Here is a 72089-nt window from a genome sequence, read left to right as displayed (position 1 = left end):
CATGCACAAATCGGTGCAATCGGGAAGGAACACTTCTGGCTTAGGCAGGTGGGAAAGAGTGATATAGATGCTAGGATCGTAAGGCACGACCCCAGCTTGGATGAAGTTGACTCTTTTGGGTGGTGGAGTTTGGTTATGTGTGAGGAGAGGGTTTGTAGTAATGTTGGGTTTCTCGGGAGGCAAAATCACCCCGTTATCAATGAGATCTTGAATCTCATGACGTAATCAGAAGCACAGATCGGTATCATGACCGTGCTGTTGGTGAAATGCACAATATTTGGTTGGGTTGTGGGCAGCAGGGAGTCTTTCTGGTAAGGGCTGCGGCTCCAGGGGCTTCAGATGCCCCTTTCTGATTAAGACCCCCAAAGCTTTGGATAGGGGCATATAAAGTGGAGCGAAGGTTCTGGTGTTTTTGGGTGGGTAGTTGACTGTTTGTGGGTTGCTTCCGGACGCACCGGAGAATGGTGCGGCTGCCATAGTTCTTGAGGGAGGGTTGGTGGTGACCATACTTACTTTGGAGGTCCTGGTAGTTGTAGCGCCACTCGGGCCTGCATTAGTGTTACGATTGAAAGTTCTGCGGGGTTGCTCCCGGTCATTATCAATCAATCCTTGCTTTAAGGCATCCTCAATCTGCACTCCCATTTCATGTAGATCAGAAAAGGTAGGGAAGGGGAGTACAATCATCTTCTGCATTAACTTCGGCTGAAGATTGCGCACAACCATCCGAATCTGGTCTTTGTCTGTAGGCCTTAAGGTCATCATCGAAGCCTTAGCCCGCCATCTGGTTACGAATTCTGAGAAGCTCTCTTTGGGTTCTTGCCTCGTTGTCTTGAGATCCCGGGTCGTAATCTCGATTTGTGTATTGTATGAGTACTGCAAGATGAAGGCCTCAGCCATCTCGTCCCAACTTCTCTTGACGTCATCCTCCAATTTGGCATACCATATGGCCGCTACACCCGACCAGGTCCGGCCAAATAGAGACAGCTTCTGCAGTCTAGTGAGGCCCATTGGCCTTAGGATGTCTGAAAACAATCTTAGGTGCACCATGGGGTCTCCAGACCCATCAAATCGATCAATGTGCGGCATTTTGAATCTGTCAGGCAGCGTCACGGCTGCGTCGGTATACCCATCTTCGATGTCAGGGATGGGATCTCTTAAACATCTTTTCCAACTTACTCAATTTTAAGGCTGTGGGGTCCACTTCGAACTCAAAAGAAGAGTCCGGTATATTGACAAGCGTGGGTGCCTTGGATAGTTGTGGCGGAATCGGGGGCGGAGCTGGCCCCGTTGGAAGGTCGGTATCCTCTTGGACATTCCGGGCATTCGGTGTTTCTTCGGGTATCGGAACCCTTGGTGGGGGAGGGACTTGTTGTGAAGCAGATGCTCTGGTTTGCTGCTGTAACCTCACGATTAACTCAGCTTGTTCATTCATAACCGTGGCCTGCTGCTTGGCGAACTCTGCCTGCCGGACAGCATCCTGCTGCATCATTTTCATGCTCTCTTGGAGTTGGCGCACCATCTCCTCTAAACTAGCCATACTGTTTTGTTCTGACTGAATTATCGGTATATGTTCCCTCTCTGTGGGTGAAACAGAACCCTGATCCCTACTGTACACAGGTGGGGTAGATAAAGCCCTCTGTACTGACTGCCGAACTGATGCCTTCTGCCTAGTTGTCCTCCGTCTAGTAACCGGGGGTAGAGAGTGGTATACTGGTTGTCCGTCTACCAGATCCTCAGATCGTTGGAGCCGACGACCTCTAATCCAGAGTGCTTGGGGAATATCTACCGGGTTGGAAGCAATGGTGCTAAACTACCTAGCAAAAAGATAAATAAAGCAGTAAATAAACAAACAATCGGACAGCACAACGGCGTAAAATAAACACATACAATGCACAGTTGGGTATTCATAATACACAGTTGGTAAGCCGAATACACTGTTCCTCGATACTGATCACTGTTCCCCAGAATCACTGTTCCCAAAACTGAACCTGGTACCCGCAGATAACTGATTCTCATAAACTGATACTGATGCCCTCAGGTCTAATACTCAATCTTGCAAACTGATATGTACATTCCTGTAGAGATACACTCTAAAAGCACATAGCAAGTAAAGAGAGCCAAAACACCCCTATGTTGGGGTAGGGTTTCCCTGTCCTATTTTGTCAGGAGCTAGGGTTCCACTATGCACGCAACAGTTTTCAAACAACCTAACATCGGGTAAGCAACCTGTCCTAGCTTGGAATGGTCACTATGGATTTCGATATGCACTAGGTCGAATGGTCAAAAAGGGTGCCCCGGTAAAACCGGGGTTTGTGTTCCCATACTGTCAGAGCCCATAACCGCCTTATGGTCATGCCTTGACAAGACAAGCCTTTGGCAAACCGTTCAGGAATGGCAGATGGCAAACACGGTGTCCTAGGCGCACCAATGCACATGCAATGCAAAGAGACACATAAATGAAATCAAAACAGGATATCACGAGTTTGAGTCAAGCTCTCTAAATCCCCAGCAGAGTCGCCAGAAACTGTAGACGCGCCCGCGTGGGGGGCCCTCGCTACAAGCTATACTTCGGACTCGATTTGTGTCACGGTTCTTAATCTGAACCAAAGAGTCCAAATCCGGCAAATCGTTTTGAGAAACAAATTTTTTGAAAAGAAGTGCCAAACATGGACTGCTTTGCCAGATACAGAGTCGCCACCAAAATATTTTAAAATGGGGAAATTTAGGAAACCCTGACTCGGTGCCAAAGGCCACGTGTCCGTCATCACCAAAGTTGCCTCGGCTCGGGAACTTGGGTACGATTGGGGAAGGTCAACTATGAGCACCCCCTCTCGCCCGATCCGAAGATCGGCCTCTACTAACCATGATATCCGTTTTTGAAAACGTTATGTGTTCTTATTCCATTTATTATCCTAGCATTACTATGTTATGCGCACAACAAACAAGTATAGACCAAATCGCCTAAATTGGAAATAAGCATTGCATATCCGTTTATTTTGAAAAACACTTTGGAATTTGCTACTCGCAAGTAGGCTAAAATACGGATTTCAACGAGGTTTTCCAACTCAGACAATCCAACCTTCACCCACAGGCATCCAAACAGTTTATCACATAAGCATCTAGCCACATGGTAAGCATGCTGTCATGCCAACACTCACACGCATGCAAGGATGCTAAAGCAAAAGAACTTACAGAGTACTCCAAGCCAAGACAGGAACTAGTTAGTAATCACATGCATGATCCTAATTCATATTTGAAATGGCTAATGCAACACATGCAAAGATGCAATCCAAACAGGCTCGGCTATCCTAAACATGGTATGTGAAATGCTGCAACTAACACGTATTCAATTTGGAATTGAAATACAGATGCAGTTAGAATGATGCGCCGAGCCCGGTGCATGCAAGAAAAATGTATGGATGCACGCATGCATAGCATAAGGTATGCTAATTTAAATATGCCCTAGTTTACCATCATAAGCGGGTAAATAAAAGGGAAGAAAGACGTGGGGTTGGAAGACATACACACACCCACGGACACTTATTACACAATTGCCCTCACTTGGAGGGTCCAAATGAAAATTACAGTCCGAATAATAAACACATAAATTATTACAGAATTTCTAATTAATTAACAGAATGAATGCAAAAAGAAAGATGGCCACAGCTCCCGCCTTGGGATGCGCGAATGATGCATGCTCGAACCCGTCTCGCCCAGAAAGTCCGTACCATACCACTGCCGCCTCTGTTTACACTGCCCTGCTTCTCTGAAAATTGCCAAAGTTCTGGGACAGGTCCCCTGAAAACTGTGGAACACCATCGGCTGAAGGAAATGTCCACCGGCCATTGAAAATATCCATCGGCTGTTGATGAAGATATCGGCCCAGGAAGGGTTGCCGGTCGGCACTGAACCCTGCCGGTCGGCAGAAAGTTCCTGCAGAATCTGGTTTTTGACAGCAACAAGGACAGACAGTGTATGGCATGGAATTTCAAGCAAGTGTATGCATGGCTACTCTCCCAATCATGTAACGGACTCAAGGGAGCATGGCCCTTGACCCTCGGGCTATCAATCGTGCATTTGATGCATGATAGCCTAAGGAGCCAAGGTTGCAATTCAATGTAAAAATGCATGCACACAAATGAGGACCAAGATCCTATCATGCCAAAGTCAAGGGCCTTGGTGACCGAGGGTTGAGGTGTGTTTTGTCACTCGAAGTACAAACGCCCCTCATCCCTCACACTTGGTTTGACACCCCAAACCATGCAATGCAATGCATGTTATGCAAACATGGCTCAAAATGTAACATGATACTAAGATGCAAAACATGTCAAAAGTGATGCAATCTATCATGTTAAGTATGCAAAATGCTAGTCATATGAGATGCAAATGTGATGCAAACATGGACCAATATGCCATAAGGCTAGCATGGGACAACATATAATGAACCAAATAAGCAACAAGCATATGATAAGCATGCAATGGTGGACTTAAACCATAAATGGCAGACCTCAACCTTGCCATAAACAGTGGCCAAAATGATGTACAAGAGCACAAATGATGCATGCAAGTATGCACATATCAAGGTCCATTACCTAAGCATGAAAGGGGACAACTCTAAGCATACTTAAAGGCGATATAAAAGGGCATTAAACCAACATGCTAGGCTCTGAAAAATGAATAGAAGATGATGCCAAATCGAACAAATCATGCAAGTAAGGCATACAACAATGACCACTACTTGAAGCCAATAAAGGGGGTCAAACCAAAGCTAAGTCAACCAAACCTTAAAGGACCAAAATGACCTAAAACAGTCCCAAGGGACTCCAAAACAAGACTAAAGCATGCATAGATCATGGTCAAAACATGCCAAGGAATGAGTCCAAAACAAGGGCATTCAAGGCCGCCAAAAGGGAGCATCACTCAATACTTATCCCAAGCAAACATGGCATGAATTTTCAATGCAAAACAGAGTTCTAGCATGCAAAAGGGGCCTCAAAACCCACTGATATGGCAGCCTAAATGCTTAAGCATGGTAGCATACACAATGACCATTTCAAAGGCATAAAAGGACAACCCCTCAAAGCATGAAAGAGATGATGAAGACAAACATACAAGCATGGATTAGGGACTGAAATATGATCTACAATGATGTCAAGTCATGAGATTAAGGTAAGCTAAGCATGCTAGAGACTCACACACTCGAGGCTTACAAGACAAAATGCAAAGTAACTATACCAAGCATGCTAAACAAGTCCAAATCAGTGGCCAACAGACCTCATGCATGACAAAATATGGCCAAGAACCTCACAAAGCAAAGCCAAAACAAGAGGATATGCTAGGCTAAACACATAGCACACTTCTAGGCAAGATGGAGAATTACAAAGCAAGTATAAAATGCATGCTAAGGGCCAACAAACCACCATTGGACAGAGATATAATATGACCCAAAACACCCAAAAAGCTTCTGAAATGGGACCAAAAATGATCAAGCATGCATGTTGCCCTTTAAGCCAAAACAAGGATAAAAGAGAGACAAAAGGGGAGAGGGGTGTCCCTCCCCTATGCAAGACCTCAAACCATCTTCTTCGCCACTGAAAATCCACTGGATTTCAGTGGTGAAGAGAGCAATACACCAAAGGTCAACAAGGCTTAAAGAAAAGGCACCAAAAGAGGCCAAAAGAGGCCTAAGAGGGGGAGTTCAACCCCCAATGCCAAAACGACCTCAATGAGATGTCTTAAGGATGAAAATACAAATCTTTTTCATGTTATACAAAAAGCCTAAAACAGAATGTAAGATAGATCAAAAGCCAATGCAAGATTGGTAAAACTAAAGTAAAGTGATTACCCTTGAAGAACCTTTGAAGAACAATTGGTCCAGCCACCCTCTATTGACCAAAACCAGTCCAAAACCTCAACAAACAACCCTCAAAATCCCCCAAAGTCGAAGTAAGGTGAGGTAGTGTGTGTGTTAGTGCAAAACTAAGGTAAAAATGCACTTTTAGGCCACAAAACACACACAAGGGAGGAGAGAGAGGGAAATATAGAGAGAGAGTGTGTATGTATATGTATAAGCTCTGGTTTTTCTTTCAAAATTTCCAACCTAGAAGAAGGAAGAGAGCTCTCCTCTTATAGAAGTCCCTCTTGCAAAGCTTACTAAACAAGCTTGCTTAGAGGGAAATCCCTCTATACACGTGTATGGAGGGGAATAGAGTGGGTGCCAGCTATCACAGCTGGCACAAAATATCTACCAAAAGTAGATGAACAGTAATCGTCCACTCAAAATTTCCATTTTGACAAAATGGACTGCCGACCGGCAACAAAGAATGCCGATCGGCAATATACATTGCCGACGGCAACAAAACACCAGCCGGTGGCCTTTGGCCATGGCCGGTGATGTGTGGGCATGCCTCACAGGGCATTCCCTGCCCCTCCAAGGCAAAACACAAGTGTTTGGTGCAAAACCAGACACTAAACAGTCGAGTTCGGAGATCTTGGGGTAAGGCGCGTAGCCGAGACCTCGGGGAACTCCAAACGAACACAAACATGGATGATCACCGGGTGTTCAAACGGTGACGTCCAAGTCTTGAGGACGGTCAAAAATGGGGTGTCTACAGTTTCGTACTCCAAGTGACGAAACGTGCCTCGATTCCCGATCGCCGACGCTCCGGATTATCCATGATGGAGTTTAGGCCTTGTTGCATTCATATGTGCATTCATTTCACATCGAGTCGCGCAATTCGTTCCTCGGTCATCATGCATCGAGATGCGTGATTGGTGGCACGAGAATCGAGGACCACACTCCCTAGAGCTTGTGTAATGACGAGAAGAGTGGTCGTGCACACATGTGTTGCAAATACCTTGCTTTCTCTTTCTCTTGCCTTTGTTACAGAAAAACCAGAAACTGGAGGCAGGAACTGGTCGGCCAACCACCTTTTCTGGCAGGCCGACCACCCATTTTGGTTTTTCCCACATAAACTGGTCGGTGGGTGGTCTCCAAGCCCAATAGCTGGTCGGTGGCCCTCCCACAGCTTCCCAGAGTGGAGTTTCAGCCTCTCGGAGCTTTGTGCAAGTTTCTGGATTCAATTGCAAACAAAGGTGAGTCAAGGCATCGCGATGGGATTTACCGACAAGGCAAATTGAGCATACATACACCCTCCATCATTCCGAGCAGAGCTGAGGCAATCCATTGCACGTAGCATGGCATGCTAGTTTACTTTGCTTTCCTAGTTAATTTGTTAATTAAATAGGGTTTTGTAATATTTAATCATTCATTCGAACTGTAATTATTTATTCGAACCCTTCGAGCGAGGGCATAACTGTAATAAGTGTGCGTGTGTGTGATGCATGTCTTCCAATCCCACGTCTTTCTCCCTTTTATTTATTAGCTTATGATGGTTAGATTAGGGCATGTTTCAATTAGCATACTTATGATAGCATGTTTGCATTCATTCATCTGTCTTGCATGTACCGGGCTCGGCGCATCATACTAACTGCATTGTATCTCAATTCTGAGTTGAATACGTATATCAGTTGCTGCATTTCATATGCCATTTTAGAATAGCCGAGCCTATTTTAGTTGCATTTTTGCATGTGTTGCATTAGGCACTTCAGCACAGTTAGGACTCATGCATGATTTCTAATTAGCTTCTTTCTTTGGCTTGGAGTACTTGGTAAGCGTTTATGCTTTAGCATCCTTGCATGTGTATGAGTGACTGCCATGATAGCATGCTTACCATGAGGCTATTTGCTTATGTGATATACCTGCCTGAATGCCTGTGGGTGAAGGTTGGATTATCTGAATTGGAATAATGCCTTGACTGTGAGTTTTAAGCCCACTAGATAGTGGCAAAACCATCTTTTCTAAGCCCACCCGAGGATGGCAAATCCACGTCTTAGCCTACTTGCGGGTAGCACCATCAAACCATTTTCAAAATAAACAAACATGAGATGTGTTGTTCCAATTCAGGCGATCCAGTCTATACTTGTATGCTGTGCGCATCACATAGTAAATCTAGGCTAATAACCGGAATAAGAACGCATAATGTTTTCAAAACTAGATATCATGGTTAGTAGAGGCCGATCTTTGATCGGGCGAGCGGGGGTGCTCACGAAGTGACCTTCCCCAATCGTACCCAAGTTCTCGAGCCGAGGCAACTTTGGTGATGACGGACACGTGGCCTTAGGCAAATGATTCAGGGTTTCCTAAATTCCCCAAAATAAAATATTTAGGTGGCGACTCTGTATCTGGAAAAGCAGTCCATGTATGGCACTTCTTTCTAAAAATTTGTTTTCCAAAACGATTTTTCAGATTTGGACTCTTTGATGATTCATCGGTCTTGCATTGCACTCCGCGAGATTAGATACAGGACCATGACATTTGAGTCCTGGACTGTAGTGAGCCCAAATGAACAAAACGGGATTTTCCCTCCCGGGGCATTCGGGGACGTCTACAGGATGCATAAATGAAGAAATAACCAAAGCCAAACATAATGAACTAAAAGGCCACAGTGTAATTGATAGAAGGTACTTCATTCCTTACCACTACGCAAAAGGGGAGTATATCCTTAGCCCTATTTTTACTAAGGCTCTCGCTGCATTTCCCCCTATTGTGTCCACGTTTAGAGGATTACTACCTTCTTTATGAAGGAATGTTCAACTGGGGAGGTTGAAGGGCCATTTGACCCCATCGTTGCTAGCTCACATTGAAGATAGAATGAGAGGAATGGTATGACAGAGTCATTGAGGTTAGAGAACAAGATCTAGAGGACTCTCTGTATTCTTGATGCCCTTCAATTTTCCAGGTTTATAATTCCTGAGAATCCCTTCCTTGTCCCAGCTGCTCTTTGTTTTTGGAATTCTGTTTTTAATTTCTTTCAATTTCGATGTGGTATGATGGCCCTTATTGTTCTTGATATGTGCCATCTTCTAGGGCTCTCACCTATTAGTGACCCCTTTGGTCCTAATTACCCATACCTTGCAGTTTCTTTCTCTACTCCTACTTCAAATCCTTCTTATAGTGCGTTTATAAAAGCTAAGAATAATAAGGAAGGTCTTGTGACCGATTGAGAAATCTTTTTTTTATTCTTTACTGGCTTTGCAAGTTTCTTTTTGTAATTCATTCCAAAAACTAATGCTTGATTTATTCCTCTTGCCAAGTCTCTAGCTTCGAAAAAGAGGATAGCCTTAGCCCCATATGTTCTAGGCCTTGTCTATAGGGTTTACTTTCAGTTTTGTGAAAGGCCTCTTAAACCCAATCTAGGAGGCCCTACTCTGGCTTTTTGCTTACTTTACTAACTTCCATTCTCGTTGCTTGAAATTTTTGGTGCAAAAGCCCACCACCTACGGAGAGAAGTATGCCAGAATCTCTTTGTACCCTTTCAGTTTTGCTTATTGTTTTTCTTACTTCCAGAACTTACCAGTGTCCATTCGTCTTTCCTTCTTTTGCCCCTTCGATGCTAATGTGAGGCCAACATGGTTGAGGGCCTTCTTGGATAATGTCACCTGTTCCAGCCTATTCACAAGGAAATGTGGGCCTCGATTTTAATTCCAAGGGAGCTCTTCATTGGCACCCTAAACCCTAGGGCCAACAAGTGCATTGCCGAGGCTTACTGCCTTGCCCGATTTGCAAAGCAATTTGGGCTTACTCAAGGGATCCTAGTCCCTCTCAGCAGCCTTTCCAATTTTGACCCTGATGCTAGAAATTTGAAGGTGCCAAAATCCAGGCTAGACGAAGCAATGATCAAGGTTGTAAAGGACTTCTCTAGCTTCAAATTTGTGCCCTTCACTGGCCATAATGGGTCATGAGAAGATTTCAAGATTGGTAGACAACCAACATGGAGGTGCAGCTTGCCACTTCCACACTGGATTTGCTAAAAGAGCTGGATGTGCCATCCCAAGGTGGGCAAGCCAAAACTAAGGAGGCTGGCATGGCCATTGCTTCCACCCCTGCTGTTACCATTGATGCAGTTGCAGTTCCCAACCGAGTTGAATTGTTGAAGCCACAATCACAATCACAATCACAATCACAATCACAATCACAATCACGTGATTCATGGGACATCATGAGCGATTGGGAACATGTGGAATGGGAAATTTGAGGCCTCTTGGTTCTTCTTGATTATTATTTTTTTTGTTTTGTTTTCTGATCGTAATGATGTGTGTATGTCTTTAAATAACAGAGTAATTAAATGTCATAATCATCCTATTATTATCCCGCGCTGTGTCATTTATTTGATTAAGAAGCATATATATGAATATTGTACATCTTTGTTAGATGTGTATCTGATAATCGAACCTGTCCGACTTTTCTTCATTGATCTTGGAAATTCAGATGCATCTATTAGTAATATGTTTTGGTAATAAATATAGTAAAATTATAAAGTTATGATTATTATATTAATTTAATTTTTTTAAAATAATTTACTTATAAAACTTGATAAAATAAACGATTGAAATCATTAAAACAAGTCTCATGAATCCTACAAGACCCAACAACGACAGTAATTAGAGACAAACATGTCCCTTCGTATATTATGTTGAGGAATAATTTCTTTTGGTAGTAATTTATGCATTTTTCTATGGCAAAACATGTGAACGAAAATAAACAATTGAAATTATTAAAACAATCCTACAAGACCCAACAACGTCATTAATTAGAGACAAACATGTCCCTTAGTATATTATGTTGAGGAATAATTCCTTTTGATAGTAATTTATGCTTTTTTCTATGGCAAAACATGTGAACAATGGGTCCGGCTTAGGCAATAATGAAGTTATTGCATGATTTAAATGTTATGGTGTTACTCTTAATTAATGATATAATAAATAAAATATTAATATATTATCCTATCTTAGCTATGTAAGAGGCACAAAAGTACTCTATTTTAAAAATTTTTTTTGAGAAATTATAAATAAAACTTCAAAGTTTTAATCTTGTAACAAAATAAATTTTTAATTTTATAAATTTAACGGTTAATATTTTAATTTATTTTCAATCTAAATATTTACCTTTTAATTGTTAAACTTAATGTAGGTATACCAAAAGTGCCTAAAATACTTGATCCTATTAAGTTTAATAACTATTTTTTTTTTTTTTTGACAATTTTACTTAACAAAAATAGGTGAATATTTAGATTGAAAAAAATTAAAAGACTAAAATTTAAATTAACAAAATTAGAAACGCATGATTTATTTTGTAACAAAATTTAAACTTTAAGAATTTTTTTTATATTTTTTTATTAATAAATTAATACCAACTACCCTAGCGGCTCAATAAAGTTTCCAAAATTTATTAGACTTCACTACCCCACCCTAAGGGGCAGAGGTCGGTCCTAGATCTTGACTTAGGTGACCCACCACATCTCCAATGATTCACTATTTTTTTCATCAAATTTGAGTAAAAAAAGGATGAGTTTCTCAATCTGATATCAATCGCTCTAACAGTGCACTGTAGCTTTCATCAAAAGACAATGGATGTCCGGGGGACGACCGACTAGTCGACCGGACAAGGAAAATGAATTTTTTGGTCGTCCTTCACCCTTTCTCGTCTCGTGTGTGTGTGTGTGTGTGTGTCTCTCTCTCTCTCTCTCTATCAGTGGTAATCCATCAACACTTCTTTTCTCTCTCTCTGGATTTGCATTTGGTGATTGATATACATACACACAACATTGAAATATGTAATTCATGTGAACATTGAAATAGAGTGCTTGAGATTCCAACGAGGTAATCGTCAATGGATATTCTGTCACTTCACATTATCACTCTAATTTCCTAAAATAGGGCTTTACTTCGCCTAGATCTGATCTTCAACGGTTGGTGTTCTCTTTGGCGGTTCCAACTAATTTTCTTTCTTTCTTTCTTTCTTTTCCCACTGACACTTCACTTCAATCTTTTTTAGTTGTGTTTTTCTTGCTTTCTTAGCCTAATTCAGAGTAATCTTCAATGGTGATTCGTGTTAGATTAACCCCAAAATTCTATATTTATATAATATAGATCTTTGTGTGGTTTTGAGTTCAAGAGAACGCTACAACATATAACAGTTTTAGAGACCAAATTTTTTGGTCTTTAAAAGTGAAAATTTTGTTGCAAAAGACATTTAGGGACCAATTTCTATCGTCGTGAGGATAGTCGCTAAAATGTCGTTCTGAAAGTAAAAAATAAGGCTTTTAGTGACAAAATTTTGAAAATGTCACTAATAAATACACTTTTAGGGACAAAATAATTTGGTCTCAAAATGGTTTATTTTTTGAGACAAAAAATTTGGTCACAAAAAGATAATAATTCATCACTAATGTCTAATTTTCGTTTCTAAAAATATAATAACGACACTTTTCACAACAAAAACATTTGGTCTCTAAAAAATAATTTTGTCCCTAAATTTTGATCTCTAAAACCTTAATTTTTGGTAGTGAAAGTAGTTAGATTGATTGATTTTATTTTATTTTTTTATTCCTCCTTCAGGTTGTTGTGCTTGATAGATAAGTTGGTTGAGATGGAGTTTGAAATCGACGCAGATTCACCACTTAATTATGTTGAATTTCAATTATTTCCAAGCCGAGACAGGTTGGTTCAATCTTAGTGCCACAAAAGCAACCAACTTTTCAAGCAGTTTGTAGACCAAACACTGCAGCTTTGCATTTTCTGTGTAAACCGGACGATCAGTGGGACAACCGGCCGGACGTCCGGCCGGTCAGGCCGATTGTTCGGTGGGACCCATTTCCAACGTAAACACACAGTAAAATGGTGAAATCTAATCCAGCTCCTTAGTTTGGTGAAAGTTTTGGCCTGTTCTCAATTTGATATCATTTTGATGAAATCGTTGGAGATAAAAAAAAGGTGCCTTTTTTCACCAAATTCAAATTTGGTGATGAATCTGATGAACCATTGGAGATGATCTAAAATAATAAAAAATTATTTTCTTTATGTAAACATAAAAAATTTATTGAAAAATAATAATATTTTCCTACGCAAAAAGGCAGAGCTAGTTTTGTCCTAACAAAGATTAGGAAATTGATATCTAAATTCAAAAGAAGAAGCCCAAAAGGCAGAGATGAAAACTGAAATGAAGATCACACTACACCACCTTCATTTCTCTTTTATCCTAGTTTTGATGGTTTTCTTCCATTTCTCTTTCGCTAAAAAAAGTAACTCAATGATATTTGGGGGCTGCAATTCCACCATTGCCGAATGCTTAGCAGATGAAGGAGAAGAAGTAGAGTTGTTGATGGAATCAGAGACAACTAGAAGGTTTCTTGCTTCTAACCAATAGAAAATTAAGTATAACACTCTACAGAGGCATGCCGTATGTAACACAATGTTGTACGGTGATTGCATTGGGCAAGACAATAACAATATTCGGCCTTGTATCACCTGTAATCGATGCAGTCGCAATCCCCGTTGAATTGATGAAGCCACGAATCACGATCATGTGATTCATAGGACGTTGTGAGCGATTTGGAACTTATGGAATTGGGAATTTAAGGCCTCTTGGTTCTCTTTCAATGTTGTTGTTGTGTGTGTGTGTTTGTTTTGTGATCATATGTAATGTGTATGCCTTCAAATAACAGTGTGATTAAATGCCACAAGCATTCTTATTATTATCCCATGCTCTGCATCATTTATTCGATTAAGAAGCATATATATAAATGTTCTACTTCTTTCTTTGTTGTATATCATATAATCAAATCAATCCAACTTTTCATCATTGATCTTGGAAATTTACATGCATCTATTAGTAATGTGTTTTCGTTGTATTCTCCGAGCTTAACTGAGAGATTTGGGGAATTTTTAATTGAACAGAGATGATCTTTGTTGATTTCCAAGCAATATTGACCAAACGTAGTATCGACACTTACGGTTACTTTACTTTGTTACCATGAACAAACCTATCTGGTTGCTGCACTCAAAAGCTTGAGATAGTGGGAGTCTAACAGGGATCCCAAGAGTATATTCCAAAGGATAATCAACATGTTAATTTCTCTAACAAACTGATCAAATGATTAATATCCACCTGATCGTTAAATTTGGCAAAAATTTGTAAAGCATCTATAATGAGCATTCCTTCAAGTTTCATCCAGACCAGAGCACGAAACAGTTTGGCATACTATCATTGTTGATTGCTCTCATGTAGATTAATCAGACATTAGTTTCACAATAATTCAAAAAGCACATGATTTATACACACAATATGCAATAGTATATTTGATTCTCAAAGCTACCGGTTCCAAGAAATTTCGGATATGAAGACTGTCACGACCCAAACCCGCCCCTATGGGTTTAGCACCGTAACCGGCCAGTAATCCATAGATTACCAAAGGCCTCTGAACAGATTAACAAATAATAAGGGGCTGCGGAAGCAATAATACAAAATAGACAAGGTCCAATGAGTTGTGATAACGTACATGGGACAGAACATTTCAAAACTTACTTATATATATATAAACATGCCAGTCCAGATACACAGTATTTACAAAATATTTATAGAAGTGAACTTCCCAAGATCTGACTATACAGTGCTTACACAAAGACTAGCATGAAAAGAAAAAAATAGCCTTGGCATTAAACTTCGATCGGAACCTCCTCGGGAGGCACAAGGGTTGGCTGACAAAACGGTACAAAGGGCCGTCAACTCTGGCCCTGATCATGTGCCGGCTTATCTACATACATAATATAAACTGTGAGCGAAAGCCCAGTGAATAATAACAGAGTAAAGGGGTTATATGAATGATGTCCATCACAAGTTAGAGTCCAGTATTTAATTCAGAGCATAATCAGACTTCAAAACAAAAACAGATTCATATACATTTGCATATTCAGATTTTGCATAAGATCATACGTGGTACACCCATTAGCTATCATAACAGATTGGTCCAGAGACCCACATACATAGTTGGTACCAACAACCACAAAGGTCCATAACTTGCGCGCAAGTAGCCATGGTATTGTTACCCCTAGGCAAGGGCCACGTGCAGATTGGCCGTGGTATTGTTACCCCCGGGCGAGGGCCACATGCAGATTGGCCACAGTATTGTTACCCCCGGACGAGGGCCACGTGAACTAAGGGTGCCACAATTACTTTTCAGAAAATTAGACATTCATTCATAATTCGTAAGGTAGCATTTCAGAAAATAGATTATACCATACCAGTCAGAAAATACTTAGGTTAAACATAACTTTACAGAGTTATTACTCACAGTGAGCTTGGAGACAGACAGACAGAGCAGATCGATCAGACAGGGCGTGGCATGTGACCTACACGACACATAACAGATGCACACTTGAAACACACGTTCTAATTGTACAAAACTTATTTCGTTGGCTCTTAATGTGTTTCTAATCTCTTATCCTCATTATAGAGTCTAAAACATGGCCTAGGAATGCCTAGGATGGAATGAGGATGCAAAGATGCACTTTAAAACACTTTTCAAAATTTTGCTGAAACAGGGGTCCCGCTCGAGCGTGGCCTTCTACGCTCGAGCGGACATGCAGACAAAAGGAATCCGCTTGAGCGTGGATTACTCCGCTCGAGCGGATTTCAAGCTACAGTAAAAGTGCTGGATGCATAAAATTCATGCTCGATGGGCGCTCGATACCCGCTCGAGCGTGAGACACAAGTCCTTGCTCGAGCGTGCATTACTCCGCTCAAGCGGATTGTAAACATAGGCAAAGTACTGGATACACAAAATTCCCGCTCGAGCGTTATTTTACCCGCTCGAGCCTACTTCATGAACCCAATATGTACGCTCGAGCGTAGAGTTCCCCGCTCGAGCGTGAGTCCAAAATCTGGAATTTCCAGATTCGAACCTCAAGCTCAAAACTCAACTACAATGCATCAAATTCGATCTTTTTGGGCTAATTTTCTGGAAAACACTTGTAAACTCATAATATGACATGTTTCAAAGATCAATTTGAGAAATCAAAGCCCAAAGGTAGTTCAATTAAACACAATTTTCAAATAAACTTCAAGAACATGATGGATATGTAACATGAATGAATTTAATCAACCTCAAGGCTTCTAATTCATGCTCCTAAGAGCCAATTCTTTCAAAAACAAGATGAAATCATGGACTTCAACCAAAATGTTAACATGCATGCAAGAATTTCCATGAAAACAACTTTAAACTTCAGGATATGCATATGCATGCATGATTTAGCTGTAAATTCAACGTTTTCAACCAATTCTTGTCTTAAACTCTAAACTTCCATGAACCATGCAAGAATTAAACTTAAATACAAGCTCCAGAAGTTGGTTCTCCTACCTTAGACCTTGAATGACAAGATATACAAGCTCAATTTGCACAATTAACCTTCAATCCTTCTAGTTCCCAAGCTAATACTTTGTTGAACTCAATTTTCCTTCTCTCACTCTCCTACGTTTCTTTTTGGTCCCAAAATGGCTGAGGAAATGAATCAAGAGCTCCTAATCAAGATTGGACAAAGTGGCCCACTAAGGGGCAAAAATGTAATTACGAGCATTCACTAAATCTATGTTTCATCAAGCATTATTTAATCTAATTTAATCGCTCCGAACCGAATTTTAATTAAACCTACCATAAAATTCCATAAATCCTAACTAGCACATAAATCAAGTCAGTTCCTGATTCGGACGTCGATAAGGCTTTCAATTCGCAATTTAAAGTCAAAGACATGAACAGATCATTTTATCGCAAACAGATAGAAACACATAAATAATGCAATACACATGCAAATAAATCCCAAATCCTTCCTAAATTACTAGTAAGCATAAGTAATCATGAATTAGCATTAATCGGATGTCGGGGTCATTACAGTCTTCCCCCCTTAAAAGAGTTTGGTCCTCCAAAATCGAGTTACCTTCATTCTGAATCAACATTGGGTCCAATGGAAGCAATTCCGGATATCTCTTCATCATGTCTTCCTCGGTTTCCCAAGTTGCATAGGTTCCTCCGTGGTTTTTCCAGTTAACTTTTACTAGTGGTATTCCTTTATTTCTTAGTCTTTTGATCCGGCGATTCACAATCTGGATAGGTCTTTCCTCATGAGTGTAGTCATCTTTCAAAAGTACATGTGTCGGTTCAATGACGTGAAGTGGATCTCTCAAATATTCTCGTAGCATCGATACATGAAAGACATTATGCATATGTTCCATTAATGGAGGTAAGGCTACCTGATACGATACCGGATTGATCTTTTCAAGGACTTCATAAGGTCCAACATATCTTGGCGCCAATTTTCCCTTAACACCAAACCGAGTTTGACCCTTCATCGGGGTCACCTTTATGAACACGTGGTCCCCAACTTCATATTCCCTATCTCTTCTTCGGACATTGGCATAGCTTTTCTGCCGACTCTGTGCAGTTTTCAGGCTTTGCTGGATCAGTTTTACTTTCTCGGTTGTTTCTTGCACAAGTTCTGGTCCCAACAAAGGTCTATTACCTACTTCAGCCCAGCATATCGGAGAACGACACTTTCTTCCATACAAAGCTTCGTAAGGAGCCATTTCAATGCTTGAATGGTAACTGTTGTTGTACACAAATTCAGCTAATGGCAAGTAGGTCTCCCAATTCCCTTGGAAGTCTAACACACACATTCTGAGCATATCCTCCAGAGTTTGGTTCGTTCGTTCAGTTTGGCCATCTGTTTGTGGGTGATAGGCACTGCTCAGTCTCAATTCAGTCCCCAAAGCCTGTTGCAAACTCTGCCAAAATTTCGATACAAACTTTGAGTCCCTGTCAGACACAATAGACACTAGCACTCCATGCAATCTCACAATTTCAGTCATATAGATATTGGCCAATTTGTCAGCGTTATAAATAGTTTTAACAAGCAGAAAATGGACAGACTTAGTTAAACAGTCAACTATAACCCAGATAGAGTCCATACCTCAAGAAGAATGAGGCAATCCCACAATGAAGTCCATAGTAATGTGCTCCCATTTCCATTCTGGTATTAGGAGCGGTTGTAGCAAACTAGCGAGTCGTTGATGCTCAGCTTTAACCTGTTGGCAATGTAGACATCTAGCCACAAAGTCTACAATACACTTTTTCATTCCAGGCCACCAAAAATTCTGTTTCAAATTATGATACATCTTCGTGTTCCCCGGATGCATAGCAAACTTACTACTGTGAGCTTCGGTCATAACACGTCTCCTCAAATCATCGTAGTCCAGTACACAAAGACTGTTCTGAAATCTCAGCACATCATTCTCAAACACAAATCCTGGCCTTGGCTTCGAATTAAATTCCTCTATGATCTTTTTCAAGTATTCATCTTCACATTATTTTTGTTTGATCTCATCAAGAATAGCAGGTTAAGCAGAAATAGCAGATAACAGCCCATCTTGTTCTAGGTCATTTGGCAATTCTTTTCGGTTGGATGACAAACATGACAAACTTGCACCGGATTTTCGACTCAAGACATCTGCTACGGTATTAGCCTTTCTTGGATGATACAAGATTTGTAGATCATAATCCTTGATTAACTCTAACCATCGCCTCTGTCTTATATTCAATTCTTTTTGGGTGAAGAAGTATTTCAAGCTCTTATGGTTTGTGTACACCTCGCAAGTTACCCCATACAAATAGTGGCGCCATATTTTCAGAGCAAACACCACGGCTGCCAGCTCAAGATCATGTGTTGGGTAATTCTTTTCATGAGGTCGAAGTTGTCTAGAAGCATAGGCAATCACCCTTCCGTTTTGCATTAGTACACGCCCCAAGCCTTTATAAGAAGCATCACTGTACACTTGAAACCCATCAGTACCATTAGGCAAAGTTAAGATTGGTGCAGTCACTAACCTGGTTTTCAACTCTTGGAAAGCTACCTCCCTTTGTCCATTCCAATCAAATGGCACATTTTTCTGAGTTAATTGAGTCAATGGCAGGGCAAGCTTGGAAAAGTCTTTCACAAACCTCCGGTAGTAACCTGCAAGTTCCAGAAAACTTCGGACTTCTGTCACATTTGTTGGTCTAGGCCAATCCACAACGGCTTCAATTTTCTTAGGGTCAACAGAAACTCCATCCTTGTTGATTACATGTCCCAAAAATGCCACATTGTCAAGCCAGAATTCACTCTTGGACAATTTAGCATACAATTTCTTTTCTCTCAAAATCTGCAAGGTGGTTCTCAGATGGTTTTCACATTCTTCCCTGTCTTTAGAATAAATCAAAATGTCATCAATAAATACAACAATGAAATCATCCAGATATGATTTAAACACCCTATTCATAAGGTCCATGAAGGCTGCAGGTGCATTGGTCATCCCAAACGGCATCACTAAAAATTTATAATGTCCATATCTAGTTCGGAATGTAGTTTTTTCTATGTCCTTAGCTCTAACCTTTAATTGATGATACCCGGACCTGAGGTCAATTTTGGAAAACACTTGGGCACCCTGAAGTTGATCAAACAAGTCATCTATTCGAGGCAAAGGGTATTTGTTCTTGATAGTCACTTTATTCAGTTCCCGATAGTCTATACACAATCTCAAAGATCCATCCTTCTTTTTGGCAAACAAGACTGGAGCACCCCAAGGTGAAGTACTCGGACGGATAAATTTCTTGTCTAACAGTTCTTGAAGTTGGGTTTTCAATTCTTTCAATTCAGAGATAGACATTCTATAGGGAGTCTTGGAAATAGGTTGTGTCCCTGGAAACACTTCAACAGTGAATTCAATCTCCCTATCAACTAAGTCCCCAGGTAAGTTAGTTGGAAACACATCAAGAAAGTCACAAACAATAGGGATTGTTTCTATAGTAGTATTGTCAGATGGTGCAGTCAGTATACAACACAGGTAACCCCTATATTCCTTTCTAAGGGGTTTTATGGCTTTCATAGCCAAAATCAAATACGGGGAAGGAACTATCCCATTCCCAATAAAAGTAAATTCAGGCATACCCAGTGGTCTAAACACAACAGTTTTATTTACACAGTCAATGGTAGCACAGTATTTAGTCAACTAGTCCATTCCCAAAATACAATCAAAATGACTAATATCCAAGGGTAATAAATCCACATATAACACCATATCACCAATCATAATATCACATGTCGGACAAACATGAGTACACATCATAGAATCCCCAAACGGTGTGGATACAGATAACACATATGTCATTTGTTCTAATGGTCTAGTCAATTTTCGAGAGAAAGCATGCGATACAAAGGAATGTGTAGAACCAGAATCTATCAGTACACATGCATTTTGAGAACATACAAAAAGTGTACCTGACACCACAGTATAGGTGTTGGGAACGTCACCAGGCACTAAGGCGAACACTCTTCCTTGCCTCAATGTTTCATTATTTGCATTCCCTCTAACATCGGTCCTTGCATTTGGTCTTGCTGTGGAAACAGACCCGGTGGAACTTGTCATAGGACGGTTAACCTCATTGGATCTCATCGGGCAATCCCGCACCATGTGGCCAGTCTTGCCACAGCGAAAACACGCACCTGATGCTCGAAAACATGCACCCCTGTGCTTTTTTTCGCAGTCAGGGCAGTTTGGAGTAGATCCGCTACTTTGGCTAGAGCTGCCGGAGGATCCTGTATATTGTCTTTTTGAAAACGATCGGCCTTTCTTGAAACTGGGTCCAGTCCTCTTCCTCTCCATTCTGTTGTTGGTGTTGTAGTTTGTTTCTTAGCTGCTATTGTGGCTTCTGCCATCAATGCCCTATCAAGTACCTTCACATAAGTAGGTAACTTTAGGACACCCACTCGGTCAAATATTTCTAGGTCCAGCCCTCCCTCAAACTTTCGTGCTTTCTTGTAATCAGTATCCACCATAGGTGGAGCAAAACGTGCCAACTCAGTGAATTTGGCTTCATATTCTGCTACAACCATTCTTCCCTGTTTAAGTTCTTGGAATTCCGACACTTTCCGATCCCTGAAACATTGGGGAAAGTACTTGTCGTAGAAGATAGCATTAAACTGTGCCCATGTCATATTCCTATTGCCATTTCGAATCAGTAACCACCACCTGCGAGCTTTATCCTTCAAAGTGTAGGTGGCTAGGAGGACTTTCTGAGTTTCGGTACAAGGGAACACTTCATACAACTTTTCCATTTCAAGTAGCCACGTCTCTGCTTTCAAAGGTTCAATTCCACCATAGAACGTTGGTGGTTTCATTTTCATAAATTTCTGTGTCAGATTGATGAAGTCAGCATTATCTACCTCAGCTTGTGCTGGTGGAGGCGAAGGGGGCAGAGGTTGCTGTCTCTGTTGTTGTGTCCAGGCTTCAGTCAGCGCTGCTAACATCTGTTCCATTCGGCCTATGCGAGCCTCTGAAGATTCACTTTCACCACTTCCCCTTGCATTGTCCATCTTAGTATCTTACTATACAGACATCAAATGATAATAAACACAGGCATAATCTTATTCGTTTCCTTCAATCATTTGATTCGAATGTACATTCAGTTTTCATATTCAGTTGAATTACCACACACTCACACATGCAGATGTAATGCCCCTAACTCTTACCAGGACATCCTAAGCTCATACGGACCTCTGTGTGTGGTAGAACATGTGCTTTGATACCACTTTGCCACGACTCAAACCCGCCCCTATGGGTTTAGCACCGTAATCGGCCAGTAATCCGTGGATTACCAAAGGCCTCTGAACAGATTAACAAATAATAAGGGGCTGCGGAAGCAATAATACCAAACAGACAAGGTCCAATGAGCTGTGATAATGTACATGGGACGGAACATTTCAAAACTTACTTATATATATATAAACATGCCAGTCCATATACATAGTATTTACAAAATATTTACAGAAGTGAACTTCCCAAGATCTGACTATACAGTGCTTACACAAAGACTAGCATGAAAAGAAAAAAAAAAAAAAAACCTTGGCATTCAATTTCGATTGGAACCTCCTCGGGAGGCACAAGGGTTGGTTGACAAAACGGTACAGAGGGCCGTCAACTCTGGCCCTGATCATGTGCCGGCTCACCTACATACATAATATAAACTGTGAGCGAAAACCCAGTGAATAATAACAGAGTAAAGGGGTTATATGAATGATGTCCATCACAAGTTAGAATCTAGTATTTAATTCAGAGCATAATCAGACTTCAAAATAGAAACAGATTCATATACATTTGCATATTCAGATTTTGCATAAGATCATACGTGGTACAACCATTAGCTATCAGAACAAATTGGTCCAGAGACCTACATACATAGTTGGTACCAGCAACCACAAAGGTCCATAACTTGCGCACAAGTAGCCATGGTATTGTTACCCCTAGGCAAGGGCCACGTGCAGATTGGCTGAGGTATTGTTCTCCCCGGGCGAGGGCCACATGCAGATTGGGCACGGTATTGTTACCCCCGGGCGAGGGCCACGTGAACTAAGAGTGCCACAATTACTTTTCAAAAATTTGGACATTCATTCATAATTCGTAAGGTAGCATTTCAGAAAACAGATTATACCATACCAGTCAGAAAATACTTAGGTTAAACATAACTTTACAGAGTTACTACTCACAGTGAGCTTGGAGACAGACAGACAGAGCAGATCGATCAGGCAGGGCGTGGTACGTGATCTACACGACACATAACAGATGCACACTTGAAACACACGTTCTAATTGTACAAAACTTATTTCGTTGGCTTTTAGTGTATTTCTAATCTCTTATCCTCATTATAGAGTCTAAAACATGGCCTAGGAATGCCTAGGATGGAATGAGGATGCAAAGATGCGCTTTAAAACACTTTTCAAAAATTTGCTGAAACAGGAGTCCCGCTCGAGCGTGGCCTTCTACGCTCGAGCGGACATGCAGACAAAAGGAATCCGCTCGAGCGTGGATTACTCCGCTCGAGCGGATTTCAAGCTACAGTAAAAGTGCTGGATGCATGAAATTCACGCTCGATGGGCGCCCGATACCCGCTCAAGCGTGAGACACAAGTCCTCGCTCGAGCGTGCATTGCCCCGCTCAAGCGGACTGTAAACACAGGCAAAGTACTGGATACACAAAATTCCCGCTCGAGCGTCATTTTACCCGCTCGAGCCTACTTCATGAACCCAATATGTACGCTCGAGCGTGGAGTTCCCCGCTCGAGCGTGAGTCCAAAATCTGGAATTTCCAGATTCGAACCTCAAGCTCAAAACTCAACTACAATGCATCAAATTCGATCCTTTTGGGCTAATTTTCTGGAAAACACTTGTAAACTCATAATATGACATGTTTCAAAGATCAATTTGAGAAATCAAAGCCCAAAGGTAGTTCAATTAAACACAATTTTCAAATAAACTTCAAGAACATGATGGATATGTAACATGCATGAATTTAATCAACCTCAAGGCTTCCAATTCATACTCCTAAGAGCCAATTCTTTCAAAAACAAGATGAAATCATGGACTTCAACCAAAATGTAAACATGCATGCAGGAATTTCCATGAAAACAACTTTAAACTTCAAGATATGCACATGCATGCATGGTTTAGCTGTAAATTCAACGTTTTCAACCAATTCTTGTCTTAAACTCTAAACTTCCATGAACCATGCAAGAATTAAACTTAAATGCAAGCTCGAGAAGTTGGTTCTCCTACCTTAGACCTTGAATGACAAGATATACAAGCTCAATTTGCACAATTAACCTTCAATCCTTCTAGTTCCCAAGCCAATACTTTGTTGAACTCAATTTTCCTTCTCCCACTCTCCTACGTTTCTTCTTGGTCCCAAAATGGCTGAGGAAATGAATCCAGAGCTCCTAATCAAGATTGGACAGAGTGGCCCACTAAGGGGCAAAAATGTAATTACGAGCATTCACTAAATCTATGTTTCATCAAGCATTATTTAATCTAATTTAATCGCTCCGAATCGAATTTTAATTAAACCTACCATAAAATTCCATAAATCCTAACTAGCACATAAATCAAGTCAGTTCCTGATTCGGATGCCGATAAGGCTTTCAATTCGCAATTTAAAGTCAAAGACATGAACAGATCATTTTATCGCAAACAGATAGAAACACATAAATAATGCAATACACATGCAAATAAATCCCAAATCCTTCCTAAATTACTAGTAAGCATAATTAATCATGAATTAGCATTAATCGGAGGTCGGGGTCATTACAAAGACCAAAAAGAAATTGGATTGGCTTGAAAATATTTATTACATGACCCAAAAGGCGATCGTATCCTTCTTGTTGGCTTTCAACAATCTGTCTATATCGATAACAACACTACTCTTGAAATTATGTACCGGTTGTTGACGCATGTTATTCAAGTTCAATAAAATAAATCAATTTAATGAGGTGTCAAATTTACCTCTATTTCAACCAAGAGAAGTTTTATCCTCCCTTACACCCGATGCATCCTCCCCATCACTATTACTTGGAACTAACCCCGGAATGCTTGCTAGATCTATCCCTTTGTTTCACTTTCACAAGCATTGTAGAATATGAATAGCCACATAGAAATTGTTGGGTATGTATGCAGACAACCTTCGTTGTGGAAGGATTCAAATATATGGTGGACACTGCAGCTGATTTAAAAAATAAGATGAGAAGTCCAAGAAAATAAACATGATAGTTTTAAGCCAAGAACCTACAAGGAAATTTGTGTACATAAAGCATAATAGCGAAGTGTAGCATAAATACAGCAACGGCAAACGACGGAAACCATGAGAGAGGGAGGACTTCTAATCGTGAGAGAACGAGTGAAAATCATGGAAAGAGATGAGGGGTTTTTACCTACCAACAAAAAAAGAGAGGGGAATTTGGCAGGGATTGTAAAAAAGTGAGGTTCTTGTTTGGTTTGAGTTTTGTTTTCTAATTTTTTTTCTTATTTCATTTTTAAATGTTTAAAAATTACTCATATCCTTTGTAAAATTAGGTAAAATTGATAACCAATTTTGATTTTTATTTTATTTTATTTCTTTTAAAAAAAATCTGAAACAAGTTTTAAAAAATCAAACCAAACATGGTCACCTCAAACAAATGTGATTCAAACATATAGCTATCATTGTCTGATCATCTTAATTTTTTACATGAAATTATACTCAATAAGTCTTAAAATGTAAATGGTTTGAATCACCGAGGTCAACTCCAAAATGCACCCAGCAAGCCTATTTCAAGTTGGATGGCCAGCTTGAGAGAATCCAAACCCTTTTGGAAAATTGTAATAAAAATGCAAATCCCCAAACCATGATTCACTAACAAAACTTTGGCCAACGAATAGTTTTGTCACCGCTAAATATTTAATTATTTGCCAACACCAACTTGTCGTCACCAAAAGTAAATTGACTAAAAGCAACACTTATCGTGTTGCCTAAAAATAACTATCGTCGCTAAAATTTTCAAAATTTTGGTGCCAACTAATAATTTTGGCGCCTAGTGAATGTTATGCTTTTTTAGCGACGGTAGTAATTTGCGTCGTTAAAGGTGTATTTTTACCGACGAAATTGATCACTGTGTTGCCAAAAATATACCTTTGCCAATGAAAAATTGACGTCATCACCAAAAGTGGTCGCCAAAAGTGCAATTTCTTATAGTGATATTTCATTGTTTATGGTGGTACGAGATATTTTGAAGAGTTCGTAGCAAAGTTTTTCTTTGATTTCCCTAAGAGTCTCAAAGCCAGTAGTTCTATTCATCACATATCGCCATAAAATTAGTTTGTACTCTAATCAAAATGAAAGTAATTACTAGTATCTATCTAGTACCAAAGAAGTGGAAAAATTATAAATAAGCTGAATGGAATAAGTTCATTTTATAAACTTCTAGTATCATATATGCTTAACATCAAGTAGTCTTTAGGAGCTTAAGATAGGGCCCTTTCATTACCAACAAGTTTTATATCAAACCAATGAAAAACTATAAGCTGTGTGTTTCATATCAATTCCAAGTAAGACAGATGCCACTTATAAAAAATAGTACTCTAAGGAAACCATATACATATATTTGGATGTGAAGAGTTTAAGCAGAAATTGAAGTTAAGAAATATGCACCTTTGTCAATCATAGAATCATTCAATATCCATTACCATCAAGCATATAAACATTGCATTTGAAAGTCATGGCATCAAAATTTTTCAAACCCAAACATAAACTTCATAGTTATTATTAGGATTGGATAGAGTGGGCAGGCTAGGATAAGGATCTTTGTATATATATTTATAAATAAATAGTTGAACAAGAAGAGTTTCCAATCATGATCTCCTGTTGACAACAACAAACATTTTACAAATCCAATCAATAATCACATTACAAATTTCAAAAGTTATTCGCAGAAGGGTTAGTAAAAAACCAAAAACATATCTGAAGATGGCACAATGCAAAATAATTCAACAAAGAGAGATGAAAAGAAAACCTGGTTCAGTTGCTTTAGACATTTTTTTGATGTTTGATTATCTGCAATTACCCTAACTTCTTTTATTGTGCACAGTTGCCCGTTCTCACTGTTAAAATCGCCAAGTACAAGGATATACAAGCAGATGATGATCTGTCATGTAGAGCATTTTGGCCGCAAGTGTAGCCAATCCTTGAAATGTGTGCGTGGAAATGAGAAAAAAAGCTTAAAGCAATTCAAGTATAAAAGGAAAAAGAAAATAAAGTAAAAGGGGATTTCGATTTGATGAATTTCGTAAATTGAAATTGAAAAACTCAATGATCTCTTGGTGGTGCAATACCACCATTGCCGAATGCTTAGCAAATGGGAGAGCAGAAGAAGAGTTGTTGATGGAATCAGAGACGACTAGAAGGTTTCTTGCTTCTAACCAACCGAAAATTTCATACAGTGCTCAACGGAGACCTCTAGTATGTAACACAACTCTATACACCAATTGCATCGTGCCCATCAATGATTACATTTGGCCTTGTACCACCTTTAATCGATGCAGTCGTAGTTTCCAACCCAGTTGAATTGTTGAAGCCACAACCACAATCACAATCACGTGATTCGTGAGACATCGTGAGTGATTTGAAACATATGGAATGGGAAATTTGAGGCCTCTTGGTTTTTTTTTTTTTCCTGATCGTAATGGTGTGTGTATGTCTTTAAATAACAGTATAATTATATCTCATAATCATCCTTATTATTATCCCCAACTATATCATTTATTTGATTAAAAAGCATATATGTGAATATTCTACACAAATTTGTTAGTTGTGTATCCGATAATTGAACCAATCAAACTTTTCTTCGTTGATCCTTGGAAATTTGGGCGCATCTATTAGTAATGTGTTTTGGTAATAAATATAATGAAATTATAAAGTTATGATTATTATATTAATTTAAATTTTTAAAAAATAATTTACATGTAAAACTTGATAAAATGAACTATTGAAACCCTTAAAACAAGTCTCTTGAATCCACAAGACCCAGCATCGTCATTAATTAGAGATAAACATGTCCCTTAGTATATTATGTTGAGGAATAATTCTTTTTGGTAGTAATTTATGCATTTTTCTATGGCAAAACATGTGAACGATGGGTCCGGCTTAGGCAATAATGAAATTATTGGTTGATTTCTGAATGTTATGTGACAATATTCACATGTTACTCTTAATTAATAACATAATAAATAAAATATTAATATATTATCCTATCTTAGCTATGTAAAAGAGACAAAAAAAACTCTAATTTTTTTAGGACAAATTACACAAATAGTCCTTATAATTTGGGACTTGTGTCACTTTGATCCATGACTTTTCAATTGTGACACATTTGATCCTGAGTTTTGAATCTTGTTCCAAATAAGGATAATTGAAGATACTATTGTTTAATTTCAAGGGAAAAATTGTCAATTTAATAAAATATAAACTAATTTAACAAAAATAAATGTCAAAAAAATATTTTTAATTTTTTAAAAATTATTTTTATCCACCAATGATAAAATTATGTAAAATTGATAAACATTAATAAAAATTACATGATTGTTTTTTAAAATTAATTTTACATGATCATCATCCATACACAAAATAAAAATTAATTTGGTAAAAAAATAAATAAATGTCTAAAAGATTTATCAATTTTACATAATTTTATTTTTAGAGGGTAGAAATAATTTTTAAAAATTCAAAAATATTTGTTTGACATTTATTTTTGTTAAATTAGTTTATATTTTATCAAATTGATGATTTTACCCTTGAAAAATCTAATGATATATCAAAATTCAAGGTCAAATATGTCACAATTGAAAAGTTAGGGACCAAAGTGACACAAACCCCAAACTACAGGGACTATTAGTGTAATTCACCCATTTTTTATTTTTTTTATTTTTTTTATTTTTTGTGGGGAAATTATAAATAAAATTTCAAAATTTTAATCTTGTAACAAAATAAATCTTAAATTTTTAATTTTATAAATTTAACCGTTGATATTTTAATTTATTTTCAATCTAAACATTTATTTTTTAATTATTAAACTCAATGTAAGTGTATGAAAAGTGCCTAAAATACTCGATCTCATTGAGCTTAATGATTAAAATATATTTTTTTTTGATAATTTTACTAAACAAAAATAAGTGAATATATAGATTGAAAAAATCAAAAAACTAAAATTTAAATTAACGAAATTAGAAGCGCATGATTTATTTTGTAACAAAATTCAAACTTTAAGAATTTGTTTATAGTTTTTATAATTTTTTATTAATAAATAATATCAACTACCCCAGCGACGCAATAAATTTTCCAAAATTTATTAGACTACACTACCCCATCCTAGGGGGCAGAGGCCGGGCCCAGATCTGGACTTGGACAGGCGACTCACGTCAACTAAAGCAATCAGAATGAACTTCTTTATGTAAACATAAAAAATTTATTGAAAAATAATAATAATTCAGTGAGTTTAATTTGAGTTTTTTAAATTAAATTTTTAAAAATTAAATTTTTTATTTTTCATATTTTTTTATTTTTAATAAATATTTTTAAAATTTTAAGTATTTTTTTTTATTTTTTTAAATGTATCTAATTTAGATGTATCGAAAAAGTAAAATATTTATAAAAAATATTTTAAAAAATTAATAAATACACAAAAATATTAAAAATATATTGAATTTTTTTTTTTTTATATCTTTGGTATTTAGTGATTTTTTAAAGATTGTTTTATAAAAATTAAAAAAATTACTTAAATTTTTTTTAAAAATTCAGTAAAAATAAAAAATATATATATGAAAAAAAAAATTTCTAAAAAGTATTTTAAAAAAATCCAAACCAAGCAAAGTGACGCAAAATGGCAGAGCTAGTTTTGTCCTAACAAAGATCAGGAAATTGATATCTAAGTTCAAGAGAAGAACCATATTAGATGTGTCTAAAAATTAAAAAAATTATTTAAAATATTAAAAAAATTTAATAAAAATAAAATAATATGAAAAAATAAGAAAATAAAATTTTTTAAAAAGTATTTTTAAAAAATCCAAACTAAGCAAAGTGACGCAAAATGGCAGAGCTAGTTTTGTCCTAATAAAGATCAAGAAATTGATATCTAAATTCAAGAGAAGAAGTCCAAAGGCATAGATGAAAATTGAAATGAAGATCACACACCACACCACGTCCATTAAATGTCACAAGGGCCCTGTTTGTTTTGGAAAATAGAAGTAGAATTGGGATTGAGATGGAGGTAAGACTTACAATATGTTATGTTTGTTTTGGGAGATGGAGAGGGGATTCATAATCTCATGGGATTAGGATGGGCCTTGTCGTTGGATTGAGATGGAGGCGGTGGATGTGGTATTAGGAAATTAATCCCATGGGATTAGGTGTGTGTGTGTGTTTTTTTTTTTTTTTAACATGTTGGGCATTTTTTTTTGGACATTAATGTTTAATGTTTTTGTATTTTTTGTTAAGTAAAAATCATAGTTTTGTTTGTTTTAATATTTTATATTTTTTTATTGGGTAATAATTTAACAATCCTCACACTAACAACTACCATCAAAACAAATACAATTTTACTTAATTCCTTCACTATTAATCTCATCACTAACAATTCCATCACTATTAATTCCTTTATTATCAACCCCCTCTATTCTACCTCTGAAAACAAACGAAACCCATCGTTATTATTATCTCATGATCTGTATCATTTATTTGATTAAGAAGCATATATATGAATGTTCTACATCTTTCTTTGTTGTATATCATATAATCAAATCAATCCAACTTTTCTTCATTGATCTTGGAAATTCAGATGCATCTATTAGTAATGTTTTTTGGTTGTATTCTCCGAGCTTTACTGAGAGATTTGGGTAATTTTGAATTTAACAGAGATGATCTTTGTTGATTTTTAAGCAATACTAACCATGAACAAACCTATATGGTTGCTACACTTATTATTTGCATATATTATAACGTCATACGTGCGTTACCTCAAGTACCGATAAATAAAAAGGGACTTAGCCCTACATACAAAATAAACAGAAGAAAATAAAACAAACTTAGGATTTGTTCACATGGTTCACAAAAGACTTCCGAGAACCTCTTCGGGAGGCACATTTGTTAGCTGACATAAACAGATCCAGACTGGAAGTCTCAAGCCTGGACACGTGCCTGATTACCTACATATATAATATAAACAATGAGCTGGAGCCCAGTGAATAACAACAGAGTAAAGGTTTTATGAATGATGTCCCTAATTGATTCAAAAATCAGAATTCAGATCAGATATAGATTCATATACATGTTTAGATTTGCAAGTAGTCATATGTGGTACATCCATTAGTGCTAACAGATTAGATTAGTCATAAAGACCCATATACAGAGCACATAGTCATTAAGACCCATATTCATATTAAACAGATGATTGTGCATAATCGTAATAAATAATCGTATAGGTTTCACTAATAGTTTCATGAATGGAACTCACAGAGATCCCTGGTACCAGGTAATAGATAACAGATAATAGATTCACATGATGCTAAGGATGCCACGATATATTTCAGAAATTGGACAATCATTCATCTATACAGAAAATATCATTTCAGAAAATAGAGCTTATCATATCCGTCAAAAAATGCTTATAATTGAACATATCTTTACAAGGTTGTTATTCACAGATAGCTCCAGAAGCAAAGCAGACAAAGCAGACTGATCAGGAGGACGATAACACATGACCTACACAAACACGTGATAGATACACACTAAAACAAACGTTCTGTTGACGTTTAAACTTATTATTTTTATTTCTTGGTGTGTTTCTAATTCATTTCCTTGTTATTGTAGCCTAAATGATGACGTAAGAATGCCTCAGATGCAACGATGATGCAAAAATGCACTTGGAAAACACTTTGTAAAATTTCAAAAATAAAGCAGTTCGCTTGAGCAGTCTTTTGGTCATTTAAGCGGACCTCTTGGTCTGCAAAAGTACTGGATGCCCTCATTTTATGCTTGAGCTAACTTTTGGTCGCTCAATCCAAGACTGAAAATAAATGAGGGTTGCTCGAGCCAACCATCAAACTCTACAAAAATACTGAGAGCTCGCAAAGTACGCTCGAGCGAATAGTGCGAATTCTGAAATTTCCAAATTTGCTCTCAAAGTCCAAAACTCAATTCAACACATAAAACTCATTCTTTTGGGCAAAAAATGATAGAAAACATGTAGAAACTCATAACACAACATGAATTAAAAATCATTTCGCAAGGTCAAGGCCCAAAAACATGTCAATTGTTTAAAATCACACTTGAAACTCTATATGTATTACATACAAGAATTGACATGAATTCTTTTCTTTCAAAACATAAATAATTGAGATGTAATGGTATGAATTCATAAACCAAAGCTAAGATAAAAACATGCATGTGAGAATTCTTTGAAAATAACTTCAAAATGTGATGAAATGAGCATACATGCATGGAGTGATCTTATTTCTACATTCTAAGCTCAATTTTCATGCTTAATCATCTAATTCACTTGAATTCTTACACTATATGGCACCAATTTGTGAGTTAAACATTGTATTCATACCTAGAAGTTTTCAAGTCTTCTACTCTTAACAATTCCTTCAACAATTCTTTCAATCCTCTCTAATTCTCCTCTTCTTTCTCTTAGAATGTTGAATCCTTTCTCTCTAGTTCTCCCTCCCTCTTTCTCTCTCTCTCACGTTGGTCTCAAAGATGAGGAAATAAATGTGTAGAACATTCTCAAGCGCTTAGCCTTATATAGGCTTTATTAGCATTAGGCTGTGTGATTAGAGTTAAGCTAATTCAACTTAATTATTAATTTATTCTAATTATTTGAGTCTGAATTGAATTCTAATTAAACGTATCATAAAATTCTAAAATTTCCAAATAGTACGTGAACCTAGGTAGTTTCGTGGTTAGATGCCGATAAGGCTTTCAATTTGCATGTCGAAACGAAAATTCAAATAGATATTCCTACGTCAGACAGATATAATGACAAATAACACATGAAATGCACAATTAACACATGATTTCATCTTAATTACTTATTAGGCATTCTTAATCATGGATTATTAGCTAATTACAGATCGGGGTCGTCACATAAAGCCACCAAAAACCTTTTCATTTCTCATACAAAAATGTGACGTTTTTATAATACAAAACCAATTTTGTCTGAACAACGATCAAGAAATTGATATCTAAATTCAAGAGAAGAAGTAACCAAGAGAGAGAGAGAGAGAGAGAGAGAGAGAGAGATGAAAATTGAAATAAAGATCAAACCTTACCACCTCTATTTCTCTTTTGTCTTGATTTTGATGGTTTTCCTTGATTTCTCTTTGGCTAAAAAGAGCAACTCATTGTTCTCTTAGGAGTGTAATGCCATCATTGTCGAATGCTTAGCAGATGAGAGAGCAGAAGAAGAGTTGTTAAGGGAATCAGAGACGATTAAAAGATTTCTTTCTTCTAACGAACCAAAAATTTCATATAGTGCTCAATAGAGACCTCTAGTATGTAACACAACTCTATACGCCAATTGAATCGTGCCCATCAATAACTACACTTGGCCTTGTACCACCTTTAATTGATGCAGTTACAGTTCCCAACCTAGTTGAATTGTTGAAACCACAATCACAATCACAATCACAATCACAATCACAATCACGTGATTCATGGGACATTGTGCGCGATTTGGAACATATGGAATGGGAAATTTGAGGCCTCTTGGTTTTTCTTTGTGACACCCCAAATGTTGAATTAATATAATAATAAGAACAAAAGTAAAATAATTTGTTTAATTTCATAAATGTATATGAGAAAATGTATTTTAATTTAAAAGTATGGGTTATTGTGCAATTATTATATTAACTAGGGTCAATATAAAATTAAGCAAACAATTTTGTTGTAGATAAGTTAAAAAAAAAAAAATTTTAAAAAAATAAAGAGAAAGGAGAAAGCTGATTAGCTTGCGAATGAAGAGACTGCCACGTGGTGTCACCACGTGGTCATTTTTTCCAAGGGAGATGCACCAGCCCACTTATAAATAGGGCGTGTGTGGACAAGGAAGAGGGATCAAAAGAAAGGGTAGTTAGTCAGTAAATGAGGGTGTTTTGGTGAACCGAGAAGTAAAAGTAAGGGATTAATATAAATGTGAGTAATATTATATATTGAGTTACGATAAATTATTTTATATATTTCATGTTTAAAAATTATATTATGTTTCAATTACAATAATTTTTTATGAATCCTATGTGCGTAAAAATGAAAATCCATTGATATAACCATTTATTACGTATGTTTTGAAAAATTATTTTATAAGTACCATCACGAAGGTTTCATGTCTTGGGGAACTTTAACGACCATTAGCCTCTGAATTGTCACTTTAGTGACTCTCTGACAGTCCCATGCCTTAGGAGACTCAAATAACCATGGGCCTTTGATTAGTCACTTTGTGACTCTCTGTGTATCATGGATCCATTGACTCTCTATTCTGTTCTGCTCTGTTCTGTATCGTGGTTATGATTATTTGCTATAATTCTACATTTTGTTTCTGTTATTTAAATATTTTACTCGTAGCCAAACTACTCTCTGTTTGGCCAAAATAATTTTCTATGTTGATTTTATATCCTTATGCTTTCAGTATAATATTTCTCACTTTGTCATGTACTTATAGCTGTTATCCCATTTCAGGTGATGAAATGTAAGGAACGGTGGTAATCTCGTGTAATGGGACTAGCACAGGACTTAATGCGGACTTTTTGTATTTCTTTTAATAATTGTCTGGTCATCATTAAATAAATAAAAGTCTCGAGGAATGTTTTTTTGTAACATTGTTTAGTATTTTAATTATTTATTTACCTATTTAATTCTTTATTTCGTCTCTTCCTGCGTCATTTAATTTGTTAAAATTAGAATTATTTAACTAGTTACGATACAACCCTAAGCACTCGGGGTTGGGTCGTGACAATCTTGATTGATTTTTTTTTTTTTATCGTAATAGTGTCTGCATGTCTTTAAATAACAATGTAATTAAATGTCATAATCATCCTTATTATTATCCCCCCACTGTATCATTTATTTGATTAAGAAGCATATATATGAATATTCTACATTTTTGTTAGTTGTGTATCCGATAATCAAACCAATTCAACTTTTCTTCATTGATCTCAGAAATTCTGATGCATCTATTAGTAATGTGTTTTGGTAATAAACATAGTAAAATTATAAAGTTATGATTATTATATTAATTTAATTTTTTAAAAATAATTTACATATAAAACTTGATAAAATGAAAGATTAAAATCATTAGACAAGTCTTATGAATCCGAACCCAGCAACGTCATTAGGTAGAGACAAACATGTCCCTAGTATATTATGTTGAGGAATAATTCCTTTTGGCAGTAATTTATGCATTTTTCTATGGCAAAACATGTGAACGATGGGTCCAGCTTAGGCAATAATGAAATTATTGTATGATTTCTGAATGTTATGGGACAATATTGGCATGGTACTCTTAATTAATGATATAATAAATAAAATATAAATATATTATCCTATATAAAATATTAATATATTATCCTATCTTAACTTTGTAAGAGACATAAAAGTACTCTAATTTTTAATTTTTGGAGAAATTATAAATAAAATTTCAAAATTTTAATCTTGTAACAAAATAATTTTTTAATTTTTAATTTTATAAATTTAATCGTTAATATTTTAATTTATTTTCAATTTAAACATTTGCCTTTTAATTATTAGACTTAATGTAGGTGTACAAAAAGAGCCTAAAATACCCGATCTTATTGAGCTTAATGACTAATTTTATTTTTTTTGGGACAATTTTACTTAACAAAAATAGGTGAATATTGAAAAAAAATCAAAACACTAAAATTTAAATTAACAAAGTTAGAAGTTCATGATTTATTTTGGCTTTGTTTAAGATGTGGATTGACTTTTTGACTTTTTGGTTATTTTAGCCTAGGGTTAAAAAGCCTCGTTTGAGATGGATTTTTTAATTTTTTGACTTTTATGAGAGAGAATGAAATAATTATGATTTGAAATGACATTTTTTTAGCCTAAAATAAAAAAATCTATCTTATCTTTTCATAACTATTTTAGCCCCAACTCACTCTAACTCAACTTTCCAAACCAGTGCTTCGTAACAAAATTCAAATTTTAAGAATTTTTTTTATTTAATTTTTCTAATTTTTTATTAATAAATAATACAAAATACCCCAGCGGCTCAATAAATTTTTCAAAATTTGTTAGACTACACCACTGCCCAGGCGACCCACGTCAACTAAAGCAATCAAAATTAACTTCTTTATTTAAACATAGAAAAGGCAAAGCTAGTTTCGTCCTAACAAAAATCAGAAAATGATATCTAATTCAAGAGAAGAAGCCCAAAGGCAGATATGAAAACTGAAATGAAGATCAGACCAATATCACCTCTATTTCTCTTTTGTCTTGCTTTTGATGGTTTTCCTCCATCTCTCTTAAGCTAAAAAGAGCAACTCAATGATCTTTGGGGGCTGCAACTTCACCATTACCGAATGCTTAGTAGATGATGAAGGAGAAGAAGAAGAAGAGTTCGTGATGGAATTAGGGATGACTAGAAGGTTTCTTGTTTATAACCAACAGCAAATTTCTTACAAGGGTTTACAGAAGCCTAAGGTATGTAATACAATGATATACGGCGATTGTATCAGGCGCGCCAATAAGGATAGTCGGCCTTGTGCCACCTACAATCGAAGAAAACACAGTCCCAGATGAATTCATGAAGTCAAAAGCATGTGATTCATGGAACGTCGCGAGTGATTTGGACAATGTGAAATGGGGAATTTTATGTCTCTTGTTATTCTTGATTGATTTTTCTTGTTTTGTGATCATATGTAGTGTGTATGATTAAATGTCACAATCATTTTTGTTATTATTCTCTACTGTAGCATTGATTCGATTAAGAAGCATATATATAAATGTTCTTCATCTCTCTTTGATAACTTTTCTTTCTTGATCTTGGAAATTCAGATGCATCTACTAGTAGTTTGTTTAGTTGTACTCTCCAAGTTTAACGGAGAGATTTGAAGAATTTTCAATTAAACAGAGATGATCTTTGTTGATTTCCAAGCAATACTGACAAAAAGTAGTACCAATACTTGCGTTTACTTTGGGCTCGTTTAGAGACTTGCTATTTTAGTTAATATTTTAACTTAATTAAAAAATTTATGTTTAGAATGATAGTTGATTTTTTTGTACTTGATTTGATTGTTGTGAGAGACAAAATAAAATAATTATGATTTAAATATAATATTTTGTTTTATTAACTATTTTAACTTATTTTGTTTTTTATTTACTATTTTAGCCTCCAACCATCTTCCCAAACTTGGTTGGTGCACACAAAAACCTGAGATTCTGTAAATCTAGCAAGAACCCATGAGTATATTTCACAATATAATCAACATGTTAATTTCTCTAACAAACTGATCAACTGATTGATATACGTGATCATTAAATTTGGCAGAAATTTAGGATGTTATTGAAACAGAGTCTTTACAATGATTAGCATCGGCAACTTAAAAAAAAAAAAATCACATTACAATAGTGGGAAGTAGGGGTGTGCGCGGTGTTATTCGGGCGGTTAAAGAGTAAAATTACAAACCAAATGACGGGTTAGCGGATTGACTGTAACTCGACTTTTCGTGTTCCTTTCAGATACGACTAGCCCTATAGTTCGGACTCCGGTGGTTTTGAATTTAATCTCACAAGTGTAATGTGAAATAGATAAACACAAAAGAATCCAAATCCAGCAAATCTTTTGAAAAATCTATTTTGAATCAAAATGCCAAAAATGGACTATTTTGGATACTGAGTTGCCACCTAAACATTTTTAGAAAATTTAGGACACCCATGACTCGTGCCAAAGGCCACGTGTCCGTTATCACCAAGATTGTCTCGGCTCGGAAACTTAGGTACGAGAGAGGAAGGCCATGAATTGAGCACCTCACTTGCCCGATCAAAGATCGGCTTGTACTAATCATGACGTGGTTCTTATTTACACTATATGCTCTTGTTCCGATTATTAGGCTAACATTACTATGTGTTGCACACAAGTATAGACTAATTTACTAAAATTGGAATATTTTGGTAGCGTTTACATTTTTGGTTTATGTTTACAAAAAATTTATAAATTGGTTTTTGTCTATTTTTAGAATAACATAAATTACAAACGCGTTTGTTTTGAATAAAATGCTTAAAAAAATTTCAAACCATAAACTAAAAAATATGTTTATTCAGGTCTAAAATATTTATATTTATTTTTATTATTTATGATAATGGGATCACAAACATTATAATTGAAAAAAAATTAATTAAAAAAATAATTGAAAAAAAATTTAATTGGGAAAAACATTAATTGAAGAAAATGAAAAAAAAATTAATTGGGAAAAATAATTAATTAAAAAAAAAGATTAATTGAAAAAAAACATTATTGAAAAAAACATTATTTGAAAAAAAAAATATTTGAAAAATAATTAATTGAAAAAAAAGTAATTGAAAAAAAAATTATTTGAAAAAATAATTAATTGAAAAAAAATTATATGAAAAAAAATTAATTGAAAAAAAAATTATTTGAAAAAAAAAAATTGAAAAAACAAATTATTTAAAAAAAAATTTGAAAACTGAAAACGTAAACTCATTTTTTGAGTTTACGTTTTTCCCTCAAATTTATAAACTGAGACAACCATTTATAAACCAAAAAAATTATCAAACAAGTTTTTATGACAGTTTTTTTAAATTTTTGTAAATATAAATTGAAAACTAAAAACGGAATGATTACCAAACAGACCCTTTGAATTCATGTTTGTTTGAAACTTGTTTGAATATGTATCACTTGAAAAAGTGATCTCATATGTACATTACTCAAATTATTCCAATTCAAGCAATTAGCCTTCATTCACAGGCATTTAAGCAAGTATATCAATTAAGTATTTAGTCTCATGGCAAGCATGCTAGACATGACAACAATCACACGCATGCGATATGCTAAAACAAAAATGCTCACCTAGTACTTCGAGGCGAGCCAAAAGAAACAAAAAGAGTTAGAAAACATACATGCTCTTAACTAATGCAACACATGCAATGATGCAATTTATAGGCTCAATTACTAATCATGTTAGGATGATGAACCGAGTCTTGATGCATGCAAGACAAGTGGATGCAAATCATGGAGTATACAAAGAGAAAAATGATGTTCTAAACTACCTATCATAAGCAAGTAAATAAAAGAGAGAAAGACGTGGGGTTGGAAAACATACACATTATTACATTTTTTCCCTTGTACAAAAGGGTTCGAATAAATGCCCTAGCTAATTGTTACAAATTAACTAACTATTACAAACCAAATGAATAAACTAACTACACTAGCTAATTATTACAACAACAAATTTAACTAACTATTCTAGCTAATTAAATAATTACAACACAAACTAATTAGCTATTCTAACTAATTAGTTACAAATCCGTTATTTACAACATGCTAATATTACAACTCCATTTCACGGATCCTGAGAATCGAAGGATGATTCATGCATGGATGCAAGTTTCCACCCGATAATGCTCTCTGTTTTGCTATCAGAATGCCTTTGTTGCTCAGTTTGAAGATTGCATTTTTTTTTTTTTTACCTCAGCCTCTGCTCTGCTCTGTTGGAAAAAGGACACTGCCTGCTTGGAAAAAGTGGCCAGCAACCTAGAAGTAATGGCTGGCCGGCCGGCCACTAATAGGGGGCTGTTGTCCAGTAAAAGTGGCCTGCTAGCCACTAATGTTGGTTCTTTTTTGCAACAACAGAGAACAAACAGAGCACAAATCAGAGTATTCTCAGGGGATGTTTGTCCACCCTGCCTTTTCTTATCATCAAACAGGTCGAAGGAGGGGTAGGCTCAATTCGCAAGCCATCAATCGATGCAATTTCATTGCATGATGACTTATGAATTAAGAGACACAATTTCAATAAATGCACAATAAAGACTCTCAAAACCTCCTCCATATCATGGATTGATCAAGGGAAGTTGTTGACCTTGGAAACTTGAACTATTTCATCACTTAAAAAATATGAAATGACTCAAGTCTCCATGTGTTCAATTAACATCCATTGAACACCAACTTGCTTTATTATCTTGCATCTCTTTTAATCCAAATTTTATTACTCCATTTTAATTACCATCCATTCCTTAGCCAATTAAGTCCAATAATGAGCTTTATGTCCACCAGTGGAAAGAAGCATCAAACAAAGAGTTGTTTTGGATATGGGAGAGACATCATGTCGTTGGTAATGAACCCCCAAAGGGATTAAACCATTAAGTACAATATCTCTATCTCAAGCTTAAACAAGCAATTGGTTTGAAACAACTTTCAAGGAAAAAAAAAAGAGCCGAGAAATAAGAGGGGTGCAGAGGTGATTAGAGATAATCACAAGTATGGAAAATGAGAAATAAATGCTATCAACTCGAATAGGTTGGTGGCTAAGACCTAAAAGAAGCCTACAATACAAAGTATGAATGGAACAAACACATAAAAACAGTCCTAAATAGGCTAAAATAGTGCTGGAATTGAAGTCAAAAGAGCTAAAAGAGTAAGCTATAACACGGAGCAATTTAAGCTAGTAAACAAGCACAAGGAGGAGAGGCTACCTCCTCCATTTTTGGGACTTCAAAACATGATTTTAGCCTCTGAAAAGCCGCTGAGATTCAGTAGTAAAAAGCTCAAAAAAGATAATAGAAAGGTGGGAAACACAATGGCAAAGGCTCAAGAAGTTAGGTGCAAAGAAGGGTGATCCACCCCTTCACCCTTAATGGCTTGAAACCACAAGTTTTAACCCAAAAATTCAATGTAAAAACAATAGAAAATATAGCAAATAAAGAAGGGAAACAAGCTAAGAATTATACCTCTTGAAGAGGGATACCCTTTTTGAGTTACAAACTAATAATTACACACCCTCAAGAGTTAAATGCAAGCTCAAAAACACCTCAACTCAAATACCACAAGGTTTGGTTTAGAGTGCATAGGCAAAGAGTGAAGAACTTGCTAGAGAGAGAGAATTGTAAAGAGAGAAATATTTTTGCTTCCAAAATTTTCTAACCTTTTAAAATGTGAGAGAGGGTCTTCTATATATAGATAAACATGAGACCACCTCAGAAATATCCATACAGACACGTATGGACTGGTGCATGCATCTGTGGAAACAACTGGCACAGCTGACAAAAATGTCTGAAAAAACACACAAGTGGCCGGCAGGCCACACTAATGGTCGACAGTCCACACTAGTGGGCCTGCAGGTCCCAAGATGTTTAGTCTTGAAAAACTGCTTTTTTGGTCCAAAAACAAGTCACAAAGTTTGTAGGGTTTTGAGGCTTAAAGCTGAGGCATTCTGTTGAGAACTTCGAGCATTTGACAAGCATATACAAATTCATCATTGGGTGCGCAATTGGTGGCACTCAAGTCGTAAGTGCGGTAAAAAATGGGGTGTCTACATTGATAAATTGCGATTTCGATAGTTTTTGATGGATTAACAGATTGAAGAATATTCGAACTAATTATTATACATTTGCATAATATATAATACTAATTTGTATAATATTTTTTAGATATATAACACAAAGTAATTTTACATAATATGCTTCATATATATAACCATTAATTTGCAATGAATTTTATATCTTAAATCTTTTTCACACTCTTTTTTACATTGATATTTCATTGCAAGTTAAAATATATATGTATTAACTATAGCGAAACGAAATGGTTCGGTTGACAGATTATAAATTTTAAAGTTTAAACCGTAGTTAACGGTTAGAACAGTGCGAATTGATGTGGCTTAGTGCCGTTTTACCAGATTTGATAGTATTTTACACAACTCTAGTGAGAAGCACGTGGTTAGATTAATTAGAATTAAATGGTGTTCATTTGATATTTGTTTGTGACTTTCTATTCCTTATGTTGCCTTTGATATTTATTCCCAGTAAGTGAGTTATTTGTTAGCAGAAGTGAACTAGCTTTGCATTATAGTTTGTTTGTGGGATTTGGCACCTAATAGAATGCATAGGCATATCCTTTCAAGTTTTATGCAAACCAGAGCACGAAACTATCATGGTTGATTGTTCTGATGCAGATTACTCAGACATTGGTTTTTCAATAATTTCAAAAACAGATGATTAAAACATAGAATTGGTCAGAGAAATGAAAACCCCTCGATTATCAAAGCTAACAATTCCAAGAAATTTCGGACATGAAGGCCAAAAGAAATTGGACTAACTTGAAAATATCTATTACATGACCTGAAAGGTCCCCCCCGTGAGCGCCAATTTTGACCACCGTTAAGCAATCCAAGCTCTCTCACTGTCTCACAGTCAAATACAAGTCTTCTCTTACCCACCACCCAACTTAAATTGAAAAAACTCATCACCTTAGCTTCCAGTTTGGACTTGACAATGCATCAAACACTTTAATCTTCAACACCCCCAACATGCTCACCATCGCTCTCTACCTATATTCCTTACTCCACCTCCTCTCCTCCACCGCGGCCACAACACCGCCTTACACACCCACCGATTACTTCCTCCTCAACTGCGGCTCATCCTCCAACGCCACGTCACAAGACGGCCGGAGCTGGGACGGTGATGCCACCTCAAAATTCTCACCGTCCAACATCGGCACCACCTCATCACCATCTACGGCCACTGAACAAGACCCTTCTGTCACCGACATCCCTTTCCTCACCGCCCGCATCTTCACCTCCAAATTCACCTACACTTTCCCCGTCTCCTCCGGCCCCAAATTCATCCGCCTCTACTTCTACCCAGCCACCTACTCAAATCGCGACAGATCAAAATCTTACTTCTCTGTCACCGCCGAAAGCTACACCCTCCTAACCAACTTCAGTGCTTTCCTCACCGTCTCTGCTTTGGTTCCCAAAAAACCCTCTCTCATCAAAGAGTTCATTCTCAATGTCAGAGACACCCAAAAGCTCGACATAACATTCAACCCATCTCCCAACTCATACGCCTTTATCAACGGCATCGAAGTCGTTTCGATTCCCAACAATTTCTACATGAAAGGCGATCTCAATCCTATCCCTCTTGTTGGCTCTCAACAATCTTTCTATATCAATAACAACACTGCTCTTGAAACTCTGTACCGGTTAAACGTCGGTGGCAACGACGTGTCTGTGAATGACGATACCGGCATGTACCGGACCTGGCATCAAGATGACCCGTATATATCCGGAGCGGACTTTGGTTTGGCGCCTCACCTTGACGTCCCAATTCGGTACACTAACAAGACACCGAATTACACTGCTCCGGCGACTGTGTACACTACGGCTCGGACCATGGGAAAGTTCCCACGTATAAACTTGGAGCACAATTTGACTTGGATCTTCACCGTTGATTCTGGGTTCTCGTACCTGGCTAGGCTTCATTTTTGCGAGTTTCAACGGGAGGTAACCCAAGAAAATGAGAGGATATTTTCGGTGTATATGAACAATCAGACGGCTGATAACGAGGTTGATGTTATACACTTGAGTGGGGGTAACGGAATTCCTGTTTTCAACGATTATGTTCTTTCAGTACCAGCCGTCGATGGTCTCCGGAGTAAGGTGGATTTGTGGCTCGCGATGCGCCCGAATATGGACACCACGCCCAGGTACGCTGATGCAATCTTGAACGGTTTAGAGATCTTCAAATTGAATCAATCGGACAGAAGTTTCGCCGGGCCCAATCCTGTATACGTTCCTGCACAGCCGGCACCGTCTCCAAATCAACCGGGAAAACAGCATAGTAAAACGTCATCGTCGTTGGTCTTTGCCGTCGCCGGAGGTGTAATTGGCGGAGTATTCTTGATTTCAGTGATTGGTTTCTTGATTTTCCGGCGACGGAGGAGGGTGAGAGACTCCGGTGCAAGCGTGGTCAAGTCATCGTGGGTCCAATTTTCGATTTCGCACACGTCAAAGTCCACGAAGACTAACGATTCAACGTTACCGTCTAATCTCTGCCGACATTTCTCACTAGCAGAACTCAAATCTGCTACGCTCGACTTCAAAAAGGATTTTGTGATTGGCACCGGAGGATTTGGTTACGTGTACAAAGGGTACATCGATAACGGCACATCCACTGTTGCAATCAAGCGGTTGCATCCATCATCAAGCCAAGGGGCCCGCGAGTTTCGAACGGAGATCGAAATGCTATCCAAGTTGCGCCATCGCCATCTAGTGGCTCTTATCGGTTACTGCGATGATGGTGGTGAGATGATCTTGGTGTATGATTACATGGCCAATGGCACCCTCCGTGATCATCTCTACAAATCAGACAATCCGCCTCTCTCGTGGAAGCAACGCCTCGACATCTGCATCGGTGCTGCACGTGGGCTCCACTACCTCCATACAGGAGCGAAGCACATGATCATTCACCGCGACGTCAAGTCTACCAACATACTATTGGATGAAAAATGGGTGGCCAAATTTTCAGACTTCGGGTTGTCGAAATTTGGCCCCACTAATGTGGCCAAGAGTCACGTCAGCACTGTTGTCAAGGGTAGTTTCGGGTATGTGGATCCAGAATATTATCGACGACAAAAATTAACCGAAAAGTCTGATGTGTACTCTTTCGGAGTGGTGTTATTGGAAGTGTTGTGTGGGAGGCCCGCAATTGTGACAGGGTTAGAAAAGGAGCAAGTGAGCTTGGCTGAGTGGGGTCGGAAATGTTGGCGAGAAGGGACCGTTGATCATATTGTGGATCCACATCTGAGGGGTCAGATTGTGCCGGACTGTTTAAATAAGTTTGGGGAGATATTCGAAAGCTGCCTACGTGATACTGGGATCGAACGGCCAGCAATGGGTGATGTGATTTGGAGCCTGGAATTTGCATTGCAGCTTCAAGAGATTGCCGAGAGGAACATCAACGGTGCAGATGGGTTGATGAGTCCCTCGGATCCTCTGCTTCAAGCGAGAAAGACGACGAACGATGATGACGATGATATGTTGTTTTCGGGGTCTCAGAGCAACGGGACCGGGACATCAACAGCTGAGAGTGGTGCAAGGAGTGGCAACAGTTTTGGTTCTCATCAGACTGTTGTTTTCTCTGAGATTATGAATCCAAATGGACGGTGAGATCAACTTCAATACATGTGGGGGTTAAGATTTTTGGACATAACAAAAATTAAGATCGATTAGCGCAAGATAGATTTGTGAAAGTTCCTGGTTTGATTTAGTTTTTTTTTTTTAATCTGTAAAAAGTTTGATGTATTTTGGTTTTAATTCTACTAAATATTGTATGGTAATGAATAAATGCCTATCAACTGAAATTGATCTCTTGCTAGCTAGTGAATGAGTATTACTATTGTAAATGTAAATTTCTTTTATTTATTTCTTTCCTACCAATTCTTTAAAAAAAAAAATTTGAAATTACTCCAACAAAGGAATTAAACTAGACCAATTTTAAACATTAATTTAAAATTGGAAGATCAAAGATGCTTTTACTTCAAGTTTTGCTCGTCTCCTAGGCAAAAAGTAAGTTATAAACAATGAAAAAAATGCATCTAGGGATGATCAAACATGAAATCAATGAGAGAGAGTCTGAACTCATTTCCTAGTTCCTAGGTCAACAGCTGAATTAGTTGATCAAAAATCCAAATGAGAATGATCTTTGAGGAAGAAGAAGCAAAAGGCACTGAAAAACCTGTCTTAGGAATGCAGAAACAAAGCAACTCCAAGCCCTCAAAATGCCTTCCAGGAGTTGTGTCCTCTCCTCTTTATCACCCTCCTGACAATCATAATCTTCACTTCCAGTCTTTCTTACACTCATTTCATACTCAACTCTGCCACCAGCAACTCAGATTTCCAACCGGTTTTTACCTCATCCCCTTCACAACCAGATCTCTCATTTGCAGACCCAATTGGGAGTTCTGTTAGAACAGCTACATTCTGAAACCTCAGAACCAAAAGCAATATTGAAATTTTCAGATCAAGTTCTCGCCATCGCTATATTGATAGACAAACTAGCAGACTCTATCAGGTTTGTACATCAATGCTCCTAATAGCAGGAATGAAACGAGCAATGTAGAGGATGACCTCAGTGAGCCAGAAGAAAGCGAAGTTGAAGAAGGATCAGTACCTGGAAAGGTTTTCAACTCTGCTGAGCTTCACAGTTACATGTCACCCAAACCAAACAGGATTAATGGGAAGAATTTTCTTGGGCTGGAAGCGATTAACCCATCTATCGGACTAAGTTGTGTCGGTATGGCCTCAAACACAGACCAGTTCATGACTTACAAGATGTATAGTACATGCCCAGATGATTAGGACCCGGCACAGAAGCTTGTAGTCAGTGGTTGTGAGCCAACACCCAGAAGAAGGTGCTTCTCAAGATCACCTCAACACTACAACAAGCCGCTTCCTGTGAAAACCTCTCTCTGGACTCAACCTAGTGATGTCAACATTTTATGGAACCACTACAAATGCAAAGACTATACCTCTCTTGTTTCAAATGAAACGATTGACAGAAGAGGCTTCTACAAATGCTATGATTGCTTCGATCTTTCAAGGCGAGGACGGGAAGTGCCAACCAATGAGTCTCTCTCCGCAGAGTTCACAATCGATGAGGTTTTTTGAGTCTAAAGCCAGGGGAGATCCGCGTTGGGCTGGATTTCAGCTGAACAACTGGCACATTTGCTGCAATTATGAGAGAGAAAAATGTTACTGTTGCTTCGGCCACACTGAATTTAGGGGAACCTTTTAATGAGGTGATAGCACGGAGAGGACTTCTTCCTCTGTACGTCTCAGTTGGCTCGAGACTGCCTTTCTTTGACAACACACTTGACATTGTTCATTCGACTCTGTTCTTGGATGGATGGATTGGAATTGAACTCCTTCAGTTTGTCCTGTTTGATTGGGACCGTGTGCTCCGGCCTAAAGGAATGCTCTGGGTGGACCGGTTCTTTTGTAAGAAGGAAGATATGAATCTGTACTTTAATGAGTTCACGACACTTGGCTATCAAAAGCTGCTGTGGAGGGTGGTGCCGAAGACTGATAAAGATGGTGATGAGATGTTCTCACTAGTGTCTCTCCAGCCATACTCTGTAACTGAAGCTATACGAAAACATTTTCACATCCTAAAAAAGTGATTGGGGACTTTTATTTTCCTTCCAATTGGGAAGTTTTCATTTCAAGTGCTAACTAACTAATCTGCTTAAGTCTCTTGGTACCAAAACTTGTGAATGAACTGAGCGTCTATATTACAAGTAGGGAGATTTTGAACAAGCATATCATCATTTGTTCTATGGTCTCTCCCTCATTTGATACGTTAACCTTGTATCAACCAATAATCATTATTCAGGGCAATGTAATCTATGAAACAGAAAACAACCAAAAGGGGGACACAACAGAGGAATATAAAATGAAATTCTATGATTTAAGAATACACAAATTACAGATACAAATTGGTTCAATTATAGCCCAAGAATGCAATAAGAAATGAGCTAAAAAGAATTATAGATTGATCTTACAAGGCCTTCCAGGAAATCAGGAAGTAATCCAGTTTTAATAGGTATGAAGGTCACTACCCAGTCAATTTAACAACGGTTACAATTTGTTGACACTGTTTATCTTTGTGGACGCCCATGTAAGCATTCCTGTAAATACCGAGCAAAACTATATTTTTAATGTATGAAATCCCAGTTAACTGCAAACCAATTCTCTGTTGTTCAAGGGTAAATCTATTGATCTTTCACACACAAGCGTTCTGTACAAAAAGGAAGAATAAACACAATTAATCAAATTGATTGAGCATGATTATAAGCAGAGAACAAAGGGTAACTCATAGGTTTAAACTTTCCAATCCAATAATTCACAATGATCAAATCCACAAATGTTTTAGCAATCTCATCATTCTGCATAATAATAACAACAAAAAATATGATGCTACATAATAACAGTGTGAAAGAACAGTCCCTAATCAAATATTCATACGAAAGTATCATCGGGGTTCCCCATGCTGACATAGTGAAAAACCTTGGACCGAGTCCTCTGTATAAACCTTTCCAGCCATCATCCACAACCAATCCTTTTGTTGGGATCTGGGATCCCGCCCAAGACCTTATAGAAATTATTCCATGCAGAAAAATACACCCACACTCAAGGAGACACAATATTTAACGTGGTTCGGCCTCAATGCCTACGTCCACGGGAGAGTAGCCGGTTATCACTATAACAATGGAGATATTACAGAAAGATTACAATGGAGAAGGAGCTCACACTCTCCTCACTCACACACTCACCCGTCTCACTCGCTCACACTGAGGAAGACGGTCACTCCGCCTCAGATATCTCACTCTCTGTGGCTTGCTCTGCTCTATCTCTCAAACCCTCCCCTCAGCCTCCATTTATACACTAACAGAATGGAGATGGAGAGGCTGGCCTTGCATATGGCCAGCTATCTTGTGTGTTGGCTTCACATGGCCAACTCTTGCAGCACATGAAGAATCACCCCTCACATGGTGATGATATCCCACAAATCACCCCCTCAGCCCATGTGAGGTGATCCACAACAAAACCTGCTGCCAAGGTATTAAGCACCCCCTGATTGGATGCCCTGTACCCCCTGCTCGGGATACCCTTGCATTACCGTGCAACTCCTTGCATGATGAACACGGGAGCAACTAGAAAACTTCAGAGTTTGACACATCAACATCCTCAATTTTCCTTGCTCGGAGCTTATTTCTGAACTTTCAGCCTTTGCCCTCTGCACTTCTGAACAACCTCCTGGCGTTTCCACATACGCTTGTTATCTGTGCTGCAATCCCTGATGTTCGGTTCTGTCTCACTTGTACGTCCATACTGATGTTTGACAGTTAGCCCTTCTGCCAAGACAACTTCCACCGGTCTGTACAAGTTACCACTATGCAACTCCGTGCATAGTGCTTGCACCCCCTTATTGGAGTGCATTGCAAAGTTCACTTTGCGACTCGAGATTGCATCCCTCCCTTCCATGCATCTTTTGAGAGGTTGCAAAATGTCTCCAACACGGAAGCAAAAGAAACTCTCTTTTTCACTGGCATAGTCTCTACAGATTTGGTTTCTTTGCTCTAAACTTTCTTCAAGATTGGCTTCACTGGCTCAGATCTGTGCATCTTTGAACTGCCTCCTTGCGTTCCTGTGCACCGTTTTCGCCATTCCTGATGAAAGCCTTGCTTAATCATACGCATTGGTTGCGTATGTTCTCTCTTTGTACCCTTCGACTGGCATTTGACAACACTCATCTTTGTCAAAACTTCTCCTTCCAATCTATACAGTTTGTTGCACAATTTGCCTTGCAACATTTCTCTATCACCTCTGTGTACATGAAGAACCCCGCCACTAGATGAGAAACAATTTCCTTTTAGATCTAGCATACTCAGGGAGATTAGATTCCTCCGTACTCCTGGCACATGTCGGACCTCAGATAAAATTACTTTTCTTCCAGCCTTAGTAAGGAACCGCACTGTCCCTATGCCGACAACTCTGTTCACTGTGTTGTTGGCCATCCGGATAATGCTACCGCTGACTCTTCGGTAAGTGGAGAAAAGCTTCTTATCCGCACATATGTGGAACGTACACCCTGAATCCAAAATCCAGCCGGGTGTCTCCAACTCTGACGAGATTGTAAGCATCACCTCTTCATCATTAGAGGAATGCACTGCAACTGCTGTAGTTGAGGGACCTCCGTGTCCCTTAGCCTTCTCTTTGGCTTGTCTGTCCGCCTTTTTCTCTGGGCAATCTCTTATTACGTGATCCTCTTGATCACAGTAAAAACACCTCCTCGTGTTGTCCTGTCTGGACTGTGAACGCCCTCTGCTTTTACTTCTTCCTCTACCTCTGCTCCTTTCTCTATCTCTGCCTCTACTTTCTGTGACAAGGGCATGGGACTGCTCTCCTTCCATCTCTTTCTTCCTTGCCTCCTCGTTGAATAAGACGTCGGTGACCATCCCCATGGTCAGCTTCCCTTCGGGTGCAGAATTACTGAGAGAAACCACCAACGTCTCCCAGCTGTCTGGTAAGGAACTGAGTAATAATAATGCTTGCATCTCATCCTCCAACTCCATTTTGATTGATGCAAGCTGGTTCACAAGGCTGTGGAATTCACTAGTGTGTTCAGCAACAGACACACCACTCTTCAGCTTCAGGTTTATAAGCCTTCTCATTATCAAGGCTTTGTTCCGTGCGGTCTTGGACTGGTACATGCCCTCAAATTTCATCCATAGGGCATAGGCGTCTGTCTCTTGGGCAACATGGTGGAACACACTGTGGTCAATCCACTGTCTGATTTGACCGACAGTCTTCCAGTTGGTTTTTATCCAGTCCCCATCCTTGTCTCCATCTGGTTTGACCCCCTTTAGCGCTATAGGGTCAAATAAATCTCTACAATACAGGATGTCCTCCATCCGTGGCTTCCATATCGCATAATTAGAAGCGTTTAACCGAATCATCGGCCCTGAAACTGTTGTGGATTCCTCCATCATCCAGAAAATAATCTCTGTTTGAAAAACAGGCTTTGCTGTGAAGTCCGGACTGCTCAAATTAGCCGGAAAAGCACTTCGGATTGCCAAAATAAACACTGCAAATTTTTTGAAAGCTTATTTGCAAAATCTGACCGTACGGATGTGTCCGAAATATTCCAAATAGTTTGAAAACACCATTGGCTCACCCAAATCGGACCTCAAATGGCTTAGATCAAGCCAAAACAATTTTAACGGTTCAGATCGGCAGAATCTGGTGCGCCTGAGAAGCACCAGATTTTTCTCCGGTTCGGCTGGCGTTTGGCTGACGTCAGCGGCTCGGTCAGCGGCTCAGGCTTGGTCAACGCGGCTCCGGCTCAACGGCTCGGCTTCGATCGGCTGATGACGTCGGCTGGCGTGGGCGCGTGCGGCGCGTGTCTGCGCGTGAACGCACGCGTCGTCTACCTCTGAAAGCGCGTGCGGCGCGTGCGTGAGACTGGGCCGACGCGCCGACAGTCTTCACGGCGCGTGGGGGCGCGTGCAGCGATTGGGCCTCACGCGCCTTCTTCAGGCGGCGCGTGAGGGCGCGTTTGGACTCCTCTGGGTGTCTGCTTTATATGGTTGGACTCCTCTTCTCGAGCCCTTGCTCCTGGTATGCTCAAAACCTGATTTCGAGCAACTTGATTTCTGGGCAGTTTCAAACAACACGCTGTTTTTGTTCCGAAACGCCACCAACAAGGCTCTGATACCACTTGTTGGGATTTGGGATCCCGCCCAAGACCTTATAGAAATTATTCCATGCAGAAAAATACACACACACTCAAGGAGACACAATATTTAACGTGGTTCGGCCTCAATGCCTACGTCCACGGGAGAGTAGCCGGTTATCACTATAACAATGGAGATATTACAGAAAGATTACAATGGAGAAGGAGCTCACACTCTCCTCACTCACACACTCACCCGTCTCACTCGCTCACACCGAGGAAGACGGTCTCTCCGCCTCAGATATCTCACTCTCTGTGGCTTGCTCTGCTCTATCTTTCAAACCCTCCCCCTCAGCCTCCATTTATACACTAACAGAATGGAGATGGAGAGGCTGGCCTTGCATATGGCCAGCTATCTTGTGTGTTGGCTTCACATGGCCAGCTCATGTGTGTTGGCTTCACATGGCCAACTCTTGCAGCACATGAAGAATCACCCCTCACATGGTGATGATATCCCACACCTTTAACAACTTCTCTTACAGTATGTTTGTTTTCGTGTCCCATGACCTATATTGCAAAAACAACTAGTTTAATGGATAAATCAACAAAAGAAACTATTTGCTCGAACATAGTAGTGCAAGCAGCAAGCTGTAAAATCATGTGAAAACCAGGAGGTTTTTTCTGGAACACCTACCAATTGTATTAACAAGGAATTGAAACATATGCACGAGTTGGGTATTTCAAAAAATTTTGATGTAACAATCTTAGAGTGTTAACTATTAATGTGCATGACAATTGCTCTACTTTCTTTCACTAAAAAATGTGCGACTCACAGAACAACACATCATGAACAAACAAACAAAAAAAAAAAAGTGAAAAATTAACTGTCCTAATAGCACCGAAAAAAAAGAAGAAAATATTCACTACTTCATCACAAACAAAGTATCTTCAGAACTGACAAGAGAAAGGAACAAAATTGAAGCCAACTAGATGTACCTGTAAGCGAGTCTTAATAGTGTCCAATGGCGTTGTGATGCAGGATGCCGTGGCACCAGCAAATATCCCTCCAGCAGCTTGAACAGACACTATCGACCACGGGCTAGGAGCAGATTCCTCATGCTCAGTACTACATTGACCTAAGAACCTGCCAAAAAGAAAATCATGCAGGAAAATTTTAAATTAAAAAAAATATCTATTATATCACGTGAATGGAGAACCAAAATGGATGATGAAAAATATATAATGCATTTAAAAATGACCCATTCCTCATTATGACGTAAATCCAAGAAAAACACAACTTATATACCTAGACCACTCAAGTATTGCCTTCACATAAAGGCAATATCACAGGAAAGTAAGAAATCTTCAGATCATTAGGCGTAGTGAACACTAGTTGCGGACAGACGTGGCTTTCATTGAGGATAACCGACTCGGGGGTTTACAACAGAAAATTTTCTAAATTATTAAACAAAGTCCACAGAGAGGTTAAGAAGATTAACTAAACAAGGAACAATCACTTGTTGGACCAGAGTTCTAAATTTAATGATCTCCCACAACACATCAACCACTAAATCAAATTGAGCAAACATGCATTACCTCTTGTTCAAAAAACATGCATTACCTCCAGATCAAGCGTTGGCTTGAACCATAAGTTGCCCACCATACAGCACTAGATGGGGAATAAGTCAGGACCGATAGACCGAACCCCCTGTATAGTCCCCGAATGGCATCCACCTTCAAAACCTTGTGAGCAACATCCAGTCCCCCATTATAGGTCGCATGGCCTGAGTATCCTTGCACCATCAATTTTTGGCTAGCCTGATCAAAATGGAGATTGTAGCATCCATAAATGTTCTTAAGCAGAAACAATAATACACCAAAAGTAAAATAAGAAGTGCCCAATGACTTAGTATCAAGAAGGAACAAAATGTTAAAACATGCATTCCAATGTAAAGATGCTCTCTCCCGTTGAAAATTGTTCAATTTTGGAGTTAATTCTACTTAAACCACAACTTATAGTGAAATTGGGAAGAAAAGAAGTGTAAATCACTTCCAAGTGAAAGGAATTTCCAAAATACAGAGATCTGCCTTCCAAGTATGATGTGAAATTTCTCAGTAGGAAGCCGATGAGAACTTGAACAACTAAATGTTGTTATGCATAAACAAATTTAAAAATTCTATTGCACCCTTTTGTGTTTCGTTTTCTTTATTTACACACCGCACCCAACAGATGATAACTTTCACATTATACGAAAGATAAAAAATAAATCTCAAATAAGAACATGGTTGACATACCACATCAATTGGAACAAACACGGCCTAAGAACAAACTGCTGCTGCCATGCCGGCAACTCCATTTGCTATGGCTGCCTGTGTTGGTTCGGACAACTTGAATGGCTCAACCAACCTAAAAGTAGCCGCTTTTGTGGTCTCTAACGCAGTAAGGAGTATAATCCTAGTAGGAATGGCACCAGTGATGACTGTGAGGGCCACCAGCAGGAGTTGTTGGGAGTGGAGTGGGGGGCTTCTGCTTCAGCTTCGCTTTTTGTGTTTTGTTTTTGGTTGCACCAAAACGATATCGTCTACAAAATGCACTACACACTACATACCTAGCACCTACATGCCACTTTTTGTATATGTGGAGCAGCTTTGGCTAAAAAGAGCAACTCAATAATCTCTGGTGATCAGTGCAATCCCACAATTGTTGAATGCTTAGAAGATGATGGAGAAGGAGAAGAATAGTTGTTGATGGAATCAGACGACTAGAAGGTTTCTTGCTCCTAAACCAAATTACATTTTGTTAGTTTTTGAGAAGAGAAGAAAAACAGGAAAAATGAAGAATAGAAATTGAATGAAATGAAAGAATAAAAAACAGGAAATGATAAAAGCTGATATGATGCAGCAAAGAGTGATAATCTTCATTCATACTGGTGCATTACATTTATAGTAAGAATATCTGAACTGAAAAGATAATGAATCCCAAAAATTATGGTAACAAACCAAGATTTCTGATAACACTAACAATATCCTAAAGAATAGGACTTATTGACTGGAAAAACAAATTCTAATTATTGACTGAAACTAATCAAAGAAAAATTCAACGTAGCAGTCCTGCAGCAAATTATTAACACTCCTCCTTGCTTTAGGCGCTGCAAATTCCAATCATCTTCCTTAGTAACTCGAACTTGCCAACTGGAAGTGGCTTTGTGAACAAATCTGCCAGCTGATCTTCAGACTTGCAGTAAGCAAGTTTCACTTTTCTAGTTTGTTGCACTTCCCTCAAGAAGTAGAGCTTGATGTTGAAGTGTTTTGTTTTTCCATGAAACACTGGATTTCGTGAAATTGCAATTGCTGCTTGATTATCAACAAAAATCTCAGTACCTTCATTTTGCACCATGTGTAATCAGATAGAACTTTCCTTAGCCATAGAGCTTGGTTTGCTGCTGCAGCTGCTGCAATAAACTCTGTTTCTGCAGTGGATTGCACTACAATCTCTTGTTTCTTTGAACACCATGAAAAAACACCTGAGCCTAGGTTGAAATAGTATCCTAAGGTACTTTTCATGTCATCAACAGAACCACCCCAATCACTATCTGAAAAACCACTCAACTTGAAGTTCAGACTCTTCTCAAACTTGACACCACAATCAAGACTGCCCTTAATAAGCCTTAAGACTCTTTTTGCTGCTCTTAAATGCACTTCACTAGCACAATGCATAAAACGAGATAAGAGACTTACAACAAATAGAATATCAGGTCTTGTTGCTGTAAGATACATCAAGCAACCAATCAAACTTCTGTAATAGCCTTCATCAACTTTACTAGCACCATCTTCTTTGCTCAGCTTCTCTTTTTGACCCATTGGTGTGTTTATTGCTTTGCACTCCTCCATCTGAAATTTCTTCAAAATTTCCTTTGCATACTTCTTCTGACAGATGAAAACTTCATTTTGGCTTTGCTGGACCTCCAAGCCAAGAAAGTAAGTCATAAGACCAAGATCTGTCATCTCAAAGACCTGCATCATTTCTTGTTTAAACTCCTCAATCATCTGTGCATTATCTCCTGTTACCAAAAGGTCATCAACATAAAGAGATACAATAAGAACATAACTACCCTTTTGTTTAACATAAAGAGTAGCTTCAGATAAGCTTTTTGTGAAGCCTAAGCTTAGCAAATGTTCATAAATCCTACTGTACCAAGCTTTTGGAGCTTGCTTTAGGCCGTAAAGAGCCTTTTTGAGCAAATAGACCTTATCCTCTTCACCTTGCACAACAAAACCCTCTGGTTGTTCCACATAAATTTCTTCTTGTAGAACACCATTTAGAAAAGCTGATTTGACATCTAGTTGAAACACTTTCCAGCCTTTTTGTGCTGATAAGGTTAACAACAACCTGATAGTGTCTAGTCTAGCAACAGGAGCAAACGTTTCAGAATAATCAACACCAAAAATTTGAGCATAGCCCTTGACGACGAGCCTTGCTTTGTATTTGTTGATGGAGTTATCAGCATTTAGCTTCGTTCGGTACACCCACTTTACTCCAATGATCCTTCTGCCCTCTGGTTTGTTGACTAATTCCCAGGTTTTGTTTTTGTGAATCATTGACATCTCCTCCTCCATTGCTTTCTTCCACTTTGGGTCTTTAAGAGCTTCTTCATGATCAGCAGGTTCACATAATGCTACATTACATCTTTGATAGATGTCTGAAAGTGATCTTGTTCCTCTAACTGGTGGATCATTTACCAATTTATTTTTCCACTGGTCTGTTGCCTCCTCCTCAAAAGAATTGCTTCTAAATTCTTCTAAAGGTCTGTTAGTTTCTTGTGAATTTTCCCAGTCCCATTGCTCATCCTCATTGAAGTGAACATCTCTAGTTATCACCATTTTTCTTATTTGAGGATGATATACTTTGTAGGCTTTAGAAATTGTGCTATAGCCAACAAAGATACCTGAAATTGCTTTTTTGTCAAGCTTGTCTCTCTTAACCTGTGGAACATGGACAAAACACAAACAACCAAATACTTTAAGAAAACTTAGTGAAGGTACATACCCATACCAAGCTTCAAATGGAGTTTTGTCTTCAACGGCTACACTTGGAAGTCGATTTTGCAGAAATATTACAGTATTGGCTGCCTCTGCCCATAAATTTTTTGGCAACCCCTTCTCATGCAGCATGCATCTAGCCATCTCCATGACATATCTGTTCTTCCTTTCACTCACTCCATTTTGCTGTGGAGTGTAAGGAGCAGTGAGCTGATGTTCTATGCCAGCTTCATCACAAAACAGGTTAAATTCTGCAGAAGTGTACTCTTTTCCATTATCAGACCTTAAGATTTGAATTTTGCAACCGCTTGAATTTTCCACCAATTTTTTAAACTTCCAGAATACTCCAGCAACTTCAGACTTGAACTTTAGGAAATAAATCCAACACATTCTTGTAAAATCATCAATGAAAAGAATGTAATACCGGCTACCTTGAAGAGATGGTGTTCTTTGAGGTCCTCCCACATCTGTATGAACTGGTTGCAGCTTCTGTGTTGCTCTCCAGGATGATTTAGGAAATGGTTTCCTACTTTGTTTACCAAATTGACAAGCATGACAATTTGGCAAGTGATCAACCAGAACTGGTAATCCTCTTGTCACTTCATCTTTCTTCATCTTGAGCATTCGTTGAAGATGACAATGCCCAAGCCTTTTGTGCCAGACTTCAGTGATGTTGACATTGGTGGAATAAGCTGTGTGCTCCTCCTCTGTAGGATCAAATAAGAAGCTTTTCCCTTTCATTTTTACACGTAAAATCTCCTTTCCAACGGCATCGTAGATGTGACAATACAAGTCTTCAAAGGACACCTTAAATCCTTTTTCAATTAACTGGCCAACACTCAGCAGATTTTGATCAATATCGGGTACATAAAGAACATCTGAAATAGTTTTTGTACCTAAACTGGTTGTCATTGCAATGGTTCCTTTTCCTTTTGTAGGGATATAACCACCATTCCCTATCCTGACTTTAGTCATTGCAGTAGCCTTTAACTCCTTAAAAAGAGTTTTGTCGAAGGTCATATGGTTTGTACAACCACTGTCAATGAGCCAACTTTCTGAGGAGACCTTTGTAGAGAAACACGTTGCCACAAACATCTGATCTTCTTCATCTTGATCAGCTACATGGACTTCTTCCTCTGGTTCCTGAGATTTTCTTTTGCAAATCACAGCTTCATGTCCAAGCTGATTGCATTTGCTACACTTTGCATCAGGCCTCTTCCAACACTTGAATGGAGAATGACCCATTTTGCCACAGTGTTCACAAGGTGGGAAATTTCTCCTTGAGCTTCCACCTTTGTTTCGAGTGCGACTGCTTGAACTACTCCCAGAACTTTCATGTTGGTGTTTGACTGACAAGGCTCCTTCTACGGTACACTCTTGTCTCATAAGTCTCCTTTGTTCTTGAGCCTGCAAAGCATTCAATAATTCTGCCAAGGTGATCTTGGACAGATCTTTAGTATTTTCCAAGGTGGTTATTGAGCCTTCGTATTTAGTAACAAGAATTTTTTCAACAATTCTTGAATCATCAAATTTAGTGCCAAGAAGCCTTACCTTGTTGGCAATGCCAAGCAATCTGTCTGAATATTCTTTGATTGTCTCAGCATCTTTCATCTTTTGCAGCTCAAATCCCCTTATTAGATTGAGCGCTTGCATTCCTCGTATTCTTTCATCTCCTACATATTCCGTCTTCAGATGCTCCCAGATTTCTTTTGCTGATTTGAGATTCATGATCTTCGTGAGAATTGTTGTTGAAACACCAGCAAAAAACGCTGCTTTGGCCTTTGATTTTCTGGTCTTCTTCTTTTTGTGGCTTTTCATCTGAGCTATCGTTGGATTGTTTGGTAGTGGAGCAACTTCGTAATCTTCTTCGACGGCTTGCCATAGATCCAAAGCCTCCAAATAAGTTTCCATTCTAACAGCCCAAAGTTGGTAATTTTCTCCATCAAAAATATGTGGAGTAGCTTGAGAAAAATTAGGAAAATCAGTTTTTGCTTCCATGGATACTCACAGGTCCCGTAAGAATGCTGCTCTGATACCAAATGTTAATTTTTGAGAAGAGAAGAAAAACAGGAAAAATGAAGAATAGAAATTGAATGAAATAAAAGAATAAAAAACAGGAAATGATAAAAGCTGATATGATGCAGCAAAGAGTGATAATCTTCATTCATACTGGTGCATTACATTTATAGTAAGAATATCTGAACTGAAAAGATAATGAATCCCAAAAATTATGGTAACAAACCAAGATTTCTGATAACACTAACAATATCCTAAAGAATAGGACTTATTGACTGGAAAAATAAATTCTAGTTATTGACTGAAACTAATCAAAGAAAAATTCAGCGTAGCAGTCCTGAAGCAAATTATTAACACATTTGGCCTGGCGCTCTACGGGAAGCCTGCCATATGTGATGCAGTGAAATACAGCAATTGCATCGGGCAAGCCAATCATTATAAACAGCCTTGTGCCACCTACAATCGATGCAAACACAGTCCCGGATGAATTGATGAAGCCAAAATCACGTCATTCATGGAACAATGTGGAATGGGGAATTTCATGCCTCTTGTACTTCTTGATTGATTTTTCTTGTTTTGTATGTGATCATAAATAGTGTGTATGCCTTTAAATAACAGTGTGATTAAATGTCACAATCATCCTTGTTATCCCCTGCTGTATCATTGATTCCATTAAGAAGCATATATATGAATGTTCTACATCTTTCTTTGTTGTATATCAAATAATCGAACCAATCCAACTTCTCTTCATTGATCTTGGAAATTCATATGCATCTATCAGTAATGTGTTTTGGTTGTACTCTCCAAGTTTAACAGAGTTAAAAATGTACAAATTAAACCCTGCCGCTTAAACTATAAAAATCGAATAAATGAACTCTCTAAATTATTGATGTGTTTTACTTTAACCCCTTCCATTAGGGACCCCTAATCATTAAATTGTAGGGTGGTACATTCCTATTGTAATCTAAAAATTCGATCCACTTTTTAAACAAAATAATGTGACAATCAATAAAAATATTTAAAACAACTCCCTCTATCATATATTTTCTAATCATTAGTCAATCATGTCTCTTATACATCATTAGGTTTAGAAAGTAAGTTGATATATCATTTCTTTTTAAATATATCATTTATTTTTTTTAAAAATAAATATAATAAAATTAAAAAGATATGATTATCAGATCAATTTAATTTTTTTTAATGATCTACACGTAAAACTTGACAAAATAAACTATTCTAATTATTGAAATCAACTCTGTAATGCGCTCCCCGAGAGCCAACGATACCACCAACTAGAGACAAAACTTGTCTCTTAGTATATGAGTAGCTCTACCGACCTACAAATTGGATCGTTAAATTTATCCACAATAATATGGCAAGAGAGATAGACCCTACAAAATTAAGTATGTGACAAATCAAAAGTAGACATGTATCATGTCACATCATTATAGACCAAATTATAAAAAAGTGTTTTGTGAGTCTTAAATATTTTATTTTTTATTTTTTATCGACAAAGTAAAAATTTTATTAAAAATATAAAATTACAAATAAAAGGAAATGAAATGAACCAAGAGTCTTAAACATTTTCCTTAGTATATTACTAGCATAATACCCGTGCTATGCGCGGGTTAAAATAAATAATTAAAAATTATTTTTGAAATTAAATTATAACAAAAACTTTGTTTATAATATGAAAGAAAATTTATTTAACATTAATTAGTTCCCATAGAATAATTATATTTACGATAAAATATAAATATACTTCGTCTTGATGAATTTCATAATTTTAGTTTTTAAATTTACTAATTATCTCATATCTATTATGTAAATTCAATTACCTGATCTATTTTGTAGAATTCAATCAATCAAAATGAAAGATTAAACAAAAATAGAGTATCAGTGCCCCAATCTTCAACTCACTCCTCAAATAAGACTTTAATGATTTCAATCCTGTTAGGCTGCTAGGTATAACCTCTAAAACAGTCTTATTAAATATTAGTTAATTATATTTACTAATTTTTTAGAGGTTAGACCAATTGAACATTTTGCAAACCCGAAAGTCATTTTCTTAATTTGATCACCACTATAGATCATTTTTAATTTTTGAATTTTTATATTTTTTATTTGTTTTATATTAAAAAAATTTAGAACTAATATACTAAACAAACAAATTAAACTGAATATGTATATAAAACAACTTAACTCTATAGCCCCCATAGGCCTAAGTTTTTTATTGTGTAATGCCCTTAAAATAAACCCATAAATCATACATTCATGATACAAGAAAAAGATATAATATTCCATACATTAGAGTATTCTTACAAAGAGTACTACATGTTGACAATAAAAGTAAATGCCCTATAGGCTTACAACTTTCCAAGTCAACACTTGATTATAACGAAAGAAGAGTTCTAACTCTTTTTACAAAATAAGCCCTTGGCTTGATTTACATGTAACACAATATGATAACAACAAAAAGATCTTTCAGCCTCTAAGCCTCCCAAGCTACGTCCTTGGATGTGGCATATCACCTGTACCTAAAAATGATGTCTCATATAGGGTGAGCCAAAGCCCAGTAGAGATATACTATACCAAATATGAGAAATAACTAAAACATTAACATTTGATAAATGGTTAACACCTATAAATCACCTTACAACATTTTCTAGTTCAATGACAAATACATCTGTGTTTCATTCCACTTTCCTTTATTTATCCAATTCAATTCGTTTCATTAACATAGTTCATCTATTCTAGCATTTCAGATGAGACTACAACTCATAAGAAAACCACACTTCGAATTATCAACAATTCAATCATGAGACTACAACTCATATAATTAATACTTCAATCATTAACATCATTCAGATGCATATAAGGTTTCGGGGCTTTCACCCTGGACACTCCGGCCAACTTAATTATTTATGGAGTCCATCCCCTATCTCCTCCCAAACACTGGAGTACATACCCTATCTTCTCCCACACAATGAAGTACATCCCCTATCTCCTCCCAAATAATATACATATGCAGTGTATTTTAACATTTCATTATACACAATGATCAATCAATACACGTATTCGATGTATTATTCCAACCGTCATATTCAATGACATATTCCAGGTGATTAGTTTCAGTTTTCCCTAATCAACATACAGTGTTTACAACAATCAAGAATATCATCCACCGATAGCCCAAAGCAGTTATTTCTAAACAGATAAATAAATTATCAACAGATAAATTATCAACATTTTCATTGGTGAGTGATTAATTTATCCAACTACACCATTTAATTTCATAATTGCCCAATTTCGATATCCTCAACTTTGTCTCATACTTCCATTATTTTCTAAATTAATCATACAAATTAATTAATCACATTAAAATTAGGTCTTTTCCCCATTTTTCCCAACTTTAGCCCCAAGGCTCACTTTCATCAATTCAACAACAATAATTCCATTTTCCAAGGTCTCATATACACATGGAGTTTAACAATTAAAAACCCCCTTTTTATAACTTTAAAACAAACCCTAACTTTTTCAAAATTCCCAAACAGCACCATCTATACAAAATACCCAACATTTATGTCAAAACTCATAGAGAGGAGTAGGTTATCCCCACCTAAAGTGAAGAGACTCAAAGGAGATGAAATTGAAAACTCAAGATGCTCCAAACCCAATGTTTTTCGGATCAAAACGAAAGCCACGCCAAGCTCAAGCTTTTATACAAAGGAAATAGTGTAAGAAAACCCTAGATCTAGAGTTCTTATAGAGAGAAGTGGTGGTTTAGAGAGAGAAGCAGTCGGGGCTAGGGTTTGAGTAGAGAAGATGATGAAAATGTGAGTAAAAACCTGCTGCTGCAAACTGATATATTCAAAGCTCGCTCGAGCGAAGGAATGGTCGCTCTAATGACCAGACACAAAAGAACCTCGCTCGAGCGCAAGAAACGTCGCTCGAGCGAACCACACGAAGCTTCAGGTCTACAACCCAGAAGTACGCTCGAGCGCAGAAGTCCTCGCTCGAGCGAAGAAACCCAAAACATATAGCTCGCTCGCTCAAGCCAAGAAACACGACCTTCAGGTCCAAAGGAGAAGCAGACGTACGCTCGAGCGCAAGACCCCTCGCTCGAGCGAAGAGACACACCAGACCAAGCTCGCTCGAGCCAAAGCTGCGTCTGAAAAGAAAACCTGAAGACCCACCACAGTCGCTCGAGCGTACAAACCCTCACTCGAGCGAAGAGGCAAAAACACACAGCTCGCTCGAGCGACAAAGTACTCGCTCGAGCGAAGAGACCAAAAACTGAACAGCAACCATTTGTTTTAAAACACACCCAACCTGTTCCAAACCTGCCCAACACATCCTAAAACTCAAATATGAGAAATAAAGGACGGAAAGAGACATATACAACAATACTCATCTAAGGAACCCGAGTCAGGAATACAGTACATAAAGGGGAAAACCTGGGATCGCTATATGTTGTATATTTGATTGAAAATGTGTTAAACCATTTTAATGGCTAGTAACTAAATCTCAATATTTATACAGTGGGTTACTTGAACTAGAATGACTACTTTGCCTATAGTTAGCATGGTTCAAATAAAAGGTAATATATGTACTATATGTGAATCTATAAATTTTTTCCTCATTTATTAATAGATTTATGCATAATCCACATTTCAAATAAGAATTTTATAAATTTTTCAGAGTTAATCACAAACTTTTTTAAAAAAATGGATATGATACATTATAAATATGTATGACATAACCTTATTAATAAACTATTTTTATTAAAAAAATTCTATACTTAATCAAATAGTTATTCTAGCATTTAAAATTTTAATATTTACGAATAAATTTAATATTTTTAAATAGTCCTAGCATTTTTTCACATTTAATATTTATGAATAAATTTATGTAATTTAAATTTTTTATACTTTATTAAAACTTTTAGCATTACAAAATCAATAGTTAAGTTTTATCAAATATGCTCTAAATCTAATCATCAATCTATTTTTTAAGCAAAATTTTCTTATTCAAAATTTTGGCAAATATTTATTTAGAAAAACTATTCACAGTGCACTATGTTCATAGTCATTATTAAATTTATGTAACTTAGACCCTAACCTAAATGCATCTCGTATTTCTTAAATTTTGTTTAATATTTAGCATGACCCATATAATGATTATAAATTGTATGTAAAATTTTAAATTAGTAACTTAAAATAAGTTGCAAATTTATTTGGGTCAATGTAGTTTTTGATAATCTATATAACATTTTTATTGTGTAAATATTTATAATGCGTCGAAAGTTATTACTAAGACGAAAGATATGAGAATCATATTACGTCACTACAAGAAAATACACATTCGGCTACTAAAAAATTAGTCGCCAAAGCCTCATTTTTAGTTGCCAAAAGTCAATGGCGACTAAAAAATTTAGTCACCCAATTAGTCGGGGATACCTTGTCGGCGATAGTATTGGCAACTAAATTTTTTTGGTCACTAATTTACAACTTTTGGCTATTAAAAATATTTCAGTCGCCAAAGGTAATCTTTTGGGGACTAAAATTTTAGTCACAGAAAGTTTCCACATAAAAATGAGTTCAGCTATTGGCGACTAAAAAAAAGTTTTAGTCGCCAATAAGTTTTTGTCACAAATAGTACTACATTTAATGACTAAATATTTTAATTGCCAAATGATTTTTCCTCATCTTGATTCGTTTTGGCTACTAACTATTTGGTCTGTAAAAGGCTCTTTGTTTTATGCTCTACTAAATATTTAGTCACAAAAAACATTTGCTTGCTTTTTTGGCTACCAAATATTTAGTCGCCAAAAACTTTATTTACTATTTTTTTTACTTAATTTCTCCGCAACATATATTTATTCCATATTTAGTTGCCAAAAACTTTATTTACTGTTTTTTTACTTAATTTCTCTGCAACCTATATTTATTCCATTACTAGTGCAACTTGTACACTGCATATAAACAATACATATACTGATTATATTATCGATCATTCCACAACTCAAAACTAAAGATTATCAAAAAGGTAATCTATACCACGCCAAAAATAATTTGTACCAGGCCAATAGTCATCTGCACGAACAATTGTAATCCACACAAAAAGAGAGGGTCACATAATCATATAGATTATACAAAAATAATGTCCTCCATAGGCAAAAAAAAGAATATCCACACTTCCATGCCAAAAACCATCTGTAAAAATAAAATTAATCATTAGTATTGACTGAATGACATTGGCATAAGTCAAATTATAAAAAGAAAATTATATAAAAAGAAAATGTAATTAATATTTTCAAGTTAATCATTAGTTTTGTATACTATAACGTATATATAAAAGAAAATTATGTAAAACTCGAATGTATATAAGGCAATCAGTAATCTTTTAAAATTATATAAAACTTAAATATAATTAGTATTTTCAAATGAATTATTGGCTAAAAAATATGAGGAGCAGTTAAGGAGTGAGAATAATAAAGCAATGGCTAGATAAGGTAAGAAGTCAACACAATACCAATACGATTTTACATGCTTCTACCAGATGAGAAGTTTAAAAACTAAATGCTGGAGAAGCAAATCACAGATCCACTTCAATTCAGTAGTCATATTCATAAATCTCCAAAATAGGCATCAAAATTTAGAACCCATATGTTAAATAAAAAAGTTAGTGTCATTAACATGATTGATTGAAATCTAAAATTAGAGAGTGCACTTTCTTTTCATGGATATCGTCACCCAATACACATTCAAGACATCCCGAACAAACCCACCATTTAAGCAGCCATGCAAAAAAATGAACAAACCCACCATTTATGCATAATTTTATGGTAAACTTGATTAATAGACATGCTTGTTAGATACATATCCAACTTGACGTATGGGAGATGTATCTCAAATGCTGAGTGTTATACATGGGTACATCATACATTTAAAATATGCAAGTTACACAGGTCCAAGGTAGCTTTAGCTCAAGAAAAACTTATAAAAGACAAAGGAATTGGTATTAGCTACTGTGTTTCTTGCCAAAGAGATTAGTCTAACTACTGTTTTTCTTGGCAAACTTTGGTTGTATGTCAACTTGTATCAGCTATATGATTCTGGTTTTGATTATGGATTGAGGCAAGATGTGCATTCAGAATAAATATACAATTATCACTACAAGAAAACACACCTTTGGCAACTAAATTTTTAGTCGCCAAAAGTCCTTTTTTAGTCGCCAAAAATCGAATTTTCACTTTCCCTGACTAAATATTTTAGTCGCCGGTTTTGTCGCGAATAAACGGTCGCGAATACCTTTGGCGACTAAAATAGTGTTAGTCGGCAATATACAGGTCTTCAGCGACTAAAGAATTTGTCACCAATAGTCAATTCCATTTTTGGAAATTATACATTTAGCGACTAAACTTTTAGTCGCCAATAGTGAATTTTTTTATTTATTTATACATTTGCCGACTATTTTTTTCGTCGCCAATAGTCATCCAGTTTTGTCGCGAATAAACGGTCGCGAATACCTTTGGCGACTAAAAAAGTGTTAGTCGGCAATATACAAGTCTTCAGCGACTAAAGAATTTGTCGCCAATAGTCAATCTTTTGGCGACTAAAAGTTTAGTCGCCAAAAGCATATTTGAAAAAAAAAAAATTACCCTCTGTTGTTCCCAGGTTTCGAACCTGAGACCTTCCACATTCCAAACATTTACCAGCACACTCTCCCCACTATGCCACTACAACATCACATGAATATAAATGCAATATATATTATTTATATATTACTTTGACCGGTATTAATGCAAAACTATATATATAAATATAATTATATATATTCAATATAATTTATGTAAAAAATAAATTATTTAGTAAAAAAAAATTTAGATCACTTTTGGCGACTAAAAAAATTATTTAGTCGCCAATTCTATAATTTTGGGCTACTAAATTAATTTTCAATCGGTAAAAAAATATGTTCCGCCTACAAACATCCCCTTTTGGTGACTAAACCTGTTTTTTGTCGCCAAAAACGTCCTCTTTTGGCTACTAAAGTGAGTTTTAGTCGCCAATTGACTGTTTTTAACTACTAATTTTTTTTTAATAGCCAAAAAGCTTGACTTTCAGTGACCAAACTGTTTTTAGTTGCCAAAACACGTAGAATCGGCGACCAAAACTGTTTTTTAGTTGCATACTAAATGTTTTTAGTCGCCAAAAACCTTAACCTTTGGCTACTAAAATTTTTTTAGTCGCTAAAACCCCTATATTCGTCGACTAAACTGCCTTTTAGTCGCTAAAACCCTTATATTCGGCGACTAAACTCTTTTAGTCGGCAAAAGTGACCAATTTTGGCGACTAATTCCATTTTAGTCGCCAATTCTACTACTTTCAGCGACGAAAAATCCAGTTTTAGTCGCCAAATCTGCTTTTTGTTGTAGTGTATCAAGGATGGTGAATTATGTAATTAGTTTTACATTTGGTTGTTCTAGGAATTCTTGGCTCCACCCCTGTTCCTATTGACATCTTGGAGTTAGCAATCAATTAGCAAGGTACCAACCGAGAGACAAAAAGAGAAAATTCCATGTTAACACAAATGGCCCAACACAATGTGAAATCACAGTTGTAAGGTTGATGTAACTGTGCTAACTTAAACGGCTAATGGAATACATGTACACACACTAGCAATGATGCTTTTGGATATCCTCATGCTACCTTTAAAAAATGCTTCAAAGTGCCATCCAGTAGACAACGCAACAAAGAAAGAACAAAAGGGTCCCTTGCCAACCACTCTCAAAGCACACCAGTCACCAAAACCACACACTACCTACCGCCACTTAGACAAGATTTTCAAACAAATGAGCAAATTAAGAAGCAAAGTACAGCAGAAGCACAAAATGAAAAAAAAGAAAAGAAAAAAAAAAAACAATCTAAATGACACACAAGGACAAAGGCAGCCATCAAACCCACAATCTTGAGATCAAAACAGAGCAGCAAGTAAACTCCTTTGCTGATTGCTGTTCTTAGACTTTGATTTATTATTCAACTCTACCTCAACAATTTCCCTATGGGACCTCTTCATTCCCGTCGAAATCAATGCCCAAATTCATATTTTATATACATATACATACGAATTCTTTCCTTTATCTTCTGAATTTTTTTTCTTTTTTTTTTAATATCATAAATCATGAATCAATATCATCAAACAATAAATAAAAAAAAAAAACCAAAATCACAGTCATTCGTCGATGGCGATGGGTGGGTCGATTTGGGGCTGGGTTTATGTGAAGATATGCGAATGGAAGAAGAAAAGCCTAGAGCCTGAAATTAGGGGAAGAGAGACAGAAAGACAGAGAAGGAAAAATAGAGAAGACATACCTGGGGTAATGCTCCAATGGCGGATTGGCGGTGGTGCTCGTGTGCGATTGCGGTAATGCTCCTGTACCCGACGGCAATGGAGACAAAAGCGAGCGAGAGAGAGAGAGCCAAAGGAGGGCAGACGTGTGAGAGAGAGAGTGAGAGACGCATGTGTGAGTGTATTTTTTAAACCCTAGTTTATTTTTTTTCTCGACAAACATTTTTAATCGCCAATAATAAATAAAGGCATTTTTTGGCTGACAAATTAATTTTTATTAATTCCTCCAAAATTTGAAATTCTCCCTCTAAAACTTTTTAATTACAATTGCCAACTAAAATTTAGTCGCCAAAAATAAAATAAATACCGACTAAATTATTTTTTGTAGTTAAAAATTGTACATTTAGGGGCCAAATATTTTTGTCACCTAGAACCTTATTTCCAATGACTAAAACTTAATTAGTCGCCAATAGTAAAATAAATACCAACAAAAAAAAAAAATTAGTAGCTACAGATTATACATTTTGGGACCATTTTTTTGGTCTCCCAAAACCTTATTTTCAATGACTAAAACACAATTAGTCGCCAAAAATAAAATAAATACCGACTAAATTATTTTTAGTTGCTAAAATGTGTACCTTCGCCAACCAAAAAATTTTTAGTAGCTAAAGTGTGTACCTTTGGAAACTAAATTTTTTTTGGTCACCGAAAGTGTGTTTTCCTGTGGTGCAAATTCAAGGCTTTCAAAAAATAAAAAAAAAGTTACAAATTGTTTAAAAAAACCTCTATTTTTTTAGCCAAATAAGCTATAAAAATATCAAATAAATTATAATTTAAAATTAAAACCAAATAAACTTAGTCACACAATAAAATAAAATATAATATAATATATTTTTATATAATAAGTATAACATTATTCAAGAAAAAATGCACAAACTATAAAATCTGAAAATTAAAAGCAAATCTTATTGAAATTTTGAAATATGAAACCATGGAAATTACAAAACATAAAATGCATAAGTAATATTATAACCATATGCATCCTCCAGAAGAAGAAGAAACTTACAATGAAAATTTGTTACTTACTATATTGCGAATAAATATGCACATTTTCTCAATAGCCTCTGTCATCCATATTTATGCAATTGATAAATATAGATTTTAAAACCATTGAACTGCGACCGCATAGATTGGCGATTTATTTTATAAAAATCCAGTTAGATTAAATAAGCATATACTAAAATTTTAGAAATTAACATAATTGTTAAATGCATAATAGAAACAAGGGTGCGTGAGACTAGTGATTAGAATTGATCTTTATAAAAAAGTATGAACCGCAGTGAAAAAATTTATGAATTGAATTCTTCACAATTGCTCCCTTTACCAACAGTTGCAACACTTGATGAATACCAACTTTAATTTGATTTGAATCCAATGAGTACAAGAGAGAAGATTTATGGGAGATGTGAATTACTTCCCATAATTTATGGTACACAATTTAAAAATTTTAAAATTGATAGTCATAAATTATGAGAAAATTAGAAATTTTTTTATTTTTTTTAATGATTAGATGACACACTTTTGAATTTTGAAATAGGTTAGTATACTTTCCTTTTAAATTTTATAAATCATTAAATAGTTATATTTTTTTGTTGAAAGAGTGTTACCCAATAGAATTTTTTAATAATAAATAAAAATTAATCAAGAAATTTAGTATGTGGGTTTGGAAATAAATAAAAATAAAAATAATTTTGATATTCTTAAAATTTAATTTTGAAAGCTTACTATATTGAATTTTGAAAGGAGCATTATTATAAATTTTGAAAAAGATTTGTATATTAGTTGTAGCATAGATAATGTGACCATTTGAAAGGTTTTACAAATTTTAGATTCTATTGAATTGTTTATGATATTTAATGACATATAATTTTAAATCTTTAAAAGGAAAAATATATATATTTTTAAAAATCGTAAATTATGAAATGACAAACTTATGGTGAAAATTTTTATCAATTGAATTATTTACAATTGCTCCCATCACCAACAGTTACAAATACTTGATGAACACCGACGCTAATAATTTGGCTTGAATCCAATAGGTGCAAAAGAGAAGATTTATGGGAGATGTGAATTGCTTCTCATAATTTGTGATATACAATTTTAAATTTTTAAAATTGATTTAGTGTTCTTTCCTTTTAAAGTCATAAATTATGAGAAAAAAAAATTAGATTTTTTTTAATAGTTAGATGGCACACTTTCAAATTTTGAAGTGGGTTAGTATACTTTCCTTTTAAATTTCATAAATCATTAATTAGCTATATTTTTATGGGAAAATTATTTATAAGTCCTATTAGGGAGACTTATGCTATATATGGTCTTATTAAAAAACTTATGTTCCCATAAGTCTTGTGGAAAGTTTGTTGACACATTTACCCTCAATATTAGTTGTTAATATCATAAATAATAGTAAAACTATATATAAAAAATTGAATGTTACCATAGATCATATCTATATAAACGTAACGTAACATGACACCTACATAAACATAACGTGACACCTGTACGTAACGTTGTTGTGGGAATTGAAAAATATTTATCTTAAATCAATTTTATACAATAATATTGAAAGCAAAATAGATTCTTTTTAAATAGGTTTTCACAATTCAATATAAACTATACATACAAATATATAACAGAATAAGTAAAAGATGAAAGAATTCAGAAAGTAGCCTGTGTGATTGTGAGAGGCACGTCAAAGACGCTGTCCTAAAGTCGTTATGCGCTCCCTCCGTGCAGGTTCTAACGATCACAAACGACTCCAAGATTAGGAATGGCAACGAGGCGGGGCGGGCGGGGCCGGGGATCGCACTCCCCGTCCCCGATCCCCGATGGTAGAATTTTCCCCGGTCCCGATCCCCGACGGGGAACCTATCACTGCCCCCACCCCCGCCCCCAATGGGGATCGGGTTTCCCCGACCCCGAGCATTCCCCAGCTAAAAAAAAAAAAAAAAATTCAGAAAATACAACTCATCAACAACAACAGCAACAACATCATCTAAAAACAGACCTGAAACAAAATTATTAATGGTCTGAAACAACATCCGAAAATACAACAACATCATCCGAAAATACAACATCAGAAAATACAACATCATCAGAAAATACAACTCATCTGAGACAGATCTGAAACAGATCTAAAAAAAAAATTATGAATCAGATCTGAGACAGATCTGAAATAGATCTGAAAAAAAAAGATCTCATCTGTGGTGGTCGAGGCTCGTCGAGAGAGAGGGAGTGGATGAGAGTTGCGATGTGGTGGTGCGAGGCTCAGCGGTGGTGGTGGATCTGAGAGAGAGAGAGAGAGAGAGAAGTCAGTGAGGTAGAGAGAAATGAGAGGCGGAGACGGGTAGAGAGAAATGAGAGCCGAGAGAGACTGACCTGGTTTATATATATATATATATATATGTAAGGGTAAAATTGTAATTTAACATCAGGGATAAAACCGGGCCGAGGATCGGGGACGGGGCCAGGCTGGGTACCGGACTGGAACACTTATGCCCGTCCCCGGCCCGAATCTGTTCGGGGATTGATTTTTAATCACCATCCCCGTCTCGTCGGGAGTATTTTTCGAGAAAAACCCGCTCAATTCGGGATCGGGGGATCGGGTCCCCATCGGGCCGGTTTTAAATTGCCATCTCTATCCAAGATACAACCCAAGAATCCACAGGAATCTAATACAATGCACAGTTGTACTAGAAGAATTTGCCAAGAATGTATCAATTGCCTAGAAAATATGAAATATAAAATACTGTAAAGAGAAGAAGGAGAGAGAGAGAGATCAGAGTACGTTGTATATCTTTTCTCAATTAGAGTCCTATTTCAATAGGCTCTTTGGTATCTGTTTGGAACAGACACACCTTTTGATATAAAACCAAAACCAAAACCAAATTTAAAATTCAAATAAATAAGGCTATAAAAGGAAATAAATAAATAATAAAATATAATAATAATTAAAAATAATTAAAGTTTTGAAGCTTTTAGGAAATCTCCAACAATCCCCCACAAGATTCAAAACTTTGTAAAATAGTCAAATAATAAAAATAAATAAATAAATAAATAAAAATAATATGGGCAACTTTAAAACCATACAATGGGTGTAGGTGTTTTTCAAACTTGAACCTCACTTAGTGTTAACAGTTTCATTCTGAAAGAATCTTAGTGAACTAGGTCTTGAACTAAATCCTTTTACCAGAATTCAACATGTCACACATATGGTATGATACATAACTATGGCGCGGGTTAGCACTATTAGCATCCATGTGCTCAATCTTGATTCTCATGAGAGTTTTAGGAAATAGCCCTATTTCCACGGTCGCGGCTTCACGACGCTCTCACTTAGATGAATCCTCCAAAGATAGAAGTGACGGATGTCTATCTTGCGAGAGTTTGCCCGCCTCAGATTCATTTAGAGTAAAAACTCTTTCTTAACCATCACATTTACATTAGCACTAATATCTTAGGGATGAGCAGGAGAATATAATTTAATAAAGTCTCTTTCTTTAAAGTGCTGGAATACAAGTCACACTATAAGGATTGTTCCTACTCATTGAACTTCCTTCATGGGATCTCCAATCACAGAAGTCGGGTTACTTCCTTAGTTGACTCCTTATGGGCTTAGACCCATCCCCCTCGATAAATCTAAGACTACACTCTTAGATAAACCTTTTGTTAACTGATCAGCAATATTCTTTTCAGATTTCACAAAATTCAAAGATACAACATTTTTATTCACCAAACTTTTAATAGATTTATACCTCACTTGCATATGCCTATTCATCTTTTTATTAGTATGTGCTTGTCTCGCAAGTTCTATTACAGCTCTATTATCACAATGTATAGAAATAGCAGGTATAGGATTTTTCACAAGTGAAATATCAAGGAGTAAATTTTTAATCCACTTAGCTTCAATACACGTAGTGTCTAAGGCTATAAGTTCTGATTCTTTTGTACTTCTAGAGATAAGGGTTTGTTTTGAAGAACCCCATGATATTGCTGCTCCACCTAACATAAATATATACCTAGTAGTAGACTTAACATCTAAGTTATCTGTTATCCAATTAGTATCGCTATAACCTTCTAC

The 72089-nt window shown here is 36.9% G+C and overlaps 2 pseudogenes across 1 annotated transcript; both read left to right on the top strand.

Moving 5' to 3' along the window:
• The first annotated feature begins 41546 nt into the window (after positions 1 to 41546).
• Positions 41547 to 44653, top strand: LOC114317263 (receptor-like protein kinase FERONIA pseudogene; annotated as a pseudogene). Its single transcript, XR_014345982.1, has one exon. The product of XR_014345982.1 is annotated as a receptor-like protein kinase FERONIA pseudogene (transcript).
• A 344-nt stretch (positions 44654 to 44997) lies between these two features.
• Positions 44998 to 46505, top strand: LOC145822751 (putative methyltransferase At1g29790; annotated as a pseudogene).
• The last annotated feature ends 25584 nt before the right edge of the window (positions 46506 to 72089 follow it).

The sequence above is a fragment of the Camellia sinensis genome, chromosome 1 (genome assembly GCF_055761805.1).
Source record: "Camellia sinensis isolate YWXY chromosome 1, ASM5576180v1, whole genome shotgun sequence".
Classification (NCBI taxonomy): domain Eukaryota; kingdom Viridiplantae; phylum Streptophyta; class Magnoliopsida; order Ericales; family Theaceae; genus Camellia; species Camellia sinensis.
The sequence above is the reverse complement of the archived record's forward strand: the minus strand, read 5'-3'. Positions and strand labels throughout refer to the sequence as shown.